General features: G+C 32.4%; 9 protein-coding genes and 1 non-coding gene across 20 annotated transcripts in view; 7 read left to right on the top strand and 3 right to left on the bottom strand.

The window, feature by feature from the left end:
- The window catches only part of LOC101221852 (glycosylphosphatidylinositol anchor attachment 1 protein), a 4797-nt gene extending 335 nt beyond the window's left edge, over positions 1 to 4462 (bottom strand). Inside the window, exons 1-6 of one of the 2 annotated variants that reach the window (XM_004142741.3) lie at positions 4153 to 4462; positions 3958 to 4049; positions 3577 to 3676; positions 1628 to 2486; positions 1361 to 1494; positions 1 to 835 (exon numbers count right to left, since the gene is read on the bottom strand). The exon at positions 1 to 835 is cut by the window's left edge and continues 335 nt beyond it. In XM_004142741.3, the coding sequence (XP_004142789.2) occupies positions 1 to 835; positions 1361 to 1494; positions 1628 to 2486; positions 3577 to 3676; positions 3958 to 4049; positions 4153 to 4238 (2106 nt within the window). In that variant the 5' untranslated portion in view covers positions 4239 to 4462. The remainder of the gene's footprint in view (positions 836 to 1360; positions 1495 to 1627; positions 2487 to 3576; positions 3677 to 3957; positions 4050 to 4152) is intronic. The other variant, XM_011657094.2, reaches the window with a different exon arrangement.
- A 2314-nt stretch (positions 4463 to 6776) lies between these two features.
- LOC101216240 (ABC transporter B family member 26, chloroplastic) lies at positions 6777 to 16211 on the top strand. 4 transcript variants are annotated; one of them, XM_004142799.3, is made up of 19 exons: positions 6777 to 7311; positions 7923 to 8050; positions 8389 to 8431; positions 8971 to 9015; positions 9145 to 9267; positions 9355 to 9458; positions 10268 to 10322; positions 10426 to 10496; positions 10770 to 10872; positions 12191 to 12401; positions 12590 to 12657; positions 13057 to 13113; positions 13214 to 13288; positions 13958 to 14032; positions 14100 to 14381; positions 14495 to 14559; positions 14631 to 14691; positions 15360 to 15446; positions 15770 to 16211. In XM_004142799.3, exons 1-18 carry the CDS (start codon positions 6859 to 6861, stop codon positions 15438 to 15440), a joined length of 2100 nt encoding a protein of 699 aa, XP_004142847.1. In that variant the 5' UTR covers positions 6777 to 6858; the 3' UTR covers positions 15441 to 15446; positions 15770 to 16211. The 4 variants fall into 4 exon arrangements, with proteins under 4 accessions (XP_004142847.1, XP_011655397.1, XP_031741678.1 ...); XM_031885818.1 differs by having other exon boundaries at positions 6842 to 7311; positions 7957 to 8050; XM_031885819.1 differs by having other exon boundaries at positions 7305 to 7432.
- Positions 16212 to 16804: 593 nt separating this feature from the next.
- Positions 16805 to 19086, top strand: LOC101221627. Its single transcript, XM_004142740.3, has 3 exons — positions 16805 to 17000; positions 17133 to 17255; positions 18776 to 19086. The coding sequence occupies exons 1-3, from the start codon at positions 16956 to 16958 to the stop codon at positions 18953 to 18955; spliced, it is 348 nt and encodes a 115-aa protein (XP_004142788.1). The 5' UTR covers positions 16805 to 16955; the 3' UTR covers positions 18956 to 19086.
- A 4864-nt stretch (positions 19087 to 23950) lies between these two features.
- On the top strand, positions 23951 to 27006 carry LOC101221386 (altered inheritance of mitochondria protein 32). Its single transcript, XM_004142739.3, has 5 exons — positions 23951 to 24354; positions 24513 to 24598; positions 25054 to 25359; positions 25463 to 25546; positions 26371 to 27006. The coding sequence occupies exons 1-5, from the start codon at positions 24112 to 24114 to the stop codon at positions 26741 to 26743; spliced, it is 1092 nt and encodes a 363-aa protein (XP_004142787.1). The 5' UTR covers positions 23951 to 24111; the 3' UTR covers positions 26744 to 27006.
- Positions 27007 to 30103: 3097 nt separating this feature from the next.
- LOC101221148 (ribosomal RNA-processing protein 8) lies at positions 30104 to 33484 on the top strand. Its single transcript, XM_004142738.3, has 9 exons — positions 30104 to 30354; positions 30463 to 30524; positions 30666 to 30717; positions 31341 to 31455; positions 31593 to 31687; positions 32536 to 32642; positions 32735 to 32849; positions 32927 to 32971; positions 33273 to 33484. Exons 1-9 carry the CDS (start codon positions 30166 to 30168, stop codon positions 33342 to 33344), a joined length of 852 nt encoding a protein of 283 aa, XP_004142786.1. The 5' UTR covers positions 30104 to 30165; the 3' UTR covers positions 33345 to 33484.
- Positions 33485 to 37082: 3598 nt separating this feature from the next.
- LOC101220915 (serine/threonine-protein kinase STY13) lies at positions 37083 to 41567 on the top strand. 5 transcript variants are annotated; one of them, XM_031886344.1, is made up of 7 exons: positions 37083 to 37557; positions 38283 to 38432; positions 39193 to 39325; positions 39494 to 39689; positions 40014 to 40138; positions 40218 to 40376; positions 40902 to 41567. In XM_031886344.1, the coding sequence occupies exons 2-7, from the start codon at positions 38305 to 38307 to the stop codon at positions 41220 to 41222; spliced, it is 1062 nt and encodes a 353-aa protein (XP_031742204.1). In that variant the 5' UTR covers positions 37083 to 37557; positions 38283 to 38304; the 3' UTR covers positions 41223 to 41567. The 5 variants fall into 5 exon arrangements, with proteins under 5 accessions (XP_031742204.1, XP_004142785.1, XP_031742207.1 ...); XM_004142737.3 differs by lacking the exon at positions 37083 to 37557 and having other exon boundaries at positions 37564 to 38432; XM_031886347.1 differs by lacking the exons at positions 37083 to 37557; positions 40902 to 41567 and adding an exon at positions 40457 to 40840 and having other exon boundaries at positions 37564 to 38432.
- Positions 41568 to 41743: 176 nt separating this feature from the next.
- TRNAD-GUC lies at positions 41744 to 41815 on the bottom strand. The gene has a single exon. It is a non-coding gene; the product is annotated as a tRNA-Asp (tRNA).
- A 2043-nt stretch (positions 41816 to 43858) lies between these two features.
- On the top strand, positions 43859 to 49127 carry LOC101216003 (SUPPRESSOR OF GAMMA RESPONSE 1). Its single transcript, XM_011657091.2, has 6 exons — positions 43859 to 44194; positions 46175 to 46307; positions 46551 to 46737; positions 47424 to 47920; positions 48091 to 48408; positions 48484 to 49127. Exons 1-6 carry the CDS (start codon positions 44187 to 44189, stop codon positions 48535 to 48537), a joined length of 1197 nt encoding a protein of 398 aa, XP_011655393.1. The 5' UTR covers positions 43859 to 44186; the 3' UTR covers positions 48538 to 49127.
- Positions 49128 to 50260: 1133 nt separating this feature from the next.
- Positions 50261 to 54679, top strand: LOC101215761 (CRM-domain containing factor CFM9, mitochondrial). Of its 2 annotated transcripts, none has more exons than XM_004142797.3 (4): positions 50261 to 50511; positions 51202 to 51487; positions 51965 to 52366; positions 53338 to 54679. In XM_004142797.3, the coding sequence occupies exons 1-4, from the start codon at positions 50441 to 50443 to the stop codon at positions 54436 to 54438; spliced, it is 1860 nt and encodes a 619-aa protein (XP_004142845.1). In that variant the 5' UTR covers positions 50261 to 50440; the 3' UTR covers positions 54439 to 54679. The 2 variants fall into 2 exon arrangements, with proteins under 2 accessions (XP_004142845.1, XP_011655392.1); XM_011657090.2 differs by having other exon boundaries at positions 50269 to 50511; positions 51205 to 51487.
- A 5069-nt stretch (positions 54680 to 59748) lies between these two features.
- Positions 59749 to 62300, bottom strand: LOC101220682. 2 transcript variants are annotated; one of them, XM_011657089.2, is made up of 2 exons: positions 61737 to 62300; positions 59749 to 61282 (listed from the first exon to the last, which is right to left on the bottom strand). In XM_011657089.2, exons 1-2 carry the CDS (start codon positions 61797 to 61799, stop codon positions 60182 to 60184), a joined length of 1164 nt encoding a protein of 387 aa, XP_011655391.1. In that variant the 5' UTR covers positions 61800 to 62300; the 3' UTR covers positions 59749 to 60181. The 2 variants fall into 2 exon arrangements, with proteins under 2 accessions (XP_011655391.1, XP_004142784.1); XM_004142736.3 differs by having other exon boundaries at positions 59749 to 61279; positions 61737 to 62297.
- Positions 62301 to 68490: the final 6190 nt, after the last annotated feature.

The raw sequence follows: 68490 nt of genomic DNA, 5'->3' as shown, positions 1-68490 counted from the left end.
GCATGGAAGGTGAACCATACCTAAGTAGAGGAAAGTAGCACTGTTCCATGCCCAGAGGGTTTCCATCCAGTTCCAGAAGTCGCCGATATGTAGATTGTCGAAACCTTGCAAAGCACCTTTAAACAAGAAGAAAGTAACAGGTGGAAAAGCTATGAATCCCAGAACAAGGTTACAGGCTGCCCTTGAAAGAGCTTTAAAGTTACCAGCCCCTAAATCAAGCTTCAAGGGATGTGCCAACAAGCACATTGATACAACCAAAAAGGCTCCAAGTTCTGCAGTAGAAAAGTTAATTACTGACATGAGGCACAAACCAATAAAGGCCGCTGAGGTGGTCATTGCTTTCAAGAAAGCCCACTCTTGAATTCGTTGTTCGTAAGATTTAGTGGAACTAAATGGAGAACCTAATATCACAGACAAAACTAATAGCGAGAGCAGTGAAAGCAACCCCCATATAATAGAGTTCTCTGTAGGACTGTAACCAGGTATTTGGCAGATGAAGTAGGGAAGTAAGGAAACAATAGCCCCCCATAGATGAACAACAAAAACTCTTTTTGCTGCATTAAGCCATTTCCATGATCTTAAAGAGACGATAAGCTCATCGTCAGGATTTGCAAGAGCTGGAGGTTCGACCTTTTCTGAGGTTAGATTCAAGTTATTGGCATAGGAATAGAGAGCGGCCGCAACTGCGGGTAGGGGAGCAACAAGCAGAGCAAAGGCAATCATATATACACCAACTGATACAAATTTGCCGGTGGATACCATAAGGTATAGAAAGAATGACTGATGGAACTTCTCCAGGAGGTTGTTTACTGACCGCACAACTCCTTCGATTAGCCTGCATAACCAACCACAAAATCCTTAACCAAATCAAAAGGATCAGGAGAATTTCGTTGCAAAGTTTAGGCTCATTTCCCTGCATGAAAATCTAGTTCACTAATACAAAAAAATCCAGGCGATAATTCAATGCATCAAAATCTAACTCATTTCCATATGTGAACATGAATTTAGGCAACAAATTCACTTGAATGAATAACAAGAATAGAAAAATATTCTATTCATTTAAAAGGAGAACCCAACAGCCAATCGAAGTACGTTTTAGGGAACAAAAAGTACTTTATATTATTCCCAATAAAACAATTTACAAATTAGAACTTCAACATTGAAGATTGACAGTGAAACACGTGATAAAAATGGAAAATAATGTATAATTTAAAAGTAGATAAATATTAGTTTACTTGATGTTGATCTAACCCCATTCAGGAGATCGTGGGTTTTAAACATTTATTCACGTAGTGAACCCTGAAAAGTTGAGGGTGGGAGGACACGTTATCAAATGCATGAGGCAAAAATGAGCACTTACCGGCCACCTCGCAGTATGAAATCATCACGCCTGACCTTGATACCAGAAGAAAATTTGGGGGACATCTCCACAGTAATTGCATCAATTTGGTAATCTCGAAAAGCCCCATGCGAACCAGTAGGAATACCCACAGCCTAATGTCAAGGACATGGATAATTTAAGTGAAAATAATCCCAATTATAGACATAAATGAAAACATCCATCGTTCTTTTATTAAATGAACCCTAAATAACAATCTCCTAAAAGATGAACTGAAGTGTAAACCACCTGGTAGTACAACGAACTTGCAAGTGTGGCTGTGCCATCAACATAGTCAGAAGCTGACATGCCAAATTTCCACTCAGAGTTCAAGCTTCTAATAACCTTTCCTATTGACTCAAAAACTTCGCCCAAAACCTTGAGCCATTTGCAGTTTAGTAAAGGCCAAAATTTCTCAATTTTAATCCGAAAACCTTGCCTATGTACTGCTAGGTAATTCACAATATTGATGAGGTCGAGGTTCGGCATCTGACCGTTAGATGCTTCAGCATAGACGCTAAGACTGTCCTCGAAGTGTTCGCTTCTATTTGAAACCTTAATAACAAGGGCTGCAGCCATCGTTCCAGCACGTTTAAAATCATCTAGAATCCTTTTTTCTGTCACTTGGTTGGCTTCAAATTCATCAAGGACATTTGTTTCAGAACAAGCATCTGTGTCAATCACGCTGGATTGACCAAATACAGGGGTGTGATAGTCTCTAAGCCAAGCTGAAACAGCAGCATATTCTCCATATCTTGAATCCGCAACAAGCCAAACAATGTCTTTGGCCAACCAAGTTACTTGTGTAAGCAAAGAAAATATTGAATAAGCAATACCTAGAGACAAAGTATCATGAAGACTGGTCTCAACAGGATTGTAAGGTGTCACCAAAACAATGGCTTCCTTTCCATCTGCTTGGGGTGCTCGTATTATGCCAACAGTGTTAATACCCTGCGTCATGCAACTAACATTGTCCTTGAGGATACCAGAATCAGGGCTAGAGAAAAAGTGCAGTGGATGGAACTGACTAGATTGCGGGTGGAACCTGTGGTAATTAACATCTGCTCCCAATTTTGAAATATATTGTGCCAAAATCTGCTGGCTTCCACTGAAAAATGAATTGAAACTCAAATTAATTTATCATTGGTTGACTAGAAAGAAAGACTTGGAACTCTAACAGAGCGAAGGGGAAGAAGAAGATAATGCTTATGGAAATGTGAAGAAGATGGTAATGATAATTATATAACTATGTGATAGAACACCAATATAGTGTCTATGTTTATTGATATCTTCAACAGAAATTACAATATAAAAGAACAAACAAGTAAAAGGAAACTCAAGAACACTTAAAGAAACCCTAACCATCTGCCCTTCCTTTCTTTCAAGGAATGTTGCAGCCTATTATCTTCACCAAAATCTTCATGCCTTTCTTCCCCCCCTAACTTCCTATTTATAACCATCTAACTGCCTATATAACTAACTACCCTTAGCCCTATCTAAATCTTGGTATCTAACACTATGAAGACACTGCAAGTAGCAAAAAGAGTCGCACAATTTAGTTTATCACCTCTATGCACCCATATTTATCTTGATGAACATAACATGCCAATCCACACGCTTAGACTACATGGTCAAATAAAATGAAACTAACGCAGAACATCACACATATCATAAAAACAATAAACCATACCACTTTTTGGCAAAAGCATTCATCTAATACATTTAGCTCATATGAGAACTTTAGAACTAGTCTTTTAATACCTATCCAAACAATAACTCTTCCCAGCTTGCCTGTTTCTCCTAACCTCTTAAGATTGTAAATGTAGGACGCTAACATTAAACTCATTGAGAAATTCACATCAAAATAGCTAAAGTTGGATAACATATTTAAATATTTAGCGAATCGAACCATGGTATATAAGTGAACTTGAAAGTTGAAGTTTACCCTACCCTTGATTGACTTTAATTCTTGCAATTAGACAAATAGTTCACTGAGTTCCAAGGCCTTACCTTTAAATCATGCATATGCATAAAACCATTTTAATGTCAGGGCATACAAGACATGAATCGTGAAAAATTTTACACTGTGAAGTGGTAATCCTCAAAATCTTAAGCATTACAACTTAAGCATAAACAAGTTTTCATCATCGTTTTAAAGGAGAAATAAAATAGATGCAACCAGTCTAGTAAGTACTTACAAGATCGATGAGCCAGGTTTTGAATTCAAGCCCTTCAGATCCTTTACTAAATTGTTCGCCTCTGAGACTTCCCGACCCGAAAGCATGGAATTTGCAGACCCTATTGGAAAATACAATACCACAGTTAAGAGTCATGTCTATCCAAATAAAAGTAAAATGAATAGATGTGCAAAAAAAAAAAGAGACATAAACTTGATGTTCCTATAATTTCAGATACTTCGCAACAACAACATATGAATCTTAATTTGTAATTTAACTTAAATCATTCAAACCACCAGTGGATCAATCACGAAAGCATAAAAATGATGAATAATAAGTTAATATATATATATACATATATATAAATAGAAATTGATGGGTTAAGCAAGAACCCAAAGGTACCTGGCATGAGAGCGTTCTCGGAAATGTAGGTGTTCATAGCGAACATTGGTAGTAGTAGAAGAGCTAAAACCCCTGCAGAGAAGCAAACCACGCTAGAAAACACGCAAAAAAGGAAAGAAAAGAACAAGGACATTAATCAATCACTAGATTCTGATACGAACTGAGAAACAAATCCATGTAAAAACAACAGCATACCTGAAGAAAATACTGTGTGAAATTAGGAAAATCCCCAGACGCACAATCGGCCGCGCCTTCGGTTTTAGTTTCTCGGTCTCTGCCATCGGACTAGGCAATCTTCACAGTGGCCCGATTGCTCCAAATCTGTTGCAAAAATAAGAAACCAAGTGAAAGAAGAAGAAGAAGATGAAGAAATGCGAGGTGATCTCAGTTAACAATAAGACGGACACGGAGAAGGCAACATATGAACCGGGCGGTAATCCCAAACCGGTTAAACCATCGGTTGATAGTGTAAAGCAAAGACCATCGGTTTATTGGTTTGGAAAATTTGCATATGAGACCCAAGAAAACTTTTTACCACTTGTGATTAATCCTCCCCATGCTTCCCTCGTGACTTATACACCGCGGTGCCTCTCTCTAACGTATTAGGAAAAGGATTATAGCTCAAACCTTTTTCGGGCCAATGATTTCCATTTTTACAAGCTATGATACTTCATCTTTCCATAACTCTATAAATTTTCCTATTTCGCCTTCTCATAACCCTACAAATTTCCCCTACTTTATCTTATCATAATAGTGTATGCATAACTCTTTCTCAAACACATTATCATAACACTATCGTTCATATATTCCTTCCTCCAAACACATATTATCATGACACTACCTATGATAATCCTAACCTCAAACACATATTATCATAACACTAGCATTATTATAATCACATGACTATCATAATCTTTTTTCCCATGATTCATTATCTTCCCAAACGCACCCTTATAGTGATAGATTTTTTTTTCATTCTAAAGACATCAATAGTTTTAGAGTTTTGGAGACCACTAATATAATTAAAACAATTATTTTTCAAACACTTTTTTTAACCTTAAGTCATTTATCATTTGACCATCTCTATTCCCTATAAAACTATGATTCAGATTTATCTCTCTTCCTTTTTGGACCGTAAGAAATCAGAATAACCCAACCATCCAACTCATGTTATATGGGTTGGGTTGGGTTAATTAAAATGTGAGTTGAGTTGAAATTTTTTATTTTTTTCAGGATAGATGGTTAAAAAAATTGGATCAACCCAACCCAAATTAATATAATATATATATAAATACGGTTGGAATTTATGTCATAAAACTCATGATTTGTAATCATATTCTATTCAATAAAGTTATTATCGATACTATAATCTTAAAGCCAATAAACTAAGGACCCGAGTCTATTATTAAGTAAGCTTGAACTCTGTGTAGAGACAAAAATGTGGATCAAGTTCGAGTACATAGCCTAAATAGTCTATAGTATATGAACACTATGAATATGATATGTTTTGTGGTTAGTACAAACGATGTGATCCTAAATCGTTCATGTAGAGACATTGAAGTGGGGACATCCTATGTAAAAAGTTTACATAAGACTGGAACCATGAGCTAACTTTGAACTTCTATTCACATGGAATTACCTTAGATCTACATAGGTGAAGGCAGTTCAATGGCGCTAACCCAATAAGCCTTCAATTCAGGGGTAAGACCGGACGGATAGCTAGGGACATAGGATGCAAGACGAAATTCACTCATACCCGCTCTAGGAATAGTAGATACGTTGTTCTCTTAAGGACTGAATCCAAGTCTTAAATAAGAGCCACACCCTCTCATTAGCCTAAAAGGGATTCAGTTTAAAGGTTGGATCTTAAACCAATTGTTCAATAGTGGATCAATTGGACTTAAGGAACAAGATGTAATCTCGTGGGTAACACAGTACGTTGACCGAGCCGAGATTACGAATAACCTATGAAAGATTAACTTACTTATCATGGTTATAACACATGGACACGAATATATCTATAGTGAGGGAAGGGTAAGTACGGGACTTTAGTGGAATGACTCGTTAGTTAACAAAAGTTGATTAACTCGGTCTAAAAGAGTTTAACCAGTTAATCTTGGATCGTTGGAGCCCATGATCTATAGGTCCATTGGGTTCTCCCGCTAGCTCACAAGGAACCAACTTAGAACATCATGATAGAGTAATTCAAATTGTTTGAATTAGGTAAAGAGAGAGAAATCGACGAATATATTTGATATAGTTATTGGTTATAAACTTTAGTGACTTATTGCATGCAAGACACCAACCCCAATTAGAATTTCAAGTGGTGAGATAGGGGAATTCTTGCATGTAGTTTGCTTGTAAGAGTTCTTTTGCAAAGATGATAAGACTCTTAGTTTTGAGAAATGCAATACTTATTTTTTGTAATTGAGAATTACAAAATAAACCAAGAACATTTTTTTCTCTCAACGACAAAAAGATCTAATAGTTAGGTTCCTCCAAAAGTATATCATTTCTCTCTATTTTTTCTTCTACCATTCGAGTCCCACAAACTCGGTTCCAAGTTCAAAGAATAGCATGTCAACTCTAATGGTAGTCCCGACTTTGAGATTGTGAGAAGTTCGTGAGAAGATTAAAAAAAAGAGAAAGGCATCAAGGATGAGTTCTTCTTTTAAATCCTATATTGTTTCAATTAGAGTAAAGTTCGATAAGTTAGGCGTGATCCATGAATGGTCTAGTGGTTTGCACTCTCTCACAATTGAACTTATTTGAACATCTACTAAAAACAAATCATAGTTGGTTGGCAGTGCTATCATTTGACCCGTAAAGAGGGCCATCCTTAACTGCTTACAAAAACCGATTCTGAACCGTGGACATTAGTTTAATCAATCCCAATTTCAAATGAACACTTCCGGCGATATTGCCTACCAGAATCTTCGCACTTCTTTTCCTCCCTACCTTCCCCCACCGGAGTTTGCTCCGACGTCTGGTTTTAAGCTCACGAAGAAGCTTCAATTCCCGATTATGATTTCTACCAATTGTAGAAGGAACGAGTTTAAAAGCTCCAGCTATCGAGTGCGGAATTCTTCTCTGATGTTCCAATATATGATGCCTGAAGATGATGGAAATGGAGACGAAAACTTTGAGTCGTTTGGACATTGGATTCATGTTTCGCTTTCGTTGTTTCCTGGTGTTAGTTATAGTTGGTGGAACTTAGATGAGGATAAGCAAGTGCAAATTGGAGCTGCGAAGCGGATTACGGTTTATTTAGCTCTTCGTCGGATGTGGAAATTGGTTTGGGATAGTAATCGATGGGTTCTCCTCGTTGCTTTTGGAGCTCTAACAATGGCTGCGGTACGTGTGATTACTAAGGACCGTAGTACTCCTTTTCTGCTGATCTATATATGGTTTTTTCAGGATTCTTTGAGCATCTAAGGTCGAAAAAGCTCGTTTAATCCAATTCTTTGTTTAAAAGGTCCACGCTCGTCCCAAGGCACTTTATACAGTGCATGATCATTGTTCTTATTTACACTAGCTCAGCGGATAGAATTGGTTCTTAGCTCTATAACCCAGGTGTTCAATGTTGAAGTTAATGAATATGTGAGCCGGAAAAATTTTATGGACATTCTGATAAATCTCAATGTCGATTCCAAAAACCATAGGAACTCGTAAAATTCTTTAAACTAATAAATTTCAATTCGTCTAGATCACCATCATTAGTATTTGGTTTATGTTGTCTGACAGTTATATTATTTCTGGAAGATTTTGAGTTTTATTGAAGAAAATATTGCCCCCTAATATTTGTGTAGAAACTTCAAATTGGAAAGCTCCCAGATTTTCATTTTCAAATTTCTTTTAACCCATTCCAGTCTCAATGCAAATTATTCGCTTTGCTTGACCTTTTGGTCTCTGATTTCCTAATTCAATATCTGTATGTTTTATAATATGATCAAAGTCTCTTGCAGATTTCTGAAATTTCCATGCCGAACATCTTGGCAGATTCTATCTTTTCTGCTAGCCGTGGCAAGACTACTGTGTTCGCTAGAAAATTCCACCTCTTAGTCTTTCTTTCTATTACATCCGGGATATGCAGGTTAGTTGTTCTTCTTCTATTGTTGAACCTCAAAGTCAGAACTCATGAGTTTCTGCATTATGTGAAGAAATAGAAAAGGGAGGGAGTAATTTGGTAAATTAGTTCTACAAGTTACGGTAGTTGGTTTGTTACTTGTTTTATTTGTGGAAGCAATTTATTTTTATATTGGTTGTTCAGGTTTTAATTCAAACTGTTTCATGTATTTCTTAACTGATTGACATGGCTGATTCAACAAACATATTGTTAGACGGGGATCTTTGTTCATTTAGTCCTTTTACTTTCATGCAAGGATTGGAATTAATGTGTCTGCCTGTTTGTATTCTTCACATTATTGTTAGTGGACTGCGAAGTGGCTGCTTTGGACTCGCAAATATAATTCTGGTGAGTGGCTTCTCTACATTATTGGTGGATAGAAACAAGTTTTAACCAACTCAGATGTGAACATGGGTTTTAAATAGGTACACTTGTGACACTTTTGCTTCAAATCTGGACATGTCGTATTGTTTTCTTCCCTCCTTTGTCCATCAGTGAGCAATGAACTATAATATCTTCTCTTCTTTGTTAACTTATAGATGAATTCCATCTTGTTTTCATTATTGTGAGGTAGATCTCTCCATTTCTCATCAATACAGTCTATCTAGATTACACTATTTGAAAATTTTGCTCTTACTGTCGTTCTCCTTTTCTATTTACCGTCTTTTCTAATAATGTAGCTTTCATAAGGATGAGTCAACAGATTTTTGTCTAGCTATATTATAGGCCATTATTGCTTCTAATACAGTAACAGGTTGTTTATTCATATATGTGTCTCCCTTCGAAGTCCTACTTTTTCGATTTATACATTTACATATTTTTGTTTACATGTTTTATGCAGTGATATATGGTCAACTTTATTTAATAATTCTTCTACTAGTTTGCAGGTTAAACGTCTGAGGGAGCTTCTGTACTCGGCTATTGTTTTTCAGGTATCTTTTTAGTTTAGCAATAGCAATATTGATGTTGAGTGTGTGGATGGCCGCATCCTGGGTAGATCGTGTTGTTGGTTTAATTTTTCATGGAATTAGACCATTCTATTGAAGGGTGTCTTCATGCAGGATATATCCTTCTTTGACAAAGAGACGGTTGGTAATTTGACAAGCAGACTTGGAGCAGATTGTCAACAATTGGCTCATATAATTGGAAATAATATCAATTTAATTACACGAAATGCTCTTCAGGTTATTGGTCTTGTTGACTATTGAATAATGATTTAGTTGGTAAGGTACTTCTAGTTTTTTACTTAAATTTCTGTTGTTTACTTTCAGGCTACTGGTGCATTGGCCTATTTGCTGACATTATCTTGGCCTCTTGCAATATCTACGCTGGTCATATGTTCTGTTCTATCAGCAATCTTTCTACTTTATAGCCGGTAAGCATTTGGACCCATTTTGTTGAGAAATGGTAAGAGAAGGACACGCTGGTGACACTTTTTGCTTGTTTTATTCTTTTTCTCCTCATTCATCCTCTTGGAGTAGGGGAAGTTTAATGTTAGGAACCAAGATAGTGTCTCACATTGGTTAGAATGGGATGACAATGTGGTGCTTAAGTGGCTTGGTTCTCCCACTCCAATAGCTTAACTTTTGGAGTGTGGTTCTTCAAGGTGCTTAAGTACCTAACAATGGTATTAGAGCCAGGTTGTCAACGTTCCGAAGTGGAACCGGTAGAGGGTTTTAACCAGTTATGTCCAAGTGAAGTACTGCCAGAGTAGCCATCACCATCGGGACACCGGCTTTCCGAGGATGGGGTATTGTCAGGAACCAAGGTAGTATGGGATGCATTTGTCCCACATTGGTTAGAATGAGATGACTAATGTGTTACTTAAGTGGCTTGGTTCTCCCACCCCAATAGCTAGCTTTTGGAGTGTGGTTCTCCAAGGTGTTTAAGTGCCTAACAAGTATTGAAGTGCTTGACAGTATGTCCGAAATTGCACACAGTAATGTTAGAACATGTTAGAATTTATTTTATTCAAAATTGTTTCTTCTGATTTGGTGTGATCAGTTTTATATGCTAAATTGTTTCCTGTCATATTAACTTTTTGTGAGAAGAATGTTACTTTGTTACTGTAATCACAATGAAAAAGTATAGTATTTCCATTCATTTCAATTAGTTTCCTTTTCTTTCTGTGTATGTATATAATACTTTTATTGTTTCAATGGATTACTGAAAATGGAATGTTAGGTATGTAATGAGAACAGCCAAGCTGACCCAGGAATTTGCTGCTTGTGCTCATGATGTATGTGCTGAAATCTGATTTTTAAGTTGACTCTAAAGACACTTTTGCTTTGTTGAATTTCTACGTTGCACATATTATTCTTCATTTTCCAGATTGACTGCAGGTTGCACGTGAATCACTTACTCTAGTGAAAACCATCAGGATCTATGGAACTGAAAGAAAAGAAGTTGGAAGGTATGATGACTACGATCTCTAAATTCAAGTGTCCATGATCTCATCATTGCTTTACTGTGCCGCTAGACACAGAGACTGCACAAATATGTATCTCAATTTGATATCTTGATTTACATATATAAAGTACTATATAATTATAGTCACAGATCATCTTTGCTGATAGCTGGGAAAAGGCTGAAATTTAGTAGATTATCGTCACGTACTCATCAATGCATCTTTATATTTATCTTCATATGCTATGATAAGATTATTGCTCCATCTTTGTGGTGTTAGATACAAGCAATGGCTGGACAGGTTAGCTTTCATAAGTACTCGAGAAAGTGCAGCGTATGGATTGTGGAATATGAGTTTCAGTACTCTGTATAGGTCAACTCAGGTCTGGATAGTTTGATTTATGAAAATTAGTGACTTCTGTCTTCAAGAAAATCTAGTTTCCCTTTAATATACTTTTGCCTACCAATTCATTTTGGTTTACTCAAAGAAAAGTCTGGCAATGACTCTAAAGTATCGAATATCCTCAAATGGGATTATCAAACTGGTGAAGATTTTCTTCTGTCAAAAGAATGTTATTGATTCTGGGTATTATTGGTGAAGGATGTCTAACATCAATGCTTCATCAGCTGCTAAAGTTTGTGTACTTCACCAACATTCAAGACTTCGTTAGCCCACTTTTAAAAACCCCTATTTTATGTTGACGACAAAATTGACTGCTGATCTATAAATGACTTGAAAACTTTCCATCTTATTTCGGACAATATTTCATGAGAGGTCATCATCACAACTTATAAAACTATTGCAATTCATGTAACCCACTATTTTTTTCCAAAAAAAATATTATTCAACTCCACCCTTTCACTTTCCCTATTATTATCTTTTTTAAAAAAAATCATTATATTTCACGAATTATATAAAATAAATACTGTTTATGCAAAATTTTCATTACGTTTACAAAATATTTAAATATAGATCATGATTAGTTTATTTGATGTAAAATTGATATAATTATTTAATAGTTTTATTTTAATGTAAATGCACGTGTATACTTTTTTTTTTGGAAAGAAAATAATGATCTTTATTGAGAAAAAACGAAAGAATACATGGGCATTCAAAAAAACCAAGCCTACAAAAATGGAGGAACTCCCATTACAAGACAGAACTCCAACTATGCAAAATCACACCTCTAGAATAATTACAAAAGGTCTTAGAAATGGAAGTTAGAGGAAAACATGAAAACAAACAAGGGACCAAAACTTGCTAGGATCCCTCTCCACTCCCCTAAACACCCTACTATGCCACTCCATATACTTTATAAATAGTGTTTGCATTGGGTTATAAATTTTTCTGGTTTAATGTAAATGGGGTTCACTTTTTGGTTTTATATATATCCGTGAGTGTCTAAGCAAACTTAGGTGTACCTTGACTAACTTTACAGAGCAACCTGCCTAACCCTACAACATTCGAGTGTCAAAGAAACTATTCGGATCAGTTTGGCATACCCCTTTTCCAAGATTACTTAGTTTAATCAAATTCACTCAAGTTTAGTAATTAAGATATCTGTAGTATTACCTTAGTAAAATCTATCCAGTCTATCATCATTTGTTTTTCTGTATTACTGACCTCTATGAGTAATTAGCTTAGGCTCTTGAAGTGCTATTTTTCATGAGTAAATTAAGTTTCTGAGATGTTTTGCTCAGGTTTTTGCAGTACTTCTTGGAGGAATAGCTATTCTGAGTGGTCAGACATCAGCTGAGCAGCTTACAAAGTATGTCTTGTACTGCGAGTGGTTGATTTATGCAACATGGAGGATCACAGACAATCTATCATCTTTGCTATATTCAATTGCAGCAAGTGAAACAGTCTTCCAATTAATGGATCTCTTGCCTAGTGAGCAATTTTTATGCAAAGGTAAGTATTCTGCTTCTCTTTTTGAAGGGCATTTCAGAATTATCCTCTCAGAATGAGCAGTCGTACCTTGTACATGGGTTCTGTTTGGTTCATACCACATGGTATGGACTATTAGCGGATAAGCACTTTGCAGTTCTCAAAATAGTACAGAATTTGGGTTTTTTATGCTGTGATGATTATCTATACAGGAGTGAAGTTGCCAGAGTTAATGGGACATATTCAGTTTGTGAACGTGTCTTTTCATTATCATCTTAGGGTAAATATACGTTTCTATTTTGGGTTGATGTGTTGTAAATTTCTTTTCTGGTGTAAACCTTACGTGGCTATGCTGATGATCCATCTCTTTTCTTAAGTTAATTTCACATTCAAGATGCAATGATTCATACTTCTGGTCAGTATGCATTAATATGAATCTAAAGTTGGCTAATAATTCATCTACTAGAACCTCGGGTAGCAATTTTTTGGGATGTTTGCTAGGTGTTCTATCTTTTTTGTCTTCACATATGTATGCCTTTTTAATTGAGCATCTATCTATACTTTTAAAATACCTATATACTGTTTCATTTGTTCAATTTTTGCCCTACAGCGATAGAACCTTGGTTCCTGTCCTTGATTATTACTCTTAGATGACTTCTTTGTTTGTAAAATGTGGCAGGACATGCTTCTGGAACATATAAATATTACCATACGGGCAAATGAAGTAGTAGCACTCGTAAGAAATTTATGTGCTTAGGCACTTCTCCTTCCCTTTCCTTCCCTTCTTTGTCAATGCAAAGTATATGAATATTTTTTGCACATCTATGTTTTCCAAGGTTGGACCTAGTGGCTGCGGAAAAAGCACTCTAGTCAATCTTTTGCTCCGTCTTTATGAACCAACCAATGGTCAGGTGAGCAGCAACAACTGTACCTTTTTTATTGGAGACTTAATGAACTATTTTAAGGAAAACTCTCATCATTTGCCTCTGAAACAATTTTCTCCAAGTGAACATGGATTATCATTTCATTCATTCTTTGGACAAGGTAATGAAGTTAATTGTTTTCATGTGAAGCAACATGGTTGTGTAAGAAGAACAAGCTTTCACTTTTCTCACTCAATAGTCGATATTTTAGATTATATGTAATAAGCTGTGAGCTAGATAATTAGGATTTTTTACAATTGTTATTGTAGAGATTAAACTGGTCTCAAGATTTAACTATTTATTTGCCCCTCATGTTGTCAGAATTTCAATATGGTGTACTGCTTGCACTTCGTTTTAATCTGTTTATTTTTCACACTGTTGATTTTACAAGGATGTTCTTTGAGGGAATTATTGTTCATATTTTCTGTGTATTGGAGTTCAATTTATTTCTCTTTTCATAGAGCAGATTCAACGATAATAGTTTCGATACCTAATACTCTCAACATAAAAAAATATTAAATTTTGTGGAACACACGATATTTATAAAAGGGAAAATAGAGAAATTACTACAAGATTTACATACTATATGTATAAAAAAGTAAATAGCACAAAGAAGGAACCACCTAAGGCAACTCACTCAGTTTCTTGAAAATGCAGATTTTTGTTGATGGTATTCCTCTGTGGGAATTGGATATTAGGTGGCTAAGAGAGAAGATTGGATATGTTGAACAGGTTAGAATACATAAGCTGCGCAATGGACTTTAATTGATATACTGTGCCTTAACTTCAACTTTTACAGGAACCCAATCTCTTCCACATGGACATCAAGTCAAATATTAGATATGGCTGTCCTATGAATACTACGCAAGAAGATATAGAATTGGCTGCAAAGCAAGCATGTGCTCATGAATTTATCTCATCTTTCCCCAATGGCTATGATACCATTGTTGATGATAATCTACTTAGTGGAGGTGAAAAACAACGGATTGCTATAGCAAGGGCCATTCTTAGAAACCCTGCTATTTTAATTCTTGATGAAGCTACCAGTGCTCTGGATTCTGAAAGCGAACATTTTGTCAAGGTTGGTATCAGCAAACCTCTTAAGCAGCGTCATCTCTTAACAGGAAATAAATAAATCAAGGTGTGTGCTATTCGTATTGTGTTTTCTGATACATCCTTGTACTTTAACTTTAGGACACTATTTTTGCGCTAAAAGATAATCGAGGTGGACAAAAAACTATCATTGTGATAGCTCATAGGTAAGTATTTTCAATTTTTGTTCTGCTGCATCTTTAAGATGTTTTTTTGTGATATGGCCAACCTTTTGTAGGCTTTCTACCGTAGTTGCTGCAGACAAGATATTTGTAATGGATAGAGGTCAGGTCATTGAGGTCAGCTTTCCACATTTGAAACCTCCTTATAGATATGTCAATAAAATGGATATAAAAATAATTGGACAGGGGTTGGTTTGTTGATGCCAGTTTTCCCTGTTGTAAAGTACATTATAGAATATATTAAAATGGAGATCTTATTTTAAAAAAGATCAATATTGTGAAGATGAATTTGAAATCGTATTTTTAACACGGAAAATGTACCCTTTTGTTGTATTGATAGACAAGCTACCATCAACTATTTTGACTTCGTTACTATGCTGTAAATAATTTGAGGGCGCCATTGTGTGATCTATGATAGGCGATGACCCAACTTTTTTCTTTTAGTAATAACAGTAGAGACATTCATTAGGTAAAATGGAAAGAATTACATCTTAAGCATGACAAAAAATAAATTGTTTGCTTTAAAATTAAAGTTTTGGAGTTGGCAAAAAGTGTGGAGATGATTATACAATAAAGAGAAAATCCGAGCAAATTGTGTTTGGAACGTCAAATCTAGAGTCAGCTCTTTGCTTGATCGCTTGTTGACAATGAATTTGATTCTGGAGGTTGGGAAGGATCCTTGTATGCCTTTTGAGCATAAATTACTAAATTGTTGCCTCATAATTGTGGCTATTTATATCGAGTAGTTCTTGAGAACCATGATTTGTTATTTTCTCCATGGGTAGATCGGTAACCACGAGGAGCTCCTCCGCAAAGATGGGTACTATGCTCGATTGGTCAAAGTACATAATAAACATCCGGATTGATACCAGGTTACATCTTATGCTTTTTCCGTTCACTTGTCTGCTAAACTGCTTTCTGTTAGATGATATAATATTTAACTTATGTTTATCCATCAGTTTAAGTTCATGTGTCAATCAGTGATTTAACATGGTACCAGGGTAAGTGATTTTGAGTTCAAAGCCCTACAACTCTCCAATTAATATGGATTACCCATTGCTAGTTCATCTGCATAGAAAATTGTTAGATGCTACAATATTAAATTTATCTTCACATGTTTTATCGTTTGTCGATGATTTTACATTTTGTTAATTTGTCTTTACTAAAATTCTTGATCACTTTGTGGTCTTAGCAGAGATACGACCCATAAATCCTCCCAAAGAAAGGTTTGTACTCAAAGTTGACTGACAGCACAAAAACAAGAATGCCATCAAACTAGCCCATCTCTGCCTTCTTTGACAACTTTTACATTGCCTTAAAAGTGATGATAGTTCCTTGCTCGATGTCTCACTATGATTCCAATGTCAGTCGACATCTGCTCATAACAGCTCGGTTTCTTAGCCAAGCGCTCTGGTTCCCTCAGCCAATATAGATTATGCAATACTATCGACTGTTGAAACATCCAAGTAATGAGTATGAGAACGAGTTGAGGTGTAATTTGTTGTTCCAAATGGCAAAAAAATCTTTTACATCTCCATGAAATGTTGGCTTCTGCAGAAATATTCAATGTGAATGCAGCACAATATTTCGTAATTTCGATATAAATTCAGGTTCAGGTACTCAAGAATTGTCCAGTATGTCGTTTTCTTTTTTTCCTTGAAGACAGTTTCATTTTGTGATAATATACACTCCCATCAAATAATTAATTAAATAAATAAAATATATCGTTTACGGTTGATTTCAATGATAAAATAAACCAAAACATTTACTGATATAACAAAATGTTGATATCAAATGATAGAGAATCATCATAAATTGATTTCTAAGTTAAATAACATTTTAATATATTTAAAATTATTTCCAACCATAATTCCGTCAAATATTAAGTATATTAGTATTAGCTTAAATTGAATTCTTTTCTAAAGGTAGAAATTACTTAATTAAAACTAAATTGTTGGGAGTATTTGCAACATGAGAATAACAAGACAAAAACTTTACTATCGTCTTCAATCTCAATTTCACCTAATAAAAGTTGATTAGTTTGTGTAAATTAAATCTTTGTTCTGTTTTTGTTTTTTTTTTTTTTTAATTATTATTATTAATGGATATGGATAAAAAGGGATGAAATTTTAAAATTTTGCTTTATTGTTAGTATTTGAAAATATTTTTATTTTTTATTTTTGTTTGAAATGAAAAATAAATAAATAAATTTTTCTGGCTTTCCTTCTTCCTCTGGACCTCTCTGCACGAAGTTAAAATGGAACACCAAAAGAAATTACACAAAAATCTTTCGACATTTCTACTTTTCCTTCCATCTCTTTCCACTGCACAAAAAAACCCCATCTGCAAATCAAAACCACAATTTTGAAGGAATTTGGATTATGGCAATGGCTTCATTCAATCTACCTCTTGCTCCTCGTCACAAGGTAAAACAACCCCTTCAATTCCTTTGATTTTTCCTTCTTTTTCTCTTCTCCAACCCATTCTACTGTTTTCAATCCATTCATCGGATTTAGTTGATACTTGTAATGAATCTCCGTTTTGTTTCTCCTTTGCAGACGCAGGGGCGTTTCCAAATTTCTTGTAGAAGAAAAGAAAAGGAACGCAATAATTTTGACCCTTACAAAGTTATTGAAATCACCCCTCCGCCCAAGAACCTCGGCATTCGTTGCTTCCCTCCCGTGAGTTTTCCATTTTGACTCTCTATCTCCTAACTGCGTATTGGCTTTCTTGTACGCTTATATGTTTTATTGATGTGGAGTAGCGAGCTTTAAGATTATTTGGTTAAGTTCACGTTTGGCTATGTAATTTACTGTTATGCTAATTTGTATAGGGAGTAGCTCGTTTTCGTTTGTTTTTGAGACAGTGGGAGAAGAAATGGGTTACTGGGAGTTGATTAAATACGATTTGTTAGTCTCTCTACATGAAAAATCATCACCACTTCGATGGTTCTGACTAATCCATGGCCCTCTCCAGGACTTTGCAAGTCTCTGATGAAAAATGCAGTTTCCATTGTATACACTGAACGGCAAATATTTTTAAGAAAAGTGAAAAATATATTGAAGAGATAAGAAAACAAAGAAGCAGATGGATGAAAATAGAGTTTCGATTGTAGATACATAGAAAGCCAACGAAATGGTTATCAAAGAGGGATTTAATAGTGTGCTTCATGAGTTTCATACTAAAACTTTTGCTTTGTGTTTCAGTTTATAAAAGATTTAGTTTTAACATAATACCACTGTGCTGAGAATAGAAGTGGAGTTAATTGATAGATTTCAGCCCATGTGACTTGGGCATGAAATTGTTATACACATGAAATATTTCCACCTTTTTAGATTGCATGTATCATTGTTGCGCTACTGAGTTCATTCAGCTTTCCTTGCTTCCCTCATCTAAACCACTCATCATTTGAGATGCTTTCTTCGTGGTCTTTCTCTGAACTGAAAACATAAGATCCTCTAATATTTTCCTTCCCCAGAAATACCACTCATCATATCGATACTCGATCATCGCTTTCGTAACTATGGTTATTTTCTATATAACAATTGGATTTGGCTATTTTTATCTTCTTGGCTGTGGATTGCGTTTCCATTATTTCTTTAATTGCTTCAAAACCAGAAGCAATAAAAAACTGGAAAGCAGTTAGGGAAAGAATACAATTTAGGCAAGCTTCTTTTCAATTACAAAGAGGAAAAGTAAATACAAATACAAATACTATAGTAATACTGAGGATCAGTAAGCACACCCAACTCTCTTAATTAGGTTGACACACCTATAGCACCTTCATCACATAACAAAATATCAACAATATAGTACTATATGTTATGATGACATAATCAAAACATTCCAATTAAGCATATTCAGAGTTTTAAAAAGTTAGAAACGTAAAATATGCATCTCCAACGTGAGCTCTGCAATAGAGATACATGTTGAAAGGCCTGTACAATATGATAAAAACTTGCCCCATCTTTCTGTGCACCGTAAAAATCCACATGTTAGAGCATGTTTGAGGGTAAATTTGGAATTGTTAAAATCTCTTATTCTTTTTTGTGTGTATTTAAAATCACTTTTGAACCACCCTAGTCTTAGGGCAGGATTCTCTCTTCATGTGTTCTTTTATAGTTCACGTACCAGCATCGTCTTGTTTCTTTATCTGTGAGGGGAAAAGGCATGATTCATTTTCACTTTTGACTTCTTTCAGAACTTACAATGTGGAGAGAGTGTTACAATAGAAGGTCAAACATATACTATCTCAGCTGTAACTCTTCGCTATCAGCTCAGGAAGGGGAAGTATGAACCAAGTGAAAAAAGACTTGATGTTTTGTCCACAGGAAGGTACATCTTGAATTTGTATCTTGAAAATTTGTTAGAAAAATCTTGAGGGAAGAGAAGCAGTAGAAACCCATTGAAATGTTGTATCATAGATTGATAAAATAATGTAATGTTCGTTCTGATATTATCCTATTACAATGATCATTAGTTGAACTAATTCGTGCATATTCGAACTTGCAACTTAGTGTTTCCATGAGCGCCTACTTACCAGCTTGACTAAGAAAGTTCAGTTTTCCAACCCATTAAGCGCCTACTTTTCGGTTTTTAATATTTTCAACCTGACACCTCCTAATCCACCTGTTTCAGCCTGCCTCGACGAAGCAGTTTCGATCAGCTTTTATGGTTTTCTTAGTTTGTTCAGTTTTAAATACTCATAGTTTAGGTTATAATAGTTAGATGGTAACAAATAGAGATTTGAAATAATAACATTATGTCAACCCAGTTTAGGTTAACAATAATTGACATAACATTTTAGAGGGGATGAAAGGTTCAAACACTCATCCTCACTATTATTGTACTAAAAAATATTAATATTATAGTTTAATGTAGGTTATAATATATAATTGAAGGTACCAAATATAACATCGAGTGTACTATTATAATTCACTTCGCCCATTTGAAATTGAGGTCGAACACTTCCTAAAAGGATATGTTACAAGTTAAATTCAAACTTGAATTTTGGATTTTATCATTGGAATGTTTTTGCATATATTTTTATTATCAAACACACAACATGAATACAACTATATTTTATTTGAATCTCTTGTTTTCAAAATTTTGTTTCCTACCAAAACAAGCTAAGATTTTGTTGAGCATTCAAGGTTTTTGTTTGATCGAAAAACAAGTAAAATTGTTTGGTATACTTATTTCTAAAAATTATTTCTAAAAGTATCCTATAAAATTATTGTTCTTTTATTTTCTTTTTAAAATTTATGAATGTGAAGTATACTATTGCATTTTTAAACTTGTAACCAAAACACAAATTTTACATTTTAAATTGAAATAAAATGTGTTTTCAAATACAATGAAAAAAAATCTTTTTTTGTTTTCTACTAAATTCTTTTTCTTTTCTATTAAATCCTTTATTTTCTAAAACAAATTCTATATCACCTGAAATCTATCAATTTTTTAGTAGTTTATTATTATTATTATTTGGTACGTGGAGAGTAGTTTCAATTTCTTTTATTGATTATAAGTTCCCAATTTTGAAATTCTCTTGAGACTGTTTTAATAACAAAATCCAATTCATTTGTTGATGACACCGTAACTTTCCATTTTGAGTTACTTTTTTTAATTCTTCAATCGATAACTATGTTAGCTAGTGATTTGACTTGTCATGTTCATCGAACTACTCTCTATGATAGATCATATATTTTTGAATAATTGAATTTGTCTTCATTTGCACTAAAGAAAGATTAAAAAAGTTACAACTACATGAATGATGAATTTTAAGATATAATATGGTAACATTAGGATGGGATGGCATTTAAAAAAATGAACCTATAAAATATTAATGTTAGATCACTGTCACATTGAATTAAAAATTAAAAGATTTAAATGTGATATTTTCGTTATTTGAAAGAAAAAGAAGAAGACGTCATCAAAATGGAGGGGGCGTTGAATATTGTATTGTGGTGTTGTAAAGTAAAATAAAGTAATCCCTTCGCTTTCGATGGGAATAAATAAATTTTGAATCTCAACCCCACTCGCTTGGATTCTCCACGCTCCATACATCACCTTTCTTCAATCTTCCACGTCCCACCGACATAGTCTAAGTTATTATAGTTTGATTATAATATTTTAATTTTAAACATAATAAAAAAATGTTAGATGTCAAATAGTAAAAACGGTAGCAAATTAAGAATTTATATTTATAGTCCTAGATAATCTTTGCATCAATAACCTTTATGAATATTATTAAAAGTTATTTGGTGCATTAGTGTAATCAAAGACTATGAAATTTTGAATGATGTTGAGATGTATGAGAAATTGAGGCCGTTGAAAATAAGATAGTATGATCTTCTATAGCTATTACTTTAGTTAAGATAAATAACTTAGAGAACATCTAGAGAGCTTCTATAACTTAGATAAGCAGATTTTATTAAGATTTAAATTAGTATAACATTGATCTAAAAGACACTTTTATAAAGAGGAGAAAGATAATTGGTAGATTTGAAATTTTCTCAGTAAATCGTTATAAAAGATAAAAGATATTTAGAAAACATTGTAGAGATAAGGAAGATCTTTTATCTTTCTTTAAAATATAAAAGAAAATATTTTATCATTCTTTAAATAAAAAGAAAAAAAAGATCCTAAGGATAAGGAAGATCTTTTATCTTTCTTTAAATAAAAAGAAATTGTTTTCATATTTTTCAAAAAAAGTAATAGAGACCCGAACGAAAAAGAAAATTACATTTGGCAAAATTGACAAATATGACCGTAATCTGACGATAATCTACTTTTAAACTTGCTATTATAAACTTAATGAAAATGAGACAGAGTGAAAATGGTAAAACAAAAAATGGTTGGATTGAAAGTAATGAGAATGTAATGAGTTTACTTTAGTGGATATGCATTTGATTTGCAGTTTGAATGTTGTTTAACCGTTTTTGAATTTTGTGATTCAAGTAAATCAATTTTTAAAAATAAAATTATGTTTTCGATGTATCTAGTTTTTTAATTCAAAATTTTAAAATGCACAGTTACATTTAAAAATAATAAATAACAAAAAGTATAATATTTTATGTTATAAATTTAATTAGAGTTTTGTTAACGGTTAATTTTCATAAATATAACCAATCGAAAAAATATTTACCGTTTGTGTATGAAAATGTTCTTTAATATTTGATGCTTGCCTCCATTTTCACCGTCTTTCTCTCCTCCTCTACTAGTTTTTTACTTTCCATCATCGTCTTTTTCTCTTTGTCATTTTTCTTTTATTTTCTTTAAATCTGTTAAGATTTTGTACTAAAATATTGGATAGCGAAATGATCTTGTACTAAAACATCCTAATCGTAAAAAAATGTTTAGAAAACAAGTACCAAAAAAATCTTCAAAAAATTGTTAAGATTTTGGAGGGTTAAATATGTACCAAAAAAATTATGAAAAAAAAATTGAGATTTAGATTTTTAATCGTTTAGATTTAATTCGGAAAAAATAATAAGTCAAATCTAAACCCTCATTTTTCAAATATAAATGATGTTTTTCAAATATATTACATGATTAATTGGCATATAGTGCGCGATCTGTTTTCTAGATTTGGAATTGTCTATTCTATTTTTTTTCATTATTTTTTATAGTTTAAATTTTCTAAATGAAGATTTTTTTGGTACGATCATTTTTCAAATCGTTTATATTTGGCGATGATCATTTAGATTTGGATCACAATTTTTTTAAAGATTCTTTTACACAATCGTTTACATTAGACTATTTTGGTACACACTCGTTTATTTGGCTATTCAATATCCAACTACTTTTAACAATTTAAAAAAAACAAAAACAAAATAGCACGAAGAGAAAATGACCCAATAACAATTTGAAAAGAAAATAAAAATCGTACCGAAAGAAAAAAAAACTGCAAACAAAAAAAGACAGATAAAAATGAAAGATAAACTGCAAAAAAAAAAAACGAACGTAACTTTTTAATTTTGTTACTGGTAAATATTTTTTGGTTTATTATTTTTATGAAAATTAACCAAAATAGATTGAAATTTAATTTTCAAATCTATTATCAAATATATATATATACATATATATGTATATGAAAACATGAAGTGTTTTTTTCTTTTAATTTTCAGTTTTCAAAATTTTATTTTCAAATTGTCTATTGAACATATTCTAAATATCTTGGTAGTGTAGAATATTAAAAAGTTTAGGAAGTTATGCATGTGTTCATGTTTATCAACTTTGAATGAAGATAACAAAATCAAACCATCCCTTAATTAAATACAAGTGAACACTATTTAATATATTGTTAAACTAATTAAATGTTTAATAATATCAAATAAATATAATATTGTCTTTGAAAATGAACCAGTATATTTGTAAATACAGCAAAATATCATAGTCTATATTTAATAGAATGTGATACGATAAACACAAATAGTAATTTATTGTGGTCTATCGTAGTCTATTACATATAATTGTTGTTGCCATTCTTCAAAAACCAACTTCAATATCCACTTTCACACACCCAACTCCAGTGGCCAAGTTTGAACTCCTATGAGAACTTCAGCGACCAACCCCAACAACCAATTTGGGGCTTCTTCAATCACTCTATTGTTAACTTCGACGATCAATTTCAAACTTTGACAAATCACTTCGATGACCAAATTCAGGCTTCGACAATCACTCACATGAAAACTTGGACGATCAATTCCAAACTCTAACAACCACTACTATGACAAAACTCTCTAACAATCACTTCGAAGTGATTTTCAAATCATATGATTGGCCATTGAAGCTTGGGGTTGGACACTAAAGTTGGGCAAATGAAAGTGGTCGTTGGAGGGTTCCTAGAGGTGAGTTGGTAAAATATACCAACTCAACTTCACCAACAATTGAAGTTGGTGGGTTAAACATGTGTTGATATTTTATACAAACTCAACTCAACTCTAATAATGTTGGTGAGCTAAACACCCTCAAAAGAGATGTTTGGAAGGGTAGTAATAAAAGGCGAAATAGAATCTTGAAGTGTGAACAAAATGAGTATGAGCGAAAACACTCCATCCAAACATGAGGCTAGATTACATAACAAACTCATTCTAACCATCCTAGCTCTAAGACTATATTAATCACTTTTTGGTAGAGTAAATATTATCCTAAATGAAAGAGTGTGTTTAGGGACTTTATATCTATCAATACAAACATTTGTCAGTTGAGCTAATGTGATGTTTATGTGACCGAGAAAAAAACAAAGTAATTTTGGAAGAGAAAAAAGAGAATCAAATTATTATTTGAATATAAAATAAAATAAACCTGGGTAAGCTGGTGCTCGTGCTCGTGTGACCACGCCAACTACAATCGCTTAGGTTAAGTGTACGTGCAAGGAGGCCTATTAAAACGTCACCATATGAGAGATTGAAGTACGCGAAGACATCCAATCCCTTCTCCTTCCCCGCTCCACTCACTTTCTTCCTCCACATTCTTTTTATTTCATTCTTTCTTTCTCTTCTCAATCTCTCACCTCATTTTCTCCATCTTCCCATGGCCTCCGATAACCTTTCCACCCTTTCCGGCACCGCCGACGACGACACCTATGGATTCCATCGTGAGGAGATGTATCAGAGCAACCTCGCCGGCACCGTCACCGCCTATGATCGCCATGTATTTCTCTGCTACAAAACTCCTGAGTCCTGGCCCTCGCATCTCGAATCTTCTGATTCCGACCTTCTCCCTAAGCTCCTCTCTGCCGCTATCAAAGCGCGCAAGGATGATATCTCTCTCAAGGTTTCCGTTCATTGAATCGATGTTATTTGAAAGCCCTGTTTCTTCGGAATTTGGCGTTTTTTTCTTTTAATTTGATTTTGTTGGATTTGGTGAAGTTTATGGATTCGATTGGATGCTTTTGTCTTTAACTTCGTATTTTATTTGATTTTTGTTTTCAGACGAAGCTGACGATGTTCTCGGGACGGGATGAAACTGGTTTTTCGTATGGAGATGTGTTGATTTTCCCCGACATGATCAAATACAGGTAAATTTCGAGGATTTAATGGAATCTAGTTTAGTTGAAAAAATTCCGGGGAATGAAACAGTTAGATATACAGGAATGTGCTGTGTTATTTCTTAAGGATATAGTGAATATTGTAATTGAATAGTATGAAATCTTTTTGTTCATCTTTATTTCTTCTCACGTTGACTTTAATTTCTTTGGTTCCCATCGGCATGTAGATAATGAAGTTTAGGACCTTCTTCCTTATCGCTTAAGTAATGTGATCCTAACGAATTACTAGTTTCCTAGACGTGGTATGAATCTGTTTGGTTTTGGAGATATTGGAATGCTGTGTACCAGTTATTTGTGCTGCTATATGTTGTTCTTTTCATTTCCATTTTCGTTATTCGTTTGATCGTAAGTTCTATGTAATCTGTTTTGAGTCTCTGAGACATTTTTTAATTTCATTTTCTTCCTTTTTGATTTCATGATAATAGTGGGTTGAAAGATTCAGATGTGGATGGATTTGTTGATGATGTGCTTGTGAATAATAAACCCTGGGCGTCTGGAGTGCCAGAGGTTTTCACCAGCTCGCACGTATTTGTCTGTGTTCATGCTAGTCGAGATCGGAGATGTGGTGTCTGTGGACCCATTCTTGTTCAAAAGTTGGATGAAGAGATTGAATTACGAGGACTGAAGGATCAGGTTTATGTTAGTCCATGTTCACACATTGGAGGTCACAAGTATGCCGGAAACTTGATCATATACCAACCTGGTGCGGATGGGAAAACTACCGGTCATTGGTAAGATTCTTCAAAGCCAATATGGTGCTTAACGTATTTACTGGAAAACGAACTCTTTAACTGAGTATGTTAAATGTTTGTTGGTTGAATTTTCTTGTTTTAGGTATGGATATGTAACTCCTGAAGATCTCCCTGAATTGTTTGAACAGCACATTGCAAAGGGCAAAGTCGTGGAAAGACTTTTGAGGTTTGTGCTTTTCTAGTGCACATACTTGATGCTAAATTTATTTAGGACTTGCTGGTTTGAGAATAATGATAGTGAAGTTATAAGGATGGAGCATTCTTTTTTGTTGGTCCGCCCAATAATTTTGTCGGAGAGACATCTTGTATCGATAAACAACTTTTTCCTCATACGTTTTTGATCATGAACATATTCCTCTCCAGATTTGGTGTTATGAACTCCTCTATCTTCTCTTTGTTGCTTTGGCAAACTTTGAGTAGACCTGAGCGTTTGAGCTCTAAAACTGTAGCTATATATTTTCTCAATTAGATATTTGAGTAGGCATCTTATTGCTAGTAGTCATCGTTCATGTTTAACCGACTTGCAGCTTCACTTTTAACTCTCTGCATCGCACAATAATAGCCTAAATTGGTAGTGCAATATATCCATTGACTACTGTGAGACCTCCTATAGTGAAGATGTATGTGAGGAAGGGTATAGAAGGGAACACCATCTCCGAGGGGGATGGTGAGCAGCAGAATGCGTGGGTACGAGTGGGGGCACTATTGTAGAATATTATTTGGGGTGTTGTGAAATTTGAGAGGGGCTACCCACTTTCTCAAATCAGCTGAGTGTTTAGTTGTTTTTCGGTAATTTTGAAGTTTACATTAGTATTAGTCGACTGAACTTTGGCTTCTCTATAGCTATCTCAATCATCTTCACTTGATTGTTACTGATTTAGAAGAGCTACCCTAAGAACAGTTTATGAATTTAAAAGTGCCATTGATGCATCATTTATCTTTTTTACCCAATAGTAGAACATTAAATTGACATTGGAATTCCTATTCCAGAGGGCAAATGGGCACAAATCCTGAGGAAGTCCAGAAGGAAGGTGAACAAAAGCTTCCTAATGGAGAAGATACCAAGGAAAACAAGGTTGAAATTCAAGAAAATGGCAATCAAAGCAAAGTGGAACCAGTAGCAAGCTGTTGCCAGGGCAGCAATGGATTCACTTGTTGCAGAGATGAAAGCTCAGGGAAAAGTAGCAGCATCGAAGAAAAGCCGAAAGAAATTTCAAACGATGAACAAGTCCCGACGATAGCAAGTAAATTTTCTTGCTGGACAGGAAAATGGGAACAAAGTGAAATCCTTACCGCTGTCGCCGTGGTTGGAGCTGTAGCCACTGTTGCTGTTGCCTATAGCATCTACAGGAGATCTGGGTAAAGTATAAATGATAATGTTTATATTTAAGCATTAAAGTGTTTGTGCACTGCTTTTTTTTTTGGTGGTAGATTTGGTGATATTGGTAAAGATGAAGAACTTCGATGAATTAGGAATATAAAAGTAAATGATATTAACAGGGGATGGTCCAAGCACAAACTAGAGAGTGTGTTGTCTTAGCTCTATTGCTTTCAAGGATCAAAATTATTTGTTTCTTTCAATACTCATACAAATTAGGAATATCATATTTGTTAGATGATTAATTATTTCATTTATCTATACTTGTAAAGTTAATATGTCGAGAGAAAAGTAGTTTTAGGCTACAAGTCGTAAAAAGCTATTTGGAAAAAGTTCTTAACCGCTTTTTAAGTTTGTTTAAACTAAATCTGTTAGAATCAATTTTAATGAACTTTAAGAGCAGAATTATTCTCCTAAAATCAGCTTTACTTTTTAATCAATATTTAATTTTCAATTTCATACTTTAAGAATATTATATTTAGAGGTTTTTTCAAAAATAATATTTTTATTATTTTTTATTATTTTTCAATTTAATGTAAATAAATTATTTTTATTATTATTATTATTTTTTTTTGTTATATGAATATACTTGTCTCTTATCAAAAAAAATAATAAAAATAATTTATTTACATTAAATTGATTTTTCTACCCACTGTAAATATGTTTATCTATTTTCATCTAATTAAATCAATTTTCTATTTTTTATAAGTTAAATACAATATTTTTCTTAATATTTAAAGTTAATCTATGACTAACAAGTTTTATAACACAAAACAATGATTTTAAATTTTAAATTATGGACAAAGAAAAGTTGATAAGAACTCTAATTTAGTTACTATATCTACAATAAAAAAATTTGTATTTATTTACCAAATGAAAAAACTTTCTTTTAAAAGTTTGAAATTTATCAAATACTATTTTACTTCATTTTACCGACATTGAAAACAGCTATTTTAAAAAATACACCAATCTCAAACGAAGTCTTGAACTTTAATAAATGCAATGTGTAATGTGTGTATTTAATGAAACTATGTTTGCCTTGGTTCATTTTAAATGGTTTGTTTGTCAAACTAGAAAAGAAATCTTTCATTACAAAGGATGAATTATGTTATATATTTTGGTATTTTGGTTTTGTTGTTATTTTGATTTTCTTTTTCCATCACTTTCAAAGGTAGTATAGCGTTTTATGTTTTCATTCATGTCACTCTTAAATTTATTTGTAAAGTTGAATGTCGTTAGATAAAATTTACCTTTGAAGAAATTGATTTCTTGGACTATAGTCTATATCTGAGTTTGTTGAGAAAGAACTAGCTAGAGAGGTGTATTGGTTAAATCAAGACTAAAAAACGTTCTAATGAAAAAGTAGAAGGGTACTAAAAAGTTTTTCACTTTCATCCTTTTGTGTATACTATAGGTATAGAAATATATTATTTTTTAATGTAACATCTAAATTACTAGTCGATTTAATAAAACAAAAACAAGTTTTTGACAGTGAAAGCTAACATTTCTTTGTTTTCTTATTTGGAGAAAGAGACATTATATATTGGGGGGAAAAGCAAACAATAACAAGGGGTTTCTGTTTTTCTTCAATATATTTATTTCTTCCCCTTTTTAAATTTAACAAATTTGTTTCTGATTTTTCCAAAAAATCAAAATTGTTTTGAAGAGCAAATCAAAATTGTTTCAATACAATCAACATTTTTTTCAAGAAATAAATGCAAGATGATATATTTTATCTATTAAAACTATTTATAAAATATTGCAAAATCTCATTACATTTTGGTCAAACATGGAATTAGTTTCTTTTTATTTAAAGAAATATTTCTTTTATATTTTAAAGAATCTTCCTTATCTTTGGGATCTTTTTTCTTTTTATTTAAAAAAGATAAGAGATCTTCTTTTATATTTAGAAATATAAATTATTTTCCTTATTTTAACTCATCCTTTTCAAATATCTTTTATTTTTAGAAAATATTTATTGTGTGGGTAAGAAAATTCAAATTTACTAATCATCTCTTTACAAACTCATCGATTTACCACTTTTTAGATATTACATGAAGAGTATATAGAATAAGAGATTTAAAGAAGATTTAATAATTTGATATGAGATCAATTACTTCTAGTAAGAGCTTGACCTTATTCATTAGATCCAAATACATTTCCGAAGCGGATTATTTTTAATTGTTTATAACTAAAAAGAGTACTAGACGATGAGAGTATCTTGTAGATTATTGAAGTATTATAATCCTGACGTATATAAGTTCAACAAAACTTGTTTCCACGTCATTTATCTTTTTGTTCCTTTAGCTATTCCTCTACCAAAGTAACATATTTCACTTTTTCATCTTTTAAGATTTTTTTTTCATCCATAACAATTCCCACCAACACTATATTCCTTATTGATCATCACCCACCTCACATTTTAATGTTCATTTTGGTAAATCAAGTTTGAGTTTGGAAACCATTCATCCAAATGATCAAATAGAAAAGAAAAAAAGATGTCCACTTCTGTTAATAGTATTTGGCATATCTAGACTATGCAATTAAAAATAAATAAATTATATTGAAAATATTTACAAATATATCACAATTTGTCTATTATGGTAGAAATAAACATAAATAATACTTTATTTCAGTCTATCGTGATTCATCGAAGACAAACTATGATATTTTGTAAATATTTTTATTCATGATGCTATATTTAAAAATAATTCTTACAAAAAATGTTCACATGTTTCTTTTTTTTTTTTCTAAAGTATTTATATGCTTTCAAAAAAAAAACCGTGAAAGATAAAATTTGATTGCTAGAGGGTAAGTATTTTATCAATTTTAATATTTTTGATAATTTTTCAATTTTAAAAATATAAAACAAATACCAAATTGAGTAACTTAGCCAAGGAAAAATAAAATAGTAAGATAAATTTAAAAATTTATCAACTATAGCAAAATTTTAGATTATGTTTATGTTAAGAACTAATAGACTTTTATTATTGCCTCGAAACATATCTATGTTTATTATCATAGAATATGAAATTTTGCTATATTATAAATATTTCATAAAAATTTGCTATTTTTCATTAAAATTTGCATATAACATAAAATATAAAATTTGTACACTAATAGATCATCTAAAATCAAAATTGATTAATTCATTGAACAAACCTAAACCGGAGTGGAAGCTAGAAGAACAAACCACTTTGAAAAAATCGAAACAGACCGAACCCGGTTCGTGTTCTATGACTTTCGGAGTGGATAATAAAATAAACCGATTAAAATCGGTTCGATCTGGTTGACTTCCCATATGCGTCCAATCGAACCGCATCTTCGGTTTCTTTTTACGCAGGTTTTGCTAAAACCCCAATCCCTAACTCAATAATCGCCCTAGTTGTTTCATCAAGGTTTCAACAATGGCGGATGAGGGCAGCTCAAGCAGAAAGCGGAAGAGAGCGAAGCGTCGGGGAACTAACAAAAGCAAAGTTTCTACCAATAATTTACCGGATGCTACTGAGCCCACTAGCCAAGATATCGTTGTTTCTGCTTCTTCCGACGGCAAAAAAACTCTGAGGGTTTCCGGCTCGTCTAGTTTCCTTGATAAGGTTCGACTTCTTTTAGAAAACTATCATCATTTTTTAAATAGTTGTTGCTGGGGGAAGTTTGAGGACTGTAATTATAATTGTATACATTGTTGTTGGGTAATGGTGCAGATGCGTGCTCGTTTGTCAGGAGGGCATTTCAGGATGCTTAACGAGAAGTTGTATACTTGCACGTAATGATTGTTTCTTCTATTCTTTCGTTACCTCATCTTCTGTTTTTGGATCTTATACTTAAAACTTTATTAATTTACTTCATATTTAGAGCCACATTATTTGAAGCCAATTGATCTTAATTTTTATCTTTTGTGTTTCAGAGGGGAAGAGGCGCTTAATTATTTCAAGGAAGACAAGGTTTTGTTTGATGTGGTAAGTTTTGTCTCTGTTCCTGCCTCCTAAATGTACTAGATGTTACTATTTTAGAACTAGTTTCTTCACGCACAAACAGAGAAGAAGATCATGTTTCAATCTCTCTCTCTTTGGGACAAAATATTTTCAATAAAGGTAACTTTACCAATGACTTATAAGTTACAATCATCATTCTTGTAGATATATAACTTTTTTCTATTTATACAATGTTGTAAAAGGATTTTTAGACTTAACATCTTGAGACAAGGTTCTATGATGAGAAGCTTTTGAGTTATGAGAATTTGAACTAGTACAAATTTTGCTAGTGTGACTTTAATAGCATTGAATACAAAGATTATAGTAGAAGTCAATCCTATTTATGATTTAATAGCGAGAGTTTGAAGACATCCTTTTAGAATTTTTGTGTAAGTGTTAATTCACAGTTTAGGATTTATGAATTGTTTTAAACTAAATTCGAGGCTTACAGTTATGCCTCATATCCCTAGGTCTTTGATAGGAAAAGTTTCAAGACTGCCTGTAGCCTTTTAGAATATGGTCTATATATTGATCATTGAAGAAGTTTTAGATGGTGAATTTGATTTATATGGCCTAGTACTAGGGTTAACTAACATTTTGATGGCTAGTATCATACAGGATATCAAGAGCAAATGACACATTGGCCTGAGCTTCCTGTGAATTTAATCATAAAATGGCTGAAGGAGCACGATCCCTCATTTATCGTGGCTGATTTTGGCTGTGGTGAGCTTTAGGGAAAAACCTCTTTTTCTCTTGATTTCTTTAACTTACTATTGATCAAGTATTCGATAGTTTTAATGGCCCTCATTCTTATTTCTCCTTTTTCCTTTTCTTTTTTTCTCCTTCAAATTTAATTTCAGGGGATGCACGCCTTTCGAAGAATGTGAAGAATAAAGTTTTCTCATTTGATCTCGTTTCAAAAGATCCTTCTGTCATTGCTTGTGATATGTCAAATGTAAGTGCACTGTATTTGAATTTAATGTCGTAAAATGCATTGAGACATACATCTGCATTTCTTGAATGAAAGTTAGCAATTCATTGCTAATGATATTCACTTGCCGGTGACGTTGTTGCCTTCTTATAAATTTTTATTATTAGGCCAAAGCTCTTATTACTACTTGTTAACTTAACAACTAGCAGGTTGTTGGAAAGGTTTTACATTCTTCTTTTTTTTTTTCTCCCACAACATTTGGTGATTTAGGGAGAATAAGTCATTGGTGAATTGCCCTTAGTGATTGGAGGGAGGGACATAAAAGTGGATGATAGCTTGTATAATTAAATTAACGTTAACCATCATGGGTTGACCTAGTGGTAAAAAAATGAGAGTCTTAGTAATGAACTAAGAGGTCATGGGTTCAATCCATGGTGACCATCTATCTAGGAATTAATTTTATACAAGTTTCCTTCACACTCAAATGTTGTAGGATCAAGCGGGTTGTCCCGTGAGATTAGTCGAAGTGCATGTAAGCTGACTCAGCGCCGGTAAAAAAATACAATAACATTAATGTCAACGATCACAATCATTATTAGAGGCAGCTATAGAGTAGAGTAAGTGAATGTAAAATCTATTATATTTCATAGTTGCAATTTTCAAATGATATTATATACAAAGAGTTGTAATTGGCATTGCTATGATGTTCACTCAATAATCGCTGCTGTTGATGACTGGATAGGCCCATTTGGAGCATTTGCATACCATTTCTTTCATTTGTCTTTCATGAAATTTATATTAAACTCCTTGGCTGTTGTCTTCAAGTAAGAAAGAAAGCTCTAAAAGCTTGTTAATGTTTATGCCACTGGCAGACACCTCTCGACTCTGCATCTGTGGATGTTGCTGTCTTTTGCCTTTCACTTATGGGAGTCAATTATGCAAGTTACTTGGCAGAAGCGCGACGAGTACTTAAACCACGGTTTGTCAGCCATTTTTGGCTCTCTGTAAGCTTTTTAGCCTGATAAAACTTGTCTATGACGTGGCAGCTAAACTTTGTGTTTGTAAATGCAGTGGATGGCTTTTAATATCAGAAGTTAAAAGCAGGTTTGACCCTAGCAATGGAGGAGCCGACCCCAAAAAGTTCATAAAGGCTGTTTGTGAGCTAGGTTTCGTCTCAGCTTTGAAGGTAATACTTATTTTCTGTTATTTAGCTAGCATTATCTGTTCCTTTCTTGGTGCTAATTAATAAGTATCATGTGGCAGGACTTCTCAAATAAGATGTTTATTTTGTTATACTTCAAGAAAAAGGTTTGTAAATGTTCCAAGTACCTTAATCTACAAATTGTGCCTATTTCTTCTCAATCTTCTTATAATAGTTGGCATCTCTTAAGGACAAGTGTTGAATTATTAACCAAACTTCAAAAGGAAAAATATACAAAATTTTAAATTTTAGCTTGATTTTTGAAAAAATAATAAAAATATATAACAAAGCAACAAATTTAGGGGAGAAAATGTGTTTGTAGGCTTAATTTTCAAAAACTATTTTTTAGTTGTATTTCTGCTCGTTTTCCATTGGATTTAATAATTCTTCAGCCTCTTTTCTTTGCAGGATGAGAAAACTTCTGAGGGGAAAGATATTGATTGGCCTCAGCTAAAACCTTGTATGTACAAACGTAGATGAATTTGCATTTTTTTTTTGTTGTGGTTATGTTAAAAAAAACTCAAATAACTTCTGCATTTCTACAATCTTATCGTAAATTATTTTGTATTTCATTGATGTCGTCAAATGAAATGTGGGTTGGGCAGCTACTTCCAATTTTACTTCTTTTCAAAGTGTTTGTCCCTTCTTTTACGTGTCAAAGTGAGGGCATAACAAAATTAAAATAGTACAAAATGGAAACGAGGGAAAATAAAGTTTTAATTAAAAACTCTTGAAATTAGTTAAGTGTTACGATTTGGGCTCAAAACACTCCATACAAATATAAATTTCAATCTAGGGTGTTCAAAAACCCCTTAACGTTTATTAGACACAAATTTTCAATTTATATCTTATAGACAAACTTTTAAAATTGGGAATATGTAACTTATTTATCAAACACAAAGTTGGAAGTTAAAAGAAATTATTAATTGTTTGGTAAGTTATTGTTTTGTTTTTTATTTTTGTATTTTTAAAGAAATTAGATTTCAAATATATATATATGTATAAGCTATTTACGAATTATGGTAAAACCATTCAATTTTATGTAATTCAATTGATTTTTTTTTGTTATATTTTATAAATAGTTTTACTTATTTTTTACAATTTCTCTTCAATTTTTATTGTTTTACATTTTTTCAATAATTATGAGTTGAATTGTTAGCTAAATCTAAAAAGCAAACAAGTTTTTAAAATCAACTTTTTAGTATTTAGAATTTAACTTTGTTTTTTAAAATATTGGCAAAAGGTATAAAATGAAGCAAGAAATTTAAAGATATACCAGTGCTTATAAGTTTGCTTTTCTAAAACTAAAAACAAAAAAATCAGAAGACTATGTCTCTTTGTTGCTTACAAAGTATGTACATATAACTATTAGATATTTTGAAAGCTCATTTGATTAAATAGATATAAATTTGAAAATTTAAACTTAACTATTTTGTTTTTCATTTGTAAAAAATATGTCCGAGAAAATTTAAACTTAACTATTTTGTTTTTCATTTGTAAAAAATATGTCCGTTACGGTCATCTTTCTTACGAGAGGTAATCTTTCTTACAAGAGTTAAAATAAAATAAAAACTAAGTTTTTTTCAAAATTTAACTGGGTATTAAAAGCATTCAAAAATCCATAAATAAAAAAATGAAAAAGTAGATAACAAGATAAAGTTTATAATTTATAATCAATTATTGTTGTGCAAAAAGGCCCACCCCTAAATTAAGATATCTATACTTTTAATTTTTTATATTTTTAAACGAGTACTTTTGAATAAGTAATTAACTACTGTATTTTTCTCCATAAATATAAAATTAAATTAAAAAAAAAAAAAAAAAAAAAAAACGCTTTACATGCAAAACTATATTAGTCTCACTGTGAATGAGCATCTTAAAATGGTTTACAAAGTAGTGCTTTGTTCAAAAGCATTACCACTCAAAAGTCATTCTAAATCAATTTCTATTACTCATTTTTTCCTTTCCCCAATAGAAATGGATTTCCTTTTTATCTATGTTAGGAACAAGTCATTTTCATCTGCTTTTCTACTTCATTTTCATTTTCTTCATAACTTTTCAAATATATATATATATATATGACAATTTGTCAAATTGGCCACTGGCCACTATTGCTCCTAAAAAAGGAAAACAAGAGTATAGGTAAATAACTCTCTAGCTTCCATATTTGAAATTTGGAAGATAAAATTATGATACTCAATTCATATACTTAATTGATGCAATAGTATCTTTTTTAATGTGTTAAGTCATTATGAAGTATATAATAATGCTATATAAAAAGTCGTTAGAATATACGTCTGTCATAATATTATTGAAATAAAATTCTAATGTGTACATCTTAAAACATATTTGAAAATTGAAAGAATCAAAATGTGTACACGTGAGTGATTTTTTTCTCCTTACGTTAACTAAAATACAATTTCTCATATTCTTGTTCATCGATTAACTATGGAGTGTTTGGTGGGATTTGGTTAGTAGAGATGTCTAAAGGTGAGGCCGAGGATGACTTCTCCACTCTCACCATTTTATTCTCGGTCTTTACCTAATTTCCCATGGCGATCGGGTGAAAATTCTCTGCAGGGATCAAGCTCTAAGAAAGTTATATTTTACTAAGATTTTGTGAGGACTAAAAAATGACAATATGACAATAAGATGATTCTAAGAATATTTAGTCTTTTATTTATTTTTTTCTTTTATTTTTGAACGAGAGAATGGACATTTAAAATAGATTGTTTAGTTTTGAGTTGAGAAATATTAGATGAGTTACTTTTTTTTTCTTTAAAAAAAATGTTAGCATAAAGATAGATATGCCAAATTTTTTGTCACATACATATATGATAGAGATTGTTTGCCTCACATGAAATACATTTGTTTCATAGCTTAAATAATAATAGATGAAAATCAAAAGTCGTTATTTCTTTTAGTACAACATTTGTTATAAATATAGAAGATCAAACATTTTACCTCTAAGCTAAATTTACTTTGATACGTGAGTGAAAGTCATTATTGTCAATTTAACTAAATTATAAAAGTACACTTACACTTTATACTTTGAAATGTTATTTAAAAGTTTATGGATCGCTTTTAACCCAAAACACTTACCAAATATGAATCTCATTCTAGTGCGACAACATCAACTGACAATCATTTTCATTTCACTTTCAATTTCTAAACAATTTTAGTATACACGGATTTCTCTCTTCAACATATATATAACTATAATATATAATCATCAACATTACATTTTGATGATTCGAAAGGTCAAAGATTCGAATCTTCACTTTTAGTTAAAATTGAATAGTAAATCTAAGTCTCATTCTTCTCTCTTCGTAGTCAAGTCAACAAATTTGTCGTCGTCCTACAACTATTCCTCGCCCATCCAAATGAATAATGAATGAGACATTTATAATTAAGATTTTATAAACACACCATGTCCCTTGTCTAATCCAAAATCAATGTAGAATGCATCCCCTCATTTTCTCTCATCTTCTGCCACCTTTTTCCACCCTTTTATATCATCTCTTTTCAATTCCCTTTAAACAAAACCAAACCAAACGCCATTGTCTTAATCACCTTATTAATTTTTCATCTATATTTACACATTTTTTCTATATTTGATATCGACCTGAACTGTGAATTTGATATCATCCTAAGAATGGTTGTTAATGTCAATATAATATAATAGAATAAACAAAATAAATTTGTTGATTTTATAAACGTAACATATTAATTTAATTTATCGATTTAAATATTTCTTGAATTTTATGATTTTCACAGTTAAATTTTGACTCTAAAATATGATGTTAGTTGCAATTATGCTCTTTTAACGTTCACTTTTCAGCATTTTGAACTTATAAAGTGTTGAAATTGGATTCTCGAACCTACATAATTATAAAAATTGAAACAAATGTATAAATTTGAGGCTTCAAAATTTTATGATTTGAGTGTATTCTCTATCACTATCGTAGATTTAAGGGTTCAATCTTAACTTTTGTAAAAGTTTGAGAATCTAGTTTTTACCATTAAAAGCGTCATTACAATGGCAAACTTTTCTAAAGTAATTTCTTCATGAAGTTTTATCAATATTTTTAAGATCGTTTTAAATATAGCAAAATTGTTGAAAACTATGTTAAACTATGTAGACCGACATATTTTTGTTATACTTATAACTTACAGGTCGGTGGTTTGAAATTTTGAGTTCCAATTGTTCCAAAAGAAAAAACAATATTTACCTACCACAATTTGGATTTTGACCGTTTTCCACTCATACATTTTCAAAGAAGAACCTACAAATTTGACCAAATTTTGTTTGAGGAATTCTCGTTTTGAGTCTTTGACAATAGAGTTCCATTTCTCACTTCATTCAATTGGATTTCATGAATGATCTCTCTTGCCCATTTGTCAAGCATGCCCAACTTTCTCTTTCACCCAATGACCTTACGTTTAATCCCTCTTTATTTCCTTGCTCTTCATTCTTCTTCTTCTCATTTGTACTTGTCTGGGAAGTTGAATCTGAACCTACCAATGGTTGAAATGGGTTCTCAATTGGGTGTTTTTCTAAATGGTTTTATTTTGATTGAAAAGTCAAACACCTGGTGGCCAAACCCTTTTACTTTCTTTTGACGCACTCCAACTGTTTGTGAAAATGTTTGAACTAACTCCCCTGCAGGCGGAGGTGCTTCTGAGTTCTGAGGTAATAAATCCGTGTAGTGAAAGCTACCCAAAGCATTTTCTTTCTTTTGGGTGCGTTTTGAAGATGATTCTTTATGGTCCCACTTTGTAATTCTTTAAGAATTCGATCGGATTGATTAGAATTATCGTCGAGTATGGTTTCATTTCTTTTCAGACCGTCAGATTTTCTTCCCCACGTATCCGTTGCTCTGTTTCCCTCTCTGTCTTTCTCCCTTTCCTTTCAACATTTTTAGTTGTTTCTTACTGTTTTATGAGGCAGACCCAGTTCCTTCCGCTGCTTTTCCTTTTCTGATACCAAGTTTTACATGTTTCATACTTGAATGAACAATTATTTGGGGGTTAACTTCCAGGCTGAATTGGATCTTTCAGCTTTCTTCCAACTGAACTTTGTTATTTTGCTAACTATCCTTTAAAAGTCGTTCGTTTGTGTTTTCGTTAGCTTTTTCCTTTCCCTTCTTCTTCCTTTTTCCCTTCATTTATTATCCCTGCCAATGGCGTAACTTCTAGAATTCCGAGTCCTTGATTTTCTTTTACAGTATCTATTGAACTGAAATGAGTTTTGGATTCTGGTCCGCTAAAAATTACAGGGATGGAATCATGCATATATTTTCATAGTTCTTTAACTTCATTAGCTTGCTGTTTAATTCAACTAATTTTCTCTCTGAAGTTCTAATCTAACTTTGCTTCAAAAACTTTTTCTTTTTTTCTTATTATTATGTCTTAAAGAGAGTCTTCTTTAGTATAAGAAATGGGGTCCGGTAATGAGTTATGTTCACAAGAGTTTGATTTGGATGCTAAGTGGCTGGTCGATCCGAAGCAAATCTTTGTTGGGCCAAGGATTGGGGAGGGCGCGCATGGCAAAGTGCACAAGGGAAAGTAAGTTATTCTAACCTTGATATCTTTCTCTCAGATTCGAATCCTTGGGTTTGAAGTTTGTCATATTGTGAGTCCTGATTTTCGAATTTTTTTAATACAAGTTGGGGGTGGGGGTTTGAACTAGATCCTCTTGGTTTTTAGTATATACCGGGTGTCAGTTGATCTAAGCTCTTGTTGGCTGATTTCTGAATTCTTGCTTTGCAATTGTTGTATTCTTTCTTTCTTTCTTTTCTTTTTGTTCCTTATCATTCTTGGGGTTGTGGGTGGGAATTGAAGAATATTCTTCATTTCTCTGATTTTGAATACCGATTGGGGTATAGATACATTGATTTTCCAATTACTTTATTCATACTTGGCATAGAGTGAGGTATTGAAGATTAAAAAGGGTTCTGTTAGAGGTGATAACAAACAGAAACAGACTATCAATTGGGGAGAAAGTACAAAAAAAACATGGACCCTCACAAGTAAGGAGTCGTTACTTTCTGATGGGGTCTGTCTTAACTTGAAATAAGCATTGGTGGATTCCACCTATTTAATAGAAATAAAAGGAAACCACATCAGAAAGGACGACCAGGGAGCAAGGATGGAAATTTTATTCTTCTGGATGGGGTAGGTGGTTGAATCTTTTGAGCTTTAAGTGTGCATTTTATATGAACATTTATGGTGCCCCTCTTTGAGATAGGTAATGCACATTTTTAGTGGCTTATGCTATTTAATGGATCGTGTTTCAGTGGAATGATAATTCTTTTTCACCATCCAGATATAAAGACCAAAATGTTGCAATTAAAATAATTCGAAAAGGTGAAGCCCCAGAAGAAATTGCGAAAACGGAGGCACGCTTTGCTCGGGAGGTCGCTATGTTATCCAAAGTTCAACACAAGAATCTTGCAAAGGTTGTAATTGCAGTTCTTAGTTGATAACATATAACTCTGAAGTAATTTGATTGTCCCCTTGGCATACGCCTTTGTGTAGCCTTCTTGGGTCTTCATTTTTTCTCTCTTTTTTGATAATAAATAGAGTTGCATACTAACTTGTGGGATTGTGGGGTTGATTTGTCCCAGTTTATAGGTGCTTGCAAGGAGCCTATTATGGTGATAGTAACTGAGCTTCTTTCAGGCGGAACTTTACGGAAGTACCTGTTGAGTATAAGGCCAAGGTGCTTGGACTTCAGTGAGGCAGTTGGCTTTGCACTTGATATTGCCCGTGCAATGGACTGCTTACATTCCCATGGGATCATTCACCGTGACCTCAAACCTGGTATGCTTCTACCTGACAGTACTTATAAGTTCTATGAACCATAATTCCTCAGTTTGATAGAATATAATTTACTTTTGAAGTTCGATGAGAGAATATAAGTTGGCTGGAATTATGTCAAGATGATTGTTCAGAGTTTTACTATCAACACGTCCTTTTTATGTGATGAGCATAATATTTGAAGGCTCACTGCATCTCATCTATAGTTATGTTTTTATTTTCATTTTAGTAGTACTGTACACTGGTATTAACTTGATCTTAGACCTTTTAAGGAAGATCAGTCATTATAAGTATTATAATTCTAACAACAGTGCTTTCCGTTCCCAGAGAATTTGATCTTGACTGCAGATCACAAAACTGTTAAACTTGCTGATTTTGGCCTTGCTAGAGAAGAGTCAGTAACAGAGATGATGACAGCTGAAACTGGGACTTACAGATGGATGGCTCCAGAGGTAAAATCTCGTTATTTTGGTGTGTCAATGCAACTGCTTTTCGATAGTTCTCTGCATCACTTTGTATACTTGGTGGCAGCTATACAGTACAGTCACTCTACGAAATGGAGAGAAGAAGCATTACAATCACAAGGTGGATGTTTATAGCTTTGGAATTGTATTCTGGGAGATTATCCAAAACAAGTTGCCTTTTGAAGGCATGTCAAATCTACAAGCCGCATATGCGGCTGCTTTTAAGGTGACGACTATAATCAAAATACATTGAATAAAACAATTAACTGTTGAGTGGTTTCTCTGAGTTTGTATCTGTTCGTCCAGTTGGTAGTTGGAGCGACGGTCTAAGCTGGTAAATAAGAGTAGCTTGGTTAGATCTCTCCCTTTGGAGTTCAGAGGAAGAAAATTGAAGAACTATGTCCATATGAATATAATTATCTCTTCCTGGTAAAGCTATGTAGCCACAAAATATGCGACCATATCCTTACAGCAATAGGAGCAGATTTGATTCTTTTCCTCTTATTTTAGTGGGGTTTTTTCTTTTCTTTCTTATAACAATATTGGAGTCTTGGAGGAATCTCCCTGTTATGGAAGTTGTAGAACTTCCAAAATAAACTTATGGCTGCAGATTTCTGTGTCACGTTACTTGTTCTTATTGTTGTTTGGCCTCTTTTTGATTGAATAAATTCATGCACCGTAACTGTAAAACCATGACTAATACTTGTAATATCTCCATCTTGTTTTTTTCCTCTTGACATTGTTGATGCAGAATTTACGACCGAGTGCCGAGAACCTCCCAGCGGATTTGGCACCAATTGTGACTTCCTGTTGGAAAGAGGATCCGAATGATCGGCCTAACTTCAACCAAATCATACAGATGCTCTTTAAATGTCTATCCACCATTCCACAACCAGAATATGTTCCACCACCAACTATGCACCCACCTGATAATGCAGTGCTGCCACCAGAGTCTCCTGGAACAAGTTCTTTGATGGCAACCACGAGACATGGCACCGGGGAAGTCATGAACAGTGAAATAGGAGAGAAACCGACCGGTTTATTCTCGTGTTTCGCTGGTAACTGTTACTGATTCATCCAGAAAGCACAGTATTGGAGCTGGAGATCCTTACAAACCTAACCACAAATGAAGATGGAAAAAAAGAAAAGAAAAAAAAAGAAAAATCATCTGTAGTTAATCAAAGAAAAATAGTGATTCAGATTTCATTAGTAATATCTGTTTGAGCTGATAATAGAGACATGGAGATTCGTAAAAGGGGACTTAGAGACAGTGTGGAGTTGGGGTTGCTGTGATGTCAACTGTAAGAACAAAGATTCATCCAAATGCCTTCTTCTCCTGTTTGTTCTTCTCTATTGAGTTTTCCAGACTGAAACACACATATTATGATGAAGCTATTTGATCTGGGTTCAGTTGCAATTTTCTCATGTAACAAAAATTTAACACCGTCGCTTGGGATCAAACCTAAGTCATCCCCGTGACAAACAGGAATACTAACCATTATACTACAGCAACTCAAGTAATGCAGCAGATGTACTTCTCATTTTTCGATATTTGAGTTGATATAGCGATATTAAGGAAGGATAAAAATATATCGCCGTTGCCGGGGATCGAACCCGGGTCACCCGCGTGACAGGCGGGAATACTTACCACTATACTACAACGACTTGTTGACAAATGACGTCTAATTAATATTAAAACCAAGGTAAATGTGATATTTTTATGGTCACAACTTAATCACTTATATTAACTTTAAATAACAAAAAAAAATTGTATATGTTGGTAAATGTTAAAAATTATTTGATGGTAAATTATTTGGCATGACATAATATTAAGTATTGGCCTAAAATCTAGCTCAACTAATAGTATAATTTCAAAATAAAAAATTTGATTCCATCAGTCCATATATTATAAATGGAAAAATTAAATATAGTTCTTTTAAAAAATTAAAAGTTCATTTTAAAATTTTCAATGGGTATCGAGTAGGGCTATAGACTTTGAAAAGATATCAAATATATCTTTAAACTTTAAATTTCATGCCTGATGTATAGGTTGTTAAATTTTACATAAGGATAACTATTTTATTTTATTGTATTTTGCTATCCACTTTTTCATTTGTATGCTTTCAAGACTTTAGGTTATTCATTTTTATGTTTTCTTAAGCATTAAATGAAAATCAAGTGGAGTGTCTAATTGAAAGTGATCTTCTTCCTAAAATACAAATTTATCACTTTAAAACCAAAACTTGAAACAAAATCCTATTTTAAGGGATTTGTATGAAGTGTGATGTTAATTTAAAGATTTGGGTCGAGGTTTTTAAGTTGGAGTCCACCAACACTCAAAGAGTTAAGTGAAGGAAACTTCCTCTAATCACTTCGAATTCGTGACAAGTTTCTTTTCTTAAGTCCAGTTGTATTTTGGAGGAAAGTTATAGAATAAATAGTACATTCAAGTTTCATATTTGTTTCATTGTTAATGAGTATAAAAATTAGATTCAATCAACTGATTGTGCTATTTTACATTGAAATTTTTGTTATTGGGGAGTTTTTATCTTCTTAAGGGATGGACTTTTCCGCCTTGCCTTCAATTTAACCTAATTACATTTTCCATTGAATTACCACTCTATCGGTCCAAAACTTGATCATACCAAAATGTCTATGAAAACGTAACGTGTGAGCAGTAAGAAAACAAACAAAAGTTTCCAAAATTAAAACATAAGAACAAAATGATTATCAAAATGGTGTTCTAGTTTCAAAAACTCGCATTCGTTTTTATAATTTGGTTAAAAATTCAAATGTTTTTTCAAATAGAAACAAACAGTCATAATTTGAAGAAAATGAAAATGAAATTACTAGGATCAAAATATAAATATTTAGAGGTTTTTTTGAGGAGGTGAAGCGTAATCAAAATTATTGGAAATACGACTGATGTTAGAATGTGTGGATCATCAGGAAAAGAAAGAAAATGAGAGCATGAAGTGTGCTAATGATGAAAAAGATGGTGAGTTGAGAATTGTGAGAACAACATGAGTTCTGACGATACAAATTGAACATAAAACGTTCCATCAAACACATGAGTTTTTCTTTTTTCTTTAAAAAAATCAAACAGATTCATCACCAACCATACACAAAACTAAAACTTAAAAAGATGTAATACAAAACTTGAAAGTTTCAAATAAAATCAATGACTTTTATATGCATTTTCTTTTTAATTGAAAAAGTCATAGTAACATTTTCAAACTTTCAATTATAAGTATTAGACTCACGAACTTATAAAAGTGTTAAAATTGACTTTCAAATTTAGAATAATTGTAAAAACTAAACCTATGAATGATAAACATTGAACCCTCAAATTTATATAATAAATAAATAAGATTTATATAGGTATGGAAGTTTGAATTTTTAATTTTTAGTTTTAAAGTGTAAGAGAATAATGGTAATTATTATTATTATTTTTTTATGTTGTAATTTACCCTAACATAAACCTAATTTGAAGCACTACTTTCTTTGGTTATATTGCAAAAGATTTTAAAAAGAATATGAAAAACATAGACACACACAAATGCAAGGCAATAGCCCATAAAACAAACATGAAAAAGTATCCAAAGACGAAGTGACTTTCAGCTTGGGCTCCAAGTATCCATGTCCCCACCTGAAATTTCACTACACATTACATTGACTCGTTTTTCGAACCTACACACCTCATCAGCTTCGGCTTCCATTACCTCAGCCTCAGCCTCCGTCCTAGCTTCCGTCAACGTCGGGTCCCATATCCATTAACAATACCCTTTCATGTTTCCCCTGACCTCTTTTCCCAGCCTATGCTCTGGAATACGAGCCTCCACCGAACCAAGGCTTAGTTTTCCCGCTCACACTGAGCACAGTTGGGATTTGGGTTTCCACTCTTTCCTTTCCCTTACACTCTTCACTAAAACTTAGCTTAGTGGACCAATATCCGAAGCTCAAACGCGCTGAAGCTTTTATTATATATTTCATTTGCTCTCTGAAATGTTCTTCTTCTTCTTAGCTCTTGAAGAATATGGCAAGGTGAGTCTTCTTCTTTTCTTGTAACTTCCTGGTTTTCTGTTGAGTATTTGATGAGTTCTTACGACCCCAGATAGCAAAATGTGGTTTTTTCGTTCTCTTTTGGTTCTTCTTGTAGTTTTTATTTCTGGGTCGATTTAACTTTTGTGCGAAAATGATGGGTTTCGTTTCATTTTTTCTTATATGTAAAGTTGGTGTTAGTTAATCGGGAAGTACAGGTTTTACTATTGGACTCTAATTAGGGGGAAAACGCTGATACAGGGGAAGGTGTGGGTTTGAGGTGGCTATCAGTTTTGAAGTTTGAAAGGGAAACACAAAACTTCTTTTGTTTAAGCTATATTTGTTGTGTTTCTTGCTTGAGAGCTTGGTGGTGGTGTTTGCGAGCTTTATCACTTACGTTAATGGCGGAGTTGAACATGCTCCATTTTGACATCTCTAAAGCTCAACGAGATCCTTTGAGAGTAAGAAATAGGGGGGTTTCTCCTGTTTTCAAACCTCTGGTTAAAAGTTTCACAGAAGTTGTTCCGGGTTTGTTTGTTAATGAAGATTCAGCTGTTCTTTTCATGGTTAGAATGACGAGATTGAGAATGTGTGGAGTTTACTTTGTTGTGTGGACCGTGCCTATTTATTTCCAGCAAAAACGTTTGGAACTGTAACTGTAAATCCATCCAATGTTTTACTTTAAATGGTGTTTATCATGTAAAGTCTTAGAGTCAATTTCTTTTTGCCACAGTTCGAGCTACCAGGCCCAAAGTAGACAACCTACTGAAGTTTGGTTGCTTTCGTTTCCTGTTATTGCGCTAAAAACAACTCTTTTGGATCATTTTAATCACTCGACCAATCTGATAAGAAATGTACAACCCGCCACAAATTGTCCTAGTAGTAATTGAGCTTGGGGGCTTTAAATCTTAATGTTCTAATGGTTCTAATTATTAGGGACGATGAGGAGATGGATATAGTCCCTAGTAAGGCCTTTTTGTTGTTTGCTTTGTCGGAAGGCGAGGAAGACCTTGATAAACTCTTTTGGGGTTTTCAGTATGTGTGGGCTGCGTGGTGCTTTTTTCTGCAGAAGTTTGGTATTAGTTATGCTGTCCAAAGGACATTCAATGAGTTCCTCCTCCATATGCCCTTCAAAGAGAAAGAGTGTTTTTCGTGACTGTTATTTGGGATGTTTGCGGGGAGAGGTTCGATTGGGTGTTTTGTGGTATGGAAAGGGATCAAAGTGAGGTTTGACCTTTGGTTAGGTTTCATGTGTCCCTTTGGGCTTTGATTTCAAAGACTTTTTTGTAACTATTCCATTGGTAACATTTTGCTTAGTTGAAACCCAAGAAAATATCTACAATGTTATGATATTGGTCACGTTTTTGGACAAAAGTCTTCATAGTTTTGTTTTAGTGCTAGGGACAATGAACCTTTAGATATCTCCACCTTAATATGATATTGGTTACTTTGGACATAGGACCTCATGATTTTTCTTTTGATATCACCTAAAAGGCCTCATACCATTAGAGATAGTTATTCTCCCTTACATACCCATGATCATTTCTTTATCTAGCCAATGAGGGTCTTCAATTGCATTTTCTATATTTTAGAATCATCCAAAAGGTCTCATATTAATAGAGATGACGTTCCTAACTTATCTACTCACGATCTTTCTTCTTTTATAGTCAATGTGTAACTTTAGTTACATTCCCGACTCGACCATTTCTCGATAACTATACATTGCTGTATTTAGCCATTTGTCTCATGAAATTATTTATGTGCACCTGGGTCTTGAATCCTTGATATTGACGGTATCAACAGTGAAAACTTTGGGAAGAATTTATTTCTGTAGTTATACTCATTTTTAGTGGCCCACTCCTACACTCGAAACCTGGTGAATGCTTGTAGCTCTCTTCATTGTTGCTTTTACAATCTAATATTTTTATGTCCTTTTTATTATCTAATGACTTCATTTTACCTTTCATTATCTCATTCTCACAGGTCTTGGATAACTGATGGCCGAACAATTGCAAGAAAAGTCAGGCACATCAATCAACCTCCTTCACAAGTAATTAAAGATTGTGATGCGAAACGAGAATGTCCAAACTGTAACTTTATGATTGATAATACCGATGTAAGTTTGGCCTCCCCCCTGTATTGCCATAACTGATTTATGGAAAGGATTCAACACTATAAGAACAAAATGTTGAATCTTATTTATACAGTGAATGGCTAGTTCATATCTTATAGGAAACTTGAACCTTTTGCTAGGCACTTTAGTTATTGACTCGTTCAGTGAATTTTTAGAGTGTAATTTTGCATCATACCTTTCAACTTGTGTTGTGCACGAATGTCTTTTAAAGCATTTTCTTTGCAGGTTTTGTCTGAATGGCCAGGATTGCCTGCTGGTGTTAAATTTGATCCAACTGATGATGAAATAATGGATCACTTAGCGGCTAAGTGCGCTGTTGGAAACTTAAAGCCACATGTATTAATTGATGAATTCATCCCCACACTTGAAACTGACCAAGGAATCTGTTACACTCATCCAGAAAATCTCCCTGGTTAGGAACTCATCTGTGTTGGTTTTTTCATTTTCTATGCTACCATCGATATCTTCTGTTCAGTTATAACATTTAGGGTGTTTTTGAGAAGCTTAGTTGATTATTGTAATTTGAGGATTATAATAGTCTGCTTTGGGTGCAAACTATTTTAGTTTGGTTATGATAGTTTGTGTTTGGGGTGTAGAGTATTTTAATTTAGTTAGGACATTAAACACTGTTACACAGAGAAAAAGAGAGGATGAGTCAAAAACAGTAAACACTATCACAAATAGTAAACGCTAGAGCACATAAGGATTTGAAATATAAATATTGTCGCAGTTAGAAACACCCACTACTGTAATTGGAGTCTCAAACACGGAGTGGGCTGTAATTTCCCACTCTACTCGCTTTAAGTTGATGACCTAAACATCCCCACTAATTGAAGACTCAGAGTTAGTGTGAAAAAGGCCTCTTGTAATTATGGTCAAGAGAAATAGCAGTACTATTCTTTTCCGGGGGTTTTAAATTTAAGAGAATTAATTGCTTAGCTTTACAAGTTTCCACATTTTGATTGGTAAGAATAATCTCTCGATTTAAAAGTTGATTATATCTCTGTTTATATAAAGCAAAGTGTAGTACGAATTAAGCAAATTGAGTTATGAAACCTTGCTCACTTGTTCAGAATAATAACATTTCCAATTGTTCAGGTGTCAGTAAAGATGGAAATGATGTCCATTTCTTTCACAAAACAAACAATGCATATGCCACAGGTCAAAGGAAGCGCCGCAAGATAGAAAGTGAACAAAATTCAAGCCTCCAACATTTTCGCTGGCACAAAACTGGCAAGACCAAAGCTATGATATCAAATGGTGTTCATAAGGGATGGAAGAAGATCTTCTCTCTGTATAGAAGTTCGAAGGGAGGCTCGAAGCCTGAAAAATCTAATTGGGTGATTCATCAATATCATTTGGGAACTGAAGAAGATGAAAAGGAAGGTGAATACGTTTTGTCGAAAATTTGTTATCAGCAACCAAAACAAAGTATTAAGAACAATGATAATATGCTCATTGAGTATTTAGATGCTATGCTCCATCAAACAAGCCCTAGAACTCCCAAGTCGAATCCTCCGGTTCCACCTCGATCGGGAAAATCACTCGTCTCCAATCTTGTTGCTGACAATAGTCTGCCTCAGTCATTGGCAAAGGTAGCTTCTCTTTTAAGTTAGTTTCATTGTTTATTTTATGCTTTACAAAGAAGTGGGGTTTCAGTAACAAGTTGCCATTTGCTTCTCCATGGAGAAGGAATTATGTCATTGCATTCTTTCCCTAGATTCTAAAAAGTGTTCATCTATCAAATTCATGATATGTTGATTAGGAAGAAGAGTTGACTCCGGAGGCATCTCGTGTTTCTTATGCGAATATTTCATCAGAGAATGATGGGGGATGCCATGGATGGTTGGCTGGAGAATCTCAGGATATAGCTGATGGTGAATTACATTACTTGGAAGACAACTTATTATGCAATGAAGTCCTAGATTCTAGTGCTTTGATAAGTAACAACCAAGTAAATCAAATACCTTTCCCTCTCTCCGGTAGCAACGCTTACCACGAGATTGCAAACGATAACGTTCCTTGTGGAATTGCAGACCTTGAGAACCTTGACTTAGATACTCCACCTGATTTTCATCTTGCAGTAAGTTCACCTCCCACTTTCCAAATTTCAAATGCTTTCCTTTGGTCTATTACTCAGATTTGTTATTGCTTGCAGGACCTGCAGTTTGGTTCTCAAGAGAGCATTTTCGACTGGATCGACAGGATATGAAGTGAATATTGACGTAAAATCTCATGAGATTGACATATTACAATCTGACTTTTCTGCTCCGAATCTTCCTTGAATTCACCATATTTCATCGTAAATTTTTTCCAGTCATCTGGTTTTCGTTATTTTCGTGGGGAATGTCATGCATTTCACCCATTGCAAGTCGGTATTCAAATGGCACGTTACAACTTACAACCATACCTATCAGTTATTGTTTCTCACAGTCAAAGTCATTGAATCAAGAACAACCGCAACCGATCCCAGGATCAAGCATGTTCTTGCTCGAATTTTGTGTTGAAGGCACCGTGAAGGTGCTTGAAGTTGCTACTTAATATTCTGAGTGCCATTGATGATTTGTGAGATGGGTTGCTGAGGGGAAAATGTGGAAACTGATCAACTATTTTGGTGTGGAAAGGAATGTAAATGAACATTCTATGTGGTAATTGATTCATGAATGTGTAGTGATGGTGATGCATTTTGAGATGATGGATGGGTTGACATTCATCTTCTGGCTAACTTTAATCACACTTTTTTTTTGTAAGATATGGTAAGTAAATGTATGATATATGATCTATATTTATTTCCCTTCTCTATTTTTCTAATCTCATACTATGTTTAATGGTTGGCATGTATGTTTTCATGACTTAGCTTTTCTGTTATGAAAGGGTGTTTGTTGTCCTTCAAATCACAATGGGAAAAAAAATGGTAAATAGAATGGATTTTTTTTAATGTTTTCTAAATTCTATGCACATTGAAAGTTTAATATTTTATCATAATGAAATTTGAAATTTTTATCTAACTAAATCATTAATTTTAAAAATTTTAAATATGAAAAGTGAGTAATGCTTATTTCTTATTAGACATTTTTAAAGTAAAAGGAAATTTGTAAATTCATAAATTTAATATTAAACTTAAAAAAAATTAGAAATCTAATTCATTAAGTTTTAACTTTATTTAGAGATTTATATTAATTGAGTTATACTAGTTCTGTTCTATTTTCAAATTTTGATTGCTACAAAATTTGAAGTGAATAATTAGTCACAACATAACCCAGATTTAAAATATGATATCAATAAAAAAAAATTACAAAGTCTTGATTTTACGATAAAAATATTAATATGTTAGTACATACTTCTCAAAAACTATAAAAACAAAAAATGAAAAATGAAAAAAAATAGTAAATATTCTATAATTTTAAAACCAATTAGCATATCCTTTGTTTAAACAAATTAACGAGTTAACATTTATGTTATTTATATTATATTAATATTACAATATTATTGTGTTGCTTTTTTTTTAAAAATCTTTGGTGACATATAATGTACGTCAAATAATTAATTTAGGATAAAATACACTTTTGGTTCATGGAGTTTATTTAGACACTTTGGTTCTCAAGTTTACTAAATATTTCTAACGATTCATGAGTTAATTTTAGTTCACTATAGTCCTCACATTTGCTAAATACTTTTAAATGATTCATGAGTTAACTTTAACTTTAACTTTAACTTACCAGAATGCTTCTTAGATCGTTCAGTGCTAACATAACATGGACATTAGTTATATTTAATGATCTCTAAATTAAGTTGAGTTACTTGAAAAATAAATTTAAATAAAAGATCCTAAAGTTGTAGGTATATTTTAATTTATTTTTCAACTAATTTGATTTAGCATTAATTTCTTGTTTTTTTTTTTTTTTTGGGTGCAAATGAGAATGAGAGATTTATACGAATGTTTATTTTTCGCGGGCAAGGGGCGAAGGGAGAAAAATGGTCATAATCTAAACGAACGCTAAACCCTGCAGCCTTCACTCGCAAAACCCTCACCGGTCGGCGGTGGTACCTTGGGAATGGAGATGACTAATTGATTGTTTGATCCATCTTCATCTCTTTCCTTCACTCATTCATCAATGTTAGCTGCTACTCGAAGATTCTGTTCTTTCAGTAGGGTTTCCAATCTCCTCCTATCCAATCGTTACAAGTATCTTCTCTATCTCTCTCTCTCTCGATTGCATTTTGTTTCTGTGTAGATTGAATTTGGTTATTTTTTCCCATTTTCTGTTTTCTCTGATACAGTTCTCAATCTTTTGTTTTAGTTTCAGGGTAGCCACTTTTGCATTTTGTTTCTATGCCAATCATTCAATTATCAATTCCATTTTTTTTTCATTTTTCTTTAGAATCCAGATGAATTTTTCTTTTTTGAAGTATTCCAGCGTCTCTTTTTAAACTGTTAAGAAAATGTATACAGTTCTTTTTACTTCGTTTGCACTGTTCTTCTCATGTACTAAGCAGCCAATTGGGTGACTAGTAACAAAGATTGTGATATGATTGTCTTGAATCAACTGTTGACCCAAAAACTTAAGCTGATTGGTGGAGACAAATTTTAATATTATATCATCTAATACTTCCCTTTGTTTGGGCTTGAAATGGGTATAATAGCCAATAAGTAGAAATTGGTAATAATTGGAAAGTAAATAATATTGAAGATGTTGAACACAAATCTGATATGGCTTAATATTTTTAGATCACGGATGGAGACCCAAAAGTTTAAACGGATATGGCTTAATATTTTTAGATCACCGATGGACCCAAAAGTTTAAACGGATGAGTGATGATAAATTTAACATTATATTGTCTAACTGGTTGTTTTTTTCTTTCCGTACACGTGCAGCAGTGTCATATTGTCAACAGATTGTAATTCAGAGGCTGTTTCATGCAATGTGGGCCATAGAAGTATTCATGGTGAATATGTACTGCCTTCTACATCTAAGGTTGTTGGTCCTTTCAACGGGTTGGTCCGTTGTATGTCAACATCGAAGGGAAGGAGTATGCGAAGTAAGGTAGAGAGGAGAATGAGGAAGGAGTCTGGTAAAACCCTAAGGGAGATTCGAAGAGCTAAGAAAATAAAGAAAAAGTTGATGACAGAGGAAGAACGTCTCCTTTACAACCTCAAAAGAGTATGTCATTTAGTAGTTATAGTCCATGTTGCTGATTTTGAAAGGAACAAACAAAACGAATATAAAAAATCTTTCCTCGTCAAAATTGCAATCTGCTTGACAAATAATCGAACTTACAGATTGAACGAAGTAGAGAAAGGAATTGTTCTGTCCAATTCCTGTTATGGAACAATATCTCCACTTTAATTCAGATGCTGTGCTCTCTCAATGGCAATTGGCAATAAATCATACTTGTGATTGAAGAAATTTATTTATGAATTATAGTCCTCTTTCTGGGAAATCTGAAGTTAATTTACTTCCCATGTTCAATTTAAGTTCAATGCATTACAGTGCTTGCCTAGTTTTAAAAGATAGCATAATTCTACACTCATTAGTTTTATAGTGTAATGATATTCAGCCCCCAACCCACACATGTGCATGCACAAAATTTAAATTTGATTCACTAATTCGATCCCATTTATCACATATCTGTCACAGGCCAAGAAGAAAGTAGCATTACTTTTGCAACAACTCAAGAAGTATGAGCTACCAGAGTTGCCACCTCCTCGTCATGACCCTGAGCTCTTGACCCCTGAACAGCTTCAAGCTTACAAGAAAATAGGCTTTAGAAACAGAAATTATGTCCCAGTTGGAGTTCGTGGAGTGTTTGGAGGAGTGGTCCAGAATATGCATCTCCACTGGAAGTTTCATGAGACGGTACAAGTGTGTTGTGATAACTTTCCCAAAGAAAAAATCAAGGAAATGGCAACCATGCTTGCAAGACTTAGCGGTGGAATTGTAGTGAATATACATGACGTGAAAACAATCATCATGTTTCGTGGAAGAAACTATCGTCAACCTAAAAATTTGATACCAATCAACACGCTTACTAAGAGAAAGGTACATGCTTGATCACACTGCTTATTCTTTCACTTTATTTGTCTTGTTTTAACTTAGTAATTTTTCTGGATTTTGTATTCTTGTGGGTTATAAATGGAGAAACAACCCCCTCTCCCTTCTATTGAGACAGTACTACAAGTGATTTACATCAAATACAACTACTGGAAAAGCATTCCTCTGGTAGAATAGTGTTCCCTTCCTAGCCTAAATTTGAAATAGGATGGAATATATTCTACTAGATAGCTAGTAAGCATCAGATGAAAGAATGTGTTAAGTTGATAGAATGTTGGAGAACGATGCTTTATTCATGATAGGACTTGGAATCTGGAAAGAAATAAACTTTTGCTGTATGAAAATGAACTTTCTACATTAATTTTCTGGTAATCTTCATTTTGTAATTTTTTAGAAGTTTGATTTTAGTTGCTGACTTTTTTCTAGCCAACTATGTCAGTTCCACAGTTAAAAGTGACTGACAGGATTTAATTAATGAATGATATAGAGGTAGATCAAATAAATGATGCATATAAGCACATTTTTATTGATAGCCTGTCAAAGAAAACAATAGATGATTTGATAGGCCAAATGCCATCACTATGACATGACATCCCTCTCCGTTTCCTTTTTCTTACTATTTCCTTAGGTTTTTTGGAAAACATAACTTGGATTTCGTTGGATGCTCTTTCATTGATTTTTGTGGGAGCTTATTTGTCTCCATGATTTCACTCTCTCTCGTTGTCTTTTGTAATGTACGATTTTAAAGGAAAGACTTCTTGTTTACTCATGTTTCCAATATCTTTGAGAAATGAGCTTTTCTCTCCATATGAGGAAAACATAACAAAACACTGAGGACCAAAACCAAGGGAGATTTGAGCTTAATCTGAAATTGAGTGACTCAAGATCAAAATTAATATGGGAGGAAAAGGCAAGGGCAAGAAAACAGTAGAATGACAGTTGCTTGTTGTCCTATGTAGGCATTATTCAAGGCCAGATTTGAACAAGCTCTCGACTCTCAGAAGCTTAACATAAAGAAGATAGAACAAGAGCTCAGGCGTAAGGGTATAAACCCGGAGGATCCAGTTGCTATGGCTAGCATACAGAGAGTAGCTTCAACATTTTTTAACGCCATTGACAAAAAAGAAGGTACCCCATATGTCTTCTATAGTGATAAGCAGGCAGTGGCAGAAACTAAGACCAAGACTAACATGGAAGAAGCAGAATCTGATAGTGATAGTGACCAGGAAGAGTTAGACCGATTCATAGCTGAGATTGAGGATGCAGCAGACCGAGATTGGGTTGCGGAGGAAGCAGCAGAGAAGGAAGAACTTAGCCAACTTAGGTATAGGAATAGAGAAGAACATGGTGGGAGATTCAGAAAATCCGATATGCGTACAAATAACGATTCTGACGACGAGATGGATAAGCCAAGAGTTTGGAGGCAGAGAGATAGTAAGCAAAGATTATACAATAGTGAAGAGGAAGATGGTGATCATGAAAACGAGGAGGAATGGGATTCTGATGATGGTCAAAATGCTAATAATAGCTATACAGATGATTCTGATGGAGCTCATCAGATCGTCAAGGCAACTCGACGAGCTGGAGGGAGGCATGATTTGGCCAAAACTAGAAGTTTCGAGAGAAATGTTGATCCCTTTGCAAGAAGGATGGATAAAGAAGCTTCTGAGCCTGAAAACATGCTCAGTGATCTTGAAAATACTATGTGGCAATCAGACGAGGAGGAAGAAGATGACATGAAAATTTCAAAGAACGTGGATCAAGATTACAAGGACAATGAAGATCATTTGCATCACATGAAGAAAGATCGAAACAATAGGCACAATGACTATGACAGTAGCATCGATGAACCTGATGAATCTTACAATAAGTTTAAACATACATACACTAAACAAAAACAGGATAGAATGAGCAAATCCAAAAGTAGGTACAACTCTGTCTCAAAAGATACTGATTCAGGAAAAGCAATGTGGGATTCAGATGATGAAGACGAAAAGGGGACATTGAGACCTCAAAGATATGATTACTGGAGCGGTAGTGATGAAGATGGTTCTCATTGAAAGAAGATAAATAAACAATCAAACGGATGAAATTTATGGGAAAAAACAAACTTGGTACAACAATCACCTTATTGTGTGTGAGGGGAGAGGCAATTTTTGGTAGGTTTGCTCAAAGGTACCCTATAAGACAAACTATTCATCTGTACCTTAAATATAATTCATTTCTATTTACTGTATTTGTTTATCACTTCTCAGTTTATACATTTTTGTTTCTGAAGATTCTAATAGTTGTTCGAGAAAATGTCGCTTCAATGACCAAAGCCTAGCGCCGAGGTACTAGTGCTAGTAAAATTCTACCTTTTACAAGAGAAGAGAAAGTGAAAAATAGCCGTGGATTGAGCTGAGAATGGACCAGAGAGGCCATCTAATTTCATAAATTAACCTGAAATGGAGAATGTTAAGATCCAAAATAAAAGAGAAAAATGAGTGCTTGAAGGGTGAAGTTTCTTAATCCAGTTATGGTCAGAATGTTTGTGGTCTTTGTTTAGTCTCAGTGAATTTTAATATTTTCCTTTCCAGCCTTTTAGTTATGCTTATGGACGTAAATGTTTTACAGTTATTAACCCTCTTGTTCCATATTTATTTTGAAACTCCATTTTACCCCAAATAAGATAGTAAGATGAGGTTACCTTTACATAATCTTTCATTCAAAAATGTCAGGTTTAATGTTTCGTTTTCATAAATGTTGTATAAAATAAAAAAATAACTTCGGTTTTCTTTTTTATTTTATATTTATAGAACTCAATCTTATGTTTTTCTTTTTCGTTTGAGTAAATTTATCTTCTTATCTTTTTCTACCTGTTACATTTGTTGAGTAATATCTTTTTCTTTTATTTTTTACATTTATCGAGAATTTTCATCTTACACCACTACACTTCAAATACAAATTTATTAAGTTTAACATATAAATTTTAAACTTGTTAACCTCGCTGAGTGAGTCAAACAACTTTGACTTGTTAACTTTACTCAATAGATCAAATAACTCCTATGCGTAAAGTACAAAAGTGGTCAACATGTGCATAACTAGGTTAGCATAAATTTAAAAACGTGGTCAACATGTGCATAACTAGGTTAGCATAAATTTAAAAACGTAAACATGAAATTCAAATTTTTTATCATGTAAAAAATAAATATCATAATGGTTTGCTCACATATGATTTTGTCAAAGTTGTTTTCACCCTTACAATGTTTGAATACAGCCCTTGGATACAATTTTTTAGACTAAAAATTAATTTTAAACAATTGAATGGAGTAATTTTAAACTATGAGAAAAACTGGTTCCAAATTCATTTGTATTTTTATATGTTTAGTGGCCTTTTTAAGTTTTAGATCTTTAAAAATGCTACCTAAGGAGATGTAGAGTCAACTTAGGTATAATAATATTTCTACACAGAGTAATATGAAAAGAATTAGAACTAAGATTTGCTACATTTTGCCCTCATCTTGCATTTAAAGTTTTAATCAGAGCTTTTCTTTCAATTTTAGTAAATTTCACTTCACCCTTTTATAATCATTAGAATATTTATGTTAATTATTCATTTAACTCTCCTTTCTTATTCAATCCTTTGAAGGAACAGGTCAACTTAAGTGCTTTAAACCAAAGTTTTATATCCAAAAGTATTGATGGGCTCCATTAAAATAACTCAATGATCACCACCCAACATCTTCTCTTCTATTCCTACACAAATCCTAACATCTTCATCCAAAATAACTTTACAAATATATCAATTTGGTACCCTCATTTGGACTTTGTAAAGTATACTGATTCCTGTCATTCATTAATAAATCATAAAGATTCGTAATTAGATTGCTTTTAATCACGTTTACTAACCATTTTGTAAATGTATAATTTGATCATGATTGCAAGCTTGTTTACTTTACATTATTTGTATCATTGTCGTCTTACCACTGATGTTAACATTAACATTTAGGGTCAATTAGTAACTATGACAAATTCATAATTATCTTACAAACGGTAACAAGTGGGAGAACGTTATTTTTAAACACAATCTGATTGATCACTCAACTTAGCAATTTGACAGGGAGCCTCACATTTCATTACCACCATGAAACACATATTATAAACAACAATAATAAATGTATTAAATGGAGTTGATGACGTTTTCTATGAAATAAACATGATCTTTAATTCAAAACATAGCCTGCAAAACTTATAATTGTTTCAATTACACTTTTAAATTAAGATAAGTAAATAAATTTATGTCATTTATTAAGATTACATTTGAAAAACAATATACATTTATTTGTTGCACGTGTGTAAATTCCTTCCAATGTCAAATTAATAAAATACAAACAATTTTATTTTAATCTTAAGTAGAATCTTAACTGAAGGCCTAAATTGATTATTTTGTGAAAGTTAATGAATTTAATTAATAAAATTTACTTTCCATGCAATGTTTATTGAAGCATATCTATTAATTTATACAGAGAAAACCCAAAGTTTATTAAAAATAGATGAATGATGGTCAAAATCATGGTTTGAAGCTATATTAGGCACTATGTTTAGAGCATATGGTTCATGATATGTTTAGAAAATGGGTTACCCACTAAAAAGTTTTCATATAAAAGTATAATTATGGAGAATTGAGAAGTGGAAGTCATCAATTGAGTTTTTAAAGTGGAGAGGTTAAAGATATAGTTGATAAAAACCCACCTTTCATTATCAATACAGTGACAAACAATTTTGATAGGAAGTTTTAGAAGTTGAATTTAGGTTTGAGAATCAAACCAATGAAAAAGTAAGGATAAAATCGATAACTCGAAAAACTTGAAACTACGTGTAATTAAATATTGGGTTGGGTTAGTTTTCTTTGACTTGAGTTGGACCTTTTTTTCGACTCAATCAAATTCAACTTTTTTTACTAAACCTAATTTGATTGTGCTTGCCTCAAAACCAATTAATTTACACTACGATACTCATAGTTGGTACATTAAATCTATGGTCACCGAAATTCTGGCAATAAAACTTATTTAATTTCTTTTGCTAGATTTGAGATAATCTAATTATCCATGTCACACAGTCATTTTTATGTTAATAATTGATGTTAATCGATTCATAAAAATATAAATAGTTTGTCCAGTTTTACCTTTTTTTTGATAATTTTTCTATAAAAGTATATAGAAAAATTATTGTAAATATGAATGTCACTTACATATACCTTAGTCAAAATGTATTAGATAACAGAAAGTAAGACTTTATCATGTTTTATGTATAGTTTGATGCATGTTGTTGTATTTAATATAGGCAAGCTAGTTAGATAGATGATGAAAACTTTTGACAAAAAATATAGTATATAGTTTATTTATTGATTTAATTAGGTTTTTGAAAATGCATGATTTTGTTTCATAAATGCATAATTGTATATTGGGGTATTGTTTGAAAGTCAATGACACCTTGCTTTGTTTCTGCTCAACTCCCATCTGTTTTTCTTTTTCTTTCTTTCTATTAATTATTATGTATTTAGAGTTGTTGAAGAAATTTATTCATTTATTCATTTATGATCATTATTATATTGATAATAAGTTGTTGAAGGGAATTTATTTTGTTTAAGGAAATGTTAGAATCTTCATGATATTAATTCTCTTCTATCTATCTATTATCTATATTATCCATTTACTCTCCATTCATATTAATTCAAATTCATTTCTTAATTCTTTCCTTTTGTAATTTTGTAAGAAAGAGAATTATTCTTTAAATCACAAACATCTAACAATACAACAAGTTTTAATGCAAAATTTTGTTATATATATGTTTATAAAATCTTGTATTTGAATAGTAAATTAATTTATTTAATTATTATTTTGTTACATTGTTCATGCAATCCTCGTAAACAGTGCAATTCTCATAAAGTTTATATAGTTTGATATAATTGGAATTATTATTGCTATTAGAGGAATTATTTTAAATAGAAAAACGGTTTAAAATATTTACAATTACATTTAAAGGTGATCTTTATTAGTGTCTAGTAACTTCTACTACTGATATTTTATTATATTTGTAATATTTTAATTTGTTTGACTATATTTTAATAATTCCAATTATACAATATAGAGAGTAAGTTTTAGCTTTCTCCAAATTATTTAGATCAAATTTACAATTTAATTCAATTCAATTCAATTTTATTTATTATTCTTAAAGTTAAAAAGGATCTTTCATTTATTCTATAGTGTCTCAAAATGAATGAATAATCATGTTCAATCATAGAATATAATTCTAATTAAACTAATGTTGTTAAAGTAATGATTTATTATAAAAGAGAACATCTTCTATAATCTAATCATTATTTCAAGAATGTGTTCCTTCATATTTGAAATGGTTTGTTTATGTTTGTTTTTTTCTCAAGAAACAAGTAAACTCACTCATAGACTTATGAACATTATATAATAACTTCCAAAAATTTAAAAGAAAAAACTTAGAAATAATTTGTAAAAGAAACTCCCAAACAAACACCTCACAGTTTCTTTATATATATATATAAACCAAAACCAAAAACAAAAACAAACAAACAAAGTGGCTGGCCAAAATTTAAACAAATCTTTGTTTTTCTTTCATTTTTTTTTTCAAAAAGAATCTCTTTGTCCCATTCATTAGTTATCATGGCCTGACCTGTCTGGCTTTTACAAAATGGTCATTTTTAGATATAATAATTCACAAAAGAAATGGTCTCTCGCACCTATGTGCTTTTAAAAGTTCCAAACCAAACACAAGTTCATAGTTTTGAATGGAATACTTTATAAGTTTAAACTTATAGCTGAGGGTAAATTGACTCCCTCTCAATCTCTCAATTGAGCTTGGTTGTTGATTGACTGTTTTTTTTTTTTACCATTATTAACTCTAATTCAAGATATTTTTGTTCTCTCTTTCTTTTTGGGGTGAAATGGAAGATTCTTTGGTGTTGAAAGTGTGGTGGGCACCATGATTAAATGCTTAGAGGAAGAAATGTCCACATGCTTCCCACTTTCCATGTTTCATTCACAACTTCACAAGAGAGAGAAAACTCACAATTTCCACTATAAACAATTAGTTCAATTCATTTACTATATTTGTTGGATTATCATTCTAAAGAATATTGACCGTTCAGTTCTAATAGTATCATCATTAAATTTACTTAATTAAGTTTTCAAAAGGAATGGTTGCAAATAGCAATTGGGACTAAAGTATTAGTAAATATAGAGCAAAGCCAATTGTATTGAACTGAAGTAGACTGATAATGATAGTTTTGTATCGTTCAACCCATCGAATGAATTTCCGTTTTAGGTTTCTACTTGCACCCTAAGAGGAATAGGAAAAGAAGAAAAGTATGGAGTTTCAGATATCAGACCCCAAATTCCAGATAAAACAACAAAGAAATGAGGAGAAAAGAAAACTGATATCTAAGAACATTGACTTTTCTTTTCATTGACACAAAAACTATGGAGAAAAGAATAAATGAGTACTGTGACAAATGTTCTAAGATCAATACAAAGAGATGGTGGAAATTACAGTGTTACCTAAACAATGCCTGTAAGAGAAAATTGGGAAATTTGATTCAACTTCGAAGAAAGCCAATAGCAATTACAATCAGGTTCCTCAGCTGCAACAAATATGAAGTTTTGTCTCTGCCCTCAGTTCCCATCATTTTAGCCTCAACTTCATTGGACACAAACCTTTAACCTGACTAGGGATCTCTTTATGTTCAACATTTACAAAGCCATTTCATTTCTATCTTGTTCTTTTCATAATTTAGCCACTTTCTCTTCTGCAGTTACCTGGTAACAAGTATTTATACTTCTCAGCATTGTTTAGCAGGAATGACGGGAGATGAACGGCTGAGTAAGACTGGGGGATTGGTCCCATCTTCCCGATTATCTCCCGAAACGTGTATTCTTCGGGAAGCATGTCGAATAGGTCTGCTCCTTTGCATATTTTATCCTGAATTCTGTCAGGGTTCAAGTAATGAGAAAATCTGACTCTGTCATAATGGCTGTACGCTTTCATCTTGAATATGAACTCGCTGATATGACGGAAGCAAAAGCTACAATGCCACCCAGAATCCGATAAGATTACATCAGATTGACGATAATGAGCATACCGTGTTTTACCATGCTTGTATTGATGGACAGAAGCTCTCCAACTGTTGTCATCTGCATAAAACTCAAAGGAGTAAAGGTAGTTCCTTAATCGAAGATGGAGTATGGGTGGAACATCGTTGCACCACCTCAAGAGGTTTATAGTATGAGCACTCGGGATCTCGTCGACATCAGACATGATCAACAAGTCATCATCCTGTATCCCTGCAATCCTAAGAAGCTGATCTAGAGCCAATCTTTGATATGCCTCTTCAACAAATGGATTCTCTCCTTTCTTAAATCTTCCCCCTATCATCCCATAAGTCAACCGTGACTCAACAAAGCTAAACTGTTCCCGATTGTTTGCAAAAACCAACGGCTTCGGCAAACTAGTGAAGGTCGAGTTTGATTCGAGAAGCACAAACTGAGTCACATAAGGATAAAGTTCATTCCATCTGACAGTCAGGATGTCAACTTCATTACTAAACAGAACAGCATCAAAGACTCGTCTCGGCGATTCGCGCATTGTCCAACCATGAAGCTTACAGAGAGACTCCATTGATATATTTTCATGATAGTAATGAGGGATTTCATGAAATGGCTTTGGAGGAGACTCCCAAATAGGTCTAAGGAAATAAGAAATCTTCTGGCCATGAAGATATATGAACAAAATCAAGAGTGGAACAGCTACAAAGAGAGAAATTAATGTCTTCAAATCCCACCCTCGAAGAATACATCGAAATCTAGACAAGCTAAAAGCACCACGAGGCCCCTGCTACAAAACATTGAAGAACATAATCAACGATCAAACAACACCACGATCCAACAAATTCAAAGCAAGCAAATTCATTTCCAGATGCAAATGATAAGTGGGGACGATGGAAAAACATTAAAAAAAAAACCGAAATGATTCTTTTACTAAGCTGAAATTAGAAACCCAGAAAAGGAAATTTAGCTATAAATTGAAAAGGACAGCAAAATTCGATTGAAACTCAAATCAATGCACACTTGGAATCAAAATATTCTGCTGATAAACATAACAAGAACGAAGCATAACCATCATTACATCATTGCAGATAATAACTGTACCTTCCTCGTCATAAATGGGTATTTCAATCAAAAGGGTTTGATCCAAAAAAAGTCGAAAACAACAGATACGGAAAAAGAAACAACAAAGAAATAGAGAAAATAGAGAAAATAGAGAGAGAGATTGAAAACAATAGACTAACCTGGCCACAAACATCTTCACAGATATCATCTGTCTTCTTAGAACTGTAATACCCATCAGACATGATGAAAAAAAAATAGTGGGAAAATGTCAGAAAATGCGCCGGAAAATTCCAGAAAAGTCTCTCGAAAAATCAGATCCTAGAGAGGGAGATCAAAAATCCCCACAAACACAAAAAATGGGAAATGGGTTTAGTTTAAACGCTCAGTTTGATTGTGGAAATATGACAAATTGTAGCCGTTTGTGGACTCTTTTTATGGGTAGCCGCTGTTTAAAGAAAACCAAACTCTGAATTACAGAATTCGGGAGGAGAAAGAAAGAGAGATGACTGAAAGGAAGGATACAGAAATGGTGCTAAACCTCAAAAATATATATTTATTTTTATTTTTATTTAATTTTATCCCCTCAATTTTCCTTCACTGAATAATCCCAAAAATTTAGAAAACTTTTCAACAAAACGGAATTTATTGTGTGCGGCGGTCCTCACACTCTTCTCTTTCTCCTCACAATTTCTTCATCTCTTCCCATACCCTTAGATTCAAAATCAGATGCTGATCTAATCGACGCCCACCTAAGGGGATGTTTTTAGCAACCAATTATACTTCTCCACAACCTCTACAAGGAACCGTTATGTTTTCTTCTCCTCTCATCTCTCATCTCTCATCTCTCGTCTCTCATCTCTCATCTCTCATCTCTCCTTTTCAAAGAGTTTGAATTTTAGTTGAAATTTTGTAGCATTCAAATTATATCCATAAATATTACAATTATACACGTTCATGCCAACTGAAAACTACATACACATGTGCAATTTTTTAAAATAAATTAGTGTGAGAAAGTGAAGATTCAATCCTCTTAATTATTGTATATATATCTTATACCAATTAAAATGGTTTGAATTAACTTGAACAACTATACCATATTCCTGGTAACAATTATTTATCATTTCTTTTCCACAGTTTATATTGTTGTAAGAAAACGAAATTTTTATCTTCAAACACGATACTTGTTAGATGAATTATTATACTCACTTACAATAAAACTAAAATACATAATTAATTTTTTTTTAAAAATGAAGAAAAATGTCTAATTAATTAACGGATGAATAATGATGGGGTTAAAGTTAAAATAGATCCAACATGTATACATAACTTCCTCTCAACTTTAATCATAAATAGGAAGAGGAGGAAGAAAAAAGTATATATGCCTATTCCTCAATTATTATAAAATACAAATTTATATTTTTTTAGATAATAATGAAATCCTATTAAATTTTATTTTCTATCAGTAATAGCTAGATTGGGATAGACTTACAAATATTTTTAACAAAACTTTTGACATTTAAAACAATTTAAACTTCAAGGGGTGTTTAATAAATCCATAATTTTAAACTTCAAGGGGTGTTTAATAAATCCATAATTTTGTTAGTAGATCATTGGAAACTCTAAGATTGTTTACTATTCTACAAACTTTTCAAATTAATTAATTCTTTTTTTTATAAAATAATTGATTATTGTGCTAATAAAACTCCAAACTTGTAATTGTATGTCTAATATATTAAATTTTTTTACCTAATAAATTTGGAGGTTTATCAAAAAAAAAAAAAAAATACTTACACATCATACAAAAAAAACCACTTAAGGCCAATTGAGTACACTTATTTTTCTATAAAGGTAAATATTTGAGGCGTTTACAAAAATAGTAAATTTTTTTATGATAATATAACTGATGCCACTCAATTTTCTAAATCACAAAAGTAACAAATTTAAAAATTGAAAACGGTTATGTTAAATTTTTTATTTTGACAAATTTTCTAAACATTTTATGGTTTTTAAATGACATTAAAATTTTAAAAAGTTATTAATTAATAAAATGAAAATTTTCATAGGCAAAGAATATGCTCCGTCCGAGAAAAAGAGAATAGAGAATATGCGTATAATGATATATAATAATAAATACAACAAATTTTAAAATCATTTTCTTAAATTTAATTTGAAAATTTAGTATTGTTTTTGGTGTCAATAGGTATATTGTTTCTTTGCATATTAATTTTTAATGAATCATTACACAAAACTTTTAAAAGAGATATTTTTTTCTAATATAACAAAATAAACCAACTTATTTATAAATATATCAAATTTTACATTTTATCTGTAATAGATCCATAACATATACTATTGAAAATGTATATGTGAATGTATTATTGATAAAAAATAAAAGTTTACTTGAAATTCAAATGAACCGCTAATTCTTCACATACTCGTTGTCTAAAATTATTTTTTTCAGAAATTAGGCTTGAAAACTATCGTCTAGGAGTGAGATTCCTTTTTACTTTTTTATTTGTCTAATTCTTAAGTTTTCTTGTTTTTTTTTTTTTTTTTTTTTTTGTATAGTTGTACTTAAAGAGATGATTATTTTCAATAAAATTTTGATTAGAAACGGTGTTGTTTTCATATATATAGCAAAATGATCGATTCACTTTAAAATATAGCAAAATGACAAAATACTTCTACACTGAAATTTCATATTTTTCTATAAAGTCGATTAAAACAATCATTTAAAAGAAGATGATATGTTTTTTTAATAGAAATTAGGAGACAAAATGTATTTTTAATCCCAAGATTTTGGTTTTAGTTTCCGTTTGCTTCTTGGTTTTCAAAATATTCAATTCTAATACTTAAATTTTAGACTTCAGACGAAAAGATATTATAATTTTAGTTTGAAATTTTAGTTTTGTTTCAATTTGGTGTCTAGGTTTCAAAACTATTTTCAACCTCAACTTTTCAAACTTTGATTTATTGTTGTTAATGTTAATTAATTTAAAATAGTTATGAAGTCAGAGTTTAGAATTAATTTGAGTAGCAAAAAGAATAGTAGCACTTAATTAATTATAATTCTTCTTAATTAATTAATAGATAGGAGAATATCAAACGTTGCAAATAAATTGAAACTATTTACAAACTATAGTAAAATTATCAAATAAAATTCTCCAGAGCTAATTTGAATTTTTCTGCTACATTCTAAAATGGACAAGTAATTAAGTAATTTCCAAATAAGAGCCTTGCCATTACTTTTGTGCTTACAAAAAATGTACATTTTTTTATACTAACTTAGACTTCAAAATATGTGGGAGGCTTGACATCACATACAAGCGTGAGAAAAAACTCACACAAGTTAGTTTGGAAGGTTAGACCAAAAGTAGATTGACATATAAGCTCATGAAAGACTCACGACAACTATACAGCTATAAACGAGTTAGTTTAGTTTCTTGACCTGACTCAAGTTGTGTACAAACAATACCCCACTCAACTTCCTTTAGATCAAGTCATTCTCTAAATACACTATACTTGAATCACATTTGCCTTTTACACGATCATCATCTTCTTCTCACAATTTCTTTTATGTTCATCTTTTCATTCTCTACTTCTCTAGATATGGAAGGTTTAGAGAATTTGAGTGAGGCTAAGAGAAAGAGAGAGAAATGGTGGTGGGCGAGACTAGAAAAAATAAAAACTAAAAAGAAAACCCTAACATTTTAAATTTGGTTCGAGTAAATAAAAAATCAAACAAAACCCGTTAGTTCAATTTCATTCGGTTGCATTTTATAACAAAACTAACCCTAATCGAACTGAACCATTCAATTTGAGATTTTACATTCTTAACAACAAGAATAAGAAGGGAGTGCACTTAAATTTTTGTGGGCAAGTGTAATTATTTTTGTAAAGCTTTCTATATAGCTTCTAATATTTGGTTGATTTAGTAATGTTTTAGGTTTGCACAAAGTAATTAAGCAGGCATTAAAATGAAAGCAGTAAAGTCATAATAATTTAATTGAATAGAATAAGGAAGTGGTGAAGATTATGAGAAGAAGCACAATATTATTTGGCATAGAATATTGTCAAAGGCAAGAGAGAAACGTGAAACTTGTCTTCTCATATGTTTAGTGTTAGTGTTAACACGTTGTATCATTTAAAACTAATTGTTTTTGCCTTTTTAAGTAACTTTTTTCTTATCATCTTCTTAAAGTAAATTAAAATAAATATAGTTTCGGATTCCAAACTTTTGGTATCGCCCTTCTTTAAAAATACGATCATATTTGGTTCTTCTCCGTATTTGCACATGCTTATTATTCTTTTCCTTTCTTTTTAACTCTTCAAAACCATTTTATTGTTTAATTGTACACCTTTTTTAATTATATTTTTTATTATTGAATTTTATTTTCTTCATTCAAAAGTTATTATAACCATGAAAACAAAAAGGTAAATTTAACCCATTTTTAAAATTTAAAATTTTATTTTAAATCATATCACTTTCACATCTTAAAATATTTACAAATATACTTCAATATTGTAAATAGGGTGTGATATATATATTTTGTAAATATATATATATATTTTTGTTCATTTTACTATATTTAAGAATATCCCTTTAGAAGTTCAAAATATTTAGTTTATTAGAAATTAAATCTACTCCTAAGCCTTGCAAGTTTCGTTTATTACTAGGAGGGGTATAATCGAGTTGGGTTGAGAGACATTCTCAATCCAACCCATATTTTTGGGTTATATGGATTGGCAACCAAAATAACTTGAATTTAGTTTTCAACCCAACCAAACTCAATCAGTAAAATATGGATTTGGTTGGGTTGCCTGGTTGTGTTTTTTTTTTTTTTCTATTTTCTAATAAAAATGAAGGTGGACGGCGCCATTGTGAGGGAGAAGACCGAAGACTGAGGTGAGATGGAAGAGAAGAATCGAACACAGTGAAGAAGAGTGAGCGAGGTGGGAGGGGATGAAAATTAAAGAGGGATGAAGACCTAATTTTTAGATTTTATTTTATTAAATAATATATATATTAAAATAATTCAGATTGGGTTGGGTTGAACAAAATTTTCAACCCTCCAACTCGAGACTCAACCCAATCCGAAAAAAATTAATTTTTTTAACCTAACCCAACTTAACCCTTATATATAAGTTAGGTATTCGGGCTCAATTCATATTCTTACACCCCTATTTATTATAATAAAACTCAAGTCGAGCAAAAAAAAAAAAAAAAAACAAAATTTAAACCAAACAAATATAGAAATATAAACCATTATATAAATCTCGAAAATTCACAATTTTAACAAAAAATAAAAAAAGTTCCAATTCAGTGTTTTTCTTTGAAACTTTATTAGGAGAAGATTTATCGAAATGAGCCAAGGCTAAGAATTATAGAGATAGAAGACTTAAATACGAAGGTAAAACCTAAAATGACTGATCGAATTAAAAGACTTAAGAGACCAAAGTTCGACCATGACCAACCCAAAAGGGCTAATCGCGGTCTTAAGAGGCAGACCCAAAATAGTCAAAGAGGACCAAATTAGATGAACTATGGATAATTAGTGTACGTTTTTTTTTGTTTAGAAAATTGTATGAGTCAATCTAGCTAATTCGTTTGAAATATAAAATAAAAGTCTAGCTTAAGGTCACACATGTATTAAAGCAATTGAGCTAAAGTCTAGAGTAGATTGGATTCTCAAGGGGTGTTTCATAAAGGAACATTGAGAAACAAATGGGCAAACACTTAGCTTAAAGGTCCTTTATGATCATGAACTTAAGTTGCATTGATGTAACCTTCCTAAGCAGTGGTTTAACCGGGGAGATTATTTTTCAAAAATTGGGTGAAGGAATCAAATATAGGCCTTAGAGTGCACTTTGTTCAATACCACATAAGTGTTTATCACTCTTTATTTTACAAGGCAATGATACAATTTTCCTCCCAACAAATAAACTCGTGATTGATCACTTTTTTATTATGTCAACGTCATTAGTTTGGCGTGAAAATCACAAATTATAAACATTTTGGTGGATGAGCTATTGCAATTGTATTGTCAAAAACACTTTTTTTTTGTGCTGTAATGAATAAAAAATCTTGTAGTGAAATTCTAAACTAATGGCGAGTTTGTTACTTTAATTTGATGATTGCTTTTGGTACACACAAAACTTTGATTATTTTGATAACATATTCCATATAGTAGTGTTGATTTTATCTTAGGATTTGGTTTGTTATATATATCAACGTGTAGTGCTTATTTGTTTGATTGTCTTATACAACATATTAGGATATGTAATGTGAAAGCCAACAAATTAAGTTTTGTAGAATATATTTTTCTTTATCCCTTAACACAATTTTGTTGATTTTGTGGTCTACTATTTCTTTTCCTTAGTGAGATGATTGAGCTACCCTTGTGGTTTTCGACAAACAAGATTGAAAAGATCTTAAGATGTTTCTCTATATCGTCTTAAAACTTCATCAATTGCTTGAGAAGAATCCTCAAACTTAAGGAGAGTCCAGATTGATCAAGTGAAGTTGCTCTTAATTTGATGATAAAAAGAATGAAATTAAGAGAGAATCTCGCACTCAAGAAAAACTCATATTTAATTGAGAGAGAGTCTGAATGATTTAAAGAATTTTGTACCTTTAAGATGAAAAATACTACTAATTACCATTGAGTGAAGCTTCTTGCAACAAAAATCGTCATCCTAATGCTTAATAAATATTCTTGATGGCAATTTAAAAAAATAAGCAAAATGATGTGATTTCTTGTTTGACAGCTAAGTCCACATGGTTTTGGGCCTTTGGCAGTTGTGTGGATATTGGTATCTAATTCCCAAGTGCTCATCCTTTGACTTGTACTTTACATTTCCTTCTCACATTTCTCATCTCTACATTTAATCTCTACTTATCTTCTATTTGACCATTATTTCTATAATATCAAA

Source organism: Cucumis sativus, chromosome 5 (assembly GCF_000004075.3).
Source record: "Cucumis sativus cultivar 9930 chromosome 5, Cucumber_9930_V3, whole genome shotgun sequence".
NCBI lineage: Eukaryota > Viridiplantae > Streptophyta > Magnoliopsida > Cucurbitales > Cucurbitaceae > Cucumis > Cucumis sativus.
The sequence above is the reverse complement of the archived record's forward strand: the minus strand, read 5'-3'. Positions and strand labels throughout refer to the sequence as shown.

What these genes read in the sequence shown, in the direction of transcription:
- LOC101216240 (XM_004142799.3), top strand. Translation starts at nt 6,859, where the DNA reads ATGAACACTTCCGGCGATATTGCCTACCAGAATCTTCGCACTTCTTTT. An exon ending in TTGCTGCTTGTGCTCATGAT is followed by an intron (nt 10,323 to 10,425) that starts GTATGTGCTGAA and finishes GATTGACTGCAG; the next exon opens with GTTGCACGTGAATCACTTAC. An exon ending in AGATTGGATATGTTGAACAG is followed by an intron (nt 14,033 to 14,099) that starts GTTAGAATACAT and finishes CAACTTTTACAG; the next exon opens with GAACCCAATCTCTTCCACAT.
- LOC101221627 (XM_004142740.3), top strand. Translation starts at nt 16,956, where the DNA reads ATGGCAATGGCTTCATTCAATCTACCTCTTGCTCCTCGTCACAAG. An exon ending in CTCTTGCTCCTCGTCACAAG is followed by an intron (nt 17,001 to 17,132) that starts GTAAAACAACCC and finishes TCTCCTTTGCAG; the next exon opens with ACGCAGGGGCGTTTCCAAAT. An exon ending in GCATTCGTTGCTTCCCTCCC is followed by an intron (nt 17,256 to 18,775) that starts GTGAGTTTTCCA and finishes GACTTCTTTCAG; the next exon opens with AACTTACAATGTGGAGAGAG.
- LOC101221386 (XM_004142739.3), top strand. Translation starts at nt 24,112, where the DNA reads ATGGCCTCCGATAACCTTTCCACCCTTTCCGGCACCGCCGACGACGAC. An exon ending in GGGAAAACTACCGGTCATTG is followed by an intron (nt 25,360 to 25,462) that starts GTAAGATTCTTC and finishes TTCTTGTTTTAG; the next exon opens with GTATGGATATGTAACTCCTG. An exon ending in GTCGTGGAAAGACTTTTGAG is followed by an intron (nt 25,547 to 26,370) that starts GTTTGTGCTTTT and finishes TTCCTATTCCAG; the next exon opens with AGGGCAAATGGGCACAAATC.
- LOC101221148 (XM_004142738.3), top strand. Translation starts at nt 30,166, where the DNA reads ATGGCGGATGAGGGCAGCTCAAGCAGAAAGCGGAAGAGAGCGAAGCGT. An exon ending in GAGAAGTTGTATACTTGCAC is followed by an intron (nt 30,525 to 30,665) that starts GTAATGATTGTT and finishes TTTGTGTTTCAG; the next exon opens with AGGGGAAGAGGCGCTTAATT. An exon ending in CGACGAGTACTTAAACCACG is followed by an intron (nt 32,643 to 32,734) that starts GTTTGTCAGCCA and finishes TTGTAAATGCAG; the next exon opens with TGGATGGCTTTTAATATCAG.
- LOC101220915 (XM_031886344.1), top strand. Translation starts at nt 38,305, where the DNA reads ATGGGGTCCGGTAATGAGTTATGTTCACAAGAGTTTGATTTGGATGCT. An exon ending in TCACCGTGACCTCAAACCTG is followed by an intron (nt 39,690 to 40,013) that starts GTATGCTTCTAC and finishes TTCCGTTCCCAG; the next exon opens with AGAATTTGATCTTGACTGCA. An exon ending in ACAGATGGATGGCTCCAGAG is followed by an intron (nt 40,139 to 40,217) that starts GTAAAATCTCGT and finishes ACTTGGTGGCAG; the next exon opens with CTATACAGTACAGTCACTCT.
- LOC101216003 (XM_011657091.2), top strand. An exon ending in TCATCCAGAAAATCTCCCTG is followed by an intron (nt 46,738 to 47,423) that starts GTTAGGAACTCA and finishes CCAATTGTTCAG; the next exon opens with GTGTCAGTAAAGATGGAAAT. An exon ending in TGCCTCAGTCATTGGCAAAG is followed by an intron (nt 47,921 to 48,090) that starts GTAGCTTCTCTT and finishes TATGTTGATTAG; the next exon opens with GAAGAAGAGTTGACTCCGGA.
- LOC101215761 (XM_004142797.3), top strand. Translation starts at nt 50,441, where the DNA reads ATGTTAGCTGCTACTCGAAGATTCTGTTCTTTCAGTAGGGTTTCCAAT. An exon ending in CTCCTATCCAATCGTTACAA is followed by an intron (nt 50,512 to 51,201) that starts GTATCTTCTCTA and finishes GTACACGTGCAG; the next exon opens with CAGTGTCATATTGTCAACAG. An exon ending in ACACGCTTACTAAGAGAAAG is followed by an intron (nt 52,367 to 53,337) that starts GTACATGCTTGA and finishes TGTCCTATGTAG; the next exon opens with GCATTATTCAAGGCCAGATT.
- LOC101220682 (XM_011657089.2), bottom strand. Translation starts at nt 61,799, where the DNA reads ATGTCTGATGGGTATTACAGTTCTAAGAAGACAGATGATATCTGTGAA. An exon ending in GTGAAGATGTTTGTGGCCAG is followed by an intron (nt 61,283 to 61,736) that starts GTTAGTCTATTG and finishes AATGTTTTGTAG; the next exon opens with CAGGGGCCTCGTGGTGCTTT.